This window comes from Quercus robur, chromosome 1, assembly GCF_932294415.1.
Source record: "Quercus robur chromosome 1, dhQueRobu3.1, whole genome shotgun sequence".
NCBI classification, from domain to species: domain Eukaryota; kingdom Viridiplantae; phylum Streptophyta; class Magnoliopsida; order Fagales; family Fagaceae; genus Quercus; species Quercus robur.
Window position 1 is genome coordinate 16,326,618 of NC_065534.1, and position 72,089 is coordinate 16,398,706.

Consider the following 72,089-nt stretch of genomic DNA (forward strand, 5'->3'; position numbering starts at 1 on the left):
CAGAATTTTGGGTCAATGACTTCTTACAAATAAAAAAAGGATTTCAATTGTTAGTATTGAATTTATGTTTTTTTTTCCCCAACTATATCATGACCAGTGTGAACAATACTTGATGATTCTCTCTTTGTTTATAGCTCTTAGCTTTCCACATACCTTTTCTTTATTTGTTTTCAAGGATATGTTACAACTAGATGTTTGAGCAACATTATCATCACCCTCCTACATATATATTCAGTGCATTACCTCTTATTCGCTTGCAGAAATTTTCGTTCTTTTGTTTTCAACATGATTCAAGTCATATGTTGAACTATATAATTTTATTATCGTGGTTCATGCCTATGCATATAGCCTATAGATAGCCAATTATATATTGATAAAATAGGGGTGGAAATTCTACGTACGCTAAGGTGTATTACTTTCACAACATGCTTACTGACAAGTAAGTTTTCCAACTCTATTTATAGTTATAGTCGTCGTTGATCAGCCTTGACTGAATTCAATTTGTATTTGAAATCCTTATATAGTGTTTATTCTAACAATATATATATATATATATATATATGTACGAGTTGAGTTCAAGTTACACTTGCTATAACTTTAAAAAATGTTATGATGAGCATGCATGTTGAATTATTGTCTTTAAGAAAATATTTGTCCCCACTTCAAAATAGTTTTTTTTTTTAGAGAGTTTCAATCTATAGAGTCCGCTTCTAATAATAGCTCTTTATCATTAGACCAAGATACCAATTGATCTTTGGTGTAGGCAAGAATTGAATCTCTGATCTCTTATTCAACTATTAGAGTCTTTATCAATTGACCTAATTAGAACTCACCACTCCAAAATAGTTTGTTAATAGGTTACTGGCAAATCATCTCTCTCTCTCTCTCTCATATATTCAAAATTGAAGTCTTTGTTATACAAATGGGATGAAAATAAGAAGAATTAATTTGACACTGAGGCATGCATGTTGAATTATTGTCTTTAAGAAAATATTTGTCCCACAACAAAATAGTTTGTTAATAAGTTACTGGCAAATCATCTGTCGGATATAACAAAGCCTATGAATCCTACGTATAGTAAATTTGGAGAATTTTTAGGATTTTCTTTATGTTTATATTTCAACAAATATGAAAACAAATATTTATAAATGATGAAAAGACAATTAAAAAGTGATGATTTTCAAAATGGAGTAAATAACTGTTATTAGTCTTTAAAGACAATTAATTTTGCTATAAAATGTGGCTTTCATTTTGAAAGTTAATGTTTAGACCACTGTTTTTAGACTCAGACCGGATCGGGAGGTCGGACTGTGAAAATCAGGAACCGGATTAAAATTCGGTTTTTTAAGCATAGAGAACTGGGTATATGTGGCAATTCATGAACTTCTAAAACCGGGGTTGGACCGCACAGTTCATGCAAAACTAGTGGCAAGAACCATGCGGTTCAACCCCTTAGCAATTTTTTTTTTTTAAATAAAAACAACTTAACACAATTTTATTCTACTTAATTAAATTATCCATCTCTTACAAGGAATAAAAAAAAATATATAATTAAAATCCTTCAAAGATATTCAACTTTACTTAAAAAATTAATCATAAATTTTAATGTTTTCATGGTTATTATTTTATTTTATTAACTTTCTTATTTAATTATTAAATATATGCTTGAAAATCATTGAATTTCCCTAACATATATAGATATATTAGTCAATTTTGCTAGTTTTATAAATTTAATATCTATATTTAGGCTTTAATTAATTATGAAATTAAATATGACATCATCATGGTTCGACCCCGGTTCAACCTTGGTTCGAACTCAAAAACCTTTAACCTCTCCCTTTTACGGTTCAATGAACGGTCTGGGTTTCAAAACCATGGTTTAGACACGGCTTTCTACCAATTTATTGATTTAGCAATTTAGAATCCAAGTAATTAATTAAACGGTTTCATGGATAATAAGAATACAATAATGAAACACTCTGGGGTTGCGGCCAATTCACCAAATTCATTAGGTAGATAGTTGCAACACAATACATATAACAAAACCTCTGGTATAAGTAATTGTACTAGTATATGAGCTCTCCGCCCTTGCCGTTACATGGTTGTATCAATCGGTTCTCGTGAAAGCAATCAAATGATGCTAGTCAATCGCCAACTACAAATCCAATATCTTGGATTCTTTAAGATTACTTTAAGATTTGTGATTGCCTATATGATTTTCAGCACTAATCCAATACGTACACTCAAGGATGATCAAGGTGTTTAGATGAAATCTTCTTTCAAGGATGTGTCAACTTACAGAGGGTGAAGATAGGGGGGCTATAATGTTTTCTTTTAAGGGAATAGATGATTTTAAGGTTTTATTTTTGTTCACATAGGTGTCACAATTGAGGCTTGATTGGCTACCGAAAATAACCAAGAAAAAATAAATCTAACTTTCCATAATAGTCTCACTCGACCGAGTTTTGGGCGAAACCATTCTATATATAACTAATTATTCTTGCTCAACAGCTTGCTTACCAAAGTGAATTTTGCTCGATTAAAATTCTTGTTGTAGCACTTTAAAGAATTTTATCTGGACTTTCAATCCTCAATGGCACTGCAATTGAAATTGAAATGGAAATATAATTATAATGATATTATGCAATTACAACTTTTTTTTTTTTATACAGAATTGAGCCAACACTAAATATCCTAAGAAAATAAAGAAAGAAAAGAAGAACAGAGGTTCATAGATTCACCTCAAGTGGAGTCCTATAGGAGAAAGCCCAATGGTCAGCCTTCTTTGTTTGTGGCAAAGAAATCCAACGCTAGTACAACTCTAATGGAATGCCAATAGAGAATGGGTTTCTCTTGACCCAATACACAAACACATAACAATCCTAATATCTTTAACAAGTTGGCCCATAATAGCATAATATCAATGAGGTGTGGCCGATCTGCAATGCCTTTTCCTCCTTGAGTTGGTGTTCAGTGGGCCGATTTTGTCTTTTTATGGTTTCTCCCTTGAAGCACATCCTGTTATAAGCTCAGCCCAAGAGTCCATTTCCTTTTAAGTTCGACCCAAGTGAAATGGGCCCAAAATGATAACAAAATTGTAATCGGTCCAAAATAGTACTATCCTTCTCATCCCAGTAATGGCATCATGAATTTTTAGGTCCTTATTTTATTGAGATTTTCATTTTCATCAGGGTTGCAATTTATAGCCTATATTATTAATTGAGGTTGCTAGCAGTGTGAAGCATTTTAGGTGGGGTTTTGCATTTTGGCAAGTGATTTAGATTTTGGATTATTAATAATCTTATTGATATATTGAAATCAATTTTGCTGTTTTTGGATACTTCTAAGGTACTAGTATTTACTTGTACAGTGTTCCCATAATCCTACCATCGTTTATCTCATAGGTTCTATTATTTTTGGTTACTGATTTACTTCCTTTTTTTTTTTGGCTAAAAGAAAAAAAGAAGATTTTTGGTGTAGGCACATCGAGCCCATACCACGAGACGACAATGAATAATGTAATATGTAGTAATTTACTGATTTACTTTACTCCCACCCAAAGTGAGTCAGAAGAAACAACCGAAAAAAGAAGCCCTCAAAATATTTTGCTGAGAGTACTTCAAAACTCCCAGCCAAGGTGAGTAAGAAGAAACAATCGAAAAAAAAAAACCTTCAATTGTGAAGGATCAATTTATCAAATTATACATTAATGATGTCAGTGATAAAAAGGCAAAACGTAGATATTATGGGCAAACTTATGCTTTTGGGTTAAAATATCATGCCATCTGCTAGAGACTACTAGAAACTTGTTTCGTCCTTTACAATAAGGTTAAAAAAAAAAAAATCATTTCGGAGGTCAAGATAAGAAACAAATATCCTTTAAACCTGAAACAAGTGAGGAAGCAAAAAGCACTTACGATGCTATGAATCCTATGATAGGGTTAATATGTAGACAAACACTTGCTAAGATGCTGATAATAGATGAGTTATATCATTCAAGTTTGTTGAAAATGAAGGATTTCACTACTTTAATTTGTAATATGATGTAACCCAACTTTCCTGTGCCATCGCAACCAAATTTTGCTAGAGATTGTATTAGACTTTACTTATTTGGGTTAGGAAAGGTTGAGGAATATTTTTGATAGAACTTCTCAAAGGTTCTGTCTCACGATTGAGACATGGATTTCAGTGCAAACCCTTGATTACATGAGTGTTACTTCTCATTTCACAATGATTTGGACTTTCACAAGGGTGAGTCACTGGAAAGACCAAGGAGGCTTGTTTGCTTGAATTGGACATTGATATAATTTTTATTGTCGCAATTGATAATGCCAATTGTAATAGTCCTACTATATGAGATGTCGTGCATACATTGTGAACCTTATATTGTGACAAAAGGTTTGAAAGATCTTAATATGGTAAGGTATATGAAGTCCTCTCCTTCTAAGCATGAGAAATTTAAAACGTGTGGAGAAATAAAAAACTTCATAGTAACGGTCTTGTATTGTCTGTCTTGATGTTCCCACTAGATGGAATGGAACTCAATGTTTATGATGTTAGATGTGGCAAAGAAATTTCATAGGGTAAATGTTTTCTAATTAAGTAACCCATACTAAAGTCCTTATTCTCTTAAAATATCGTCAACCTAATGACTTTCAATCAGTTTTGATGCCAACTAAATTTAGTGTTATCAATTTGATCTATCTCACTCTTATTACGCGTAATGAATTTCTACCTAATCAATTAATCATATCAAACGAAATTAGAAAGACAAACCAGGTACTATATCCTCATAACAATTGAGACAATTAAGTTAATAGTCTTATTAAAAAGTTTATGACATTCATTTTTCATGAAACAATAATAATTAATGTTGAAAATTGCCATGGCTTTGAACTATTTTTAATTTGTTACGTACTCATGATTTTAACAAGGCTTTGGAGGGTCCAACAAATTAAGTAGACAGAAAGATCTTTATTTTTAACACATATTTGATGGGATGAAAAAGGAGGGATGGAAAAGATGAGGAATGAAGAGATTGGACTACGTTTCAATCGTTTAGTTGACATGAGATAAAGGAAATTAGACTCAAGTGGGAGGAAACATTTTCCATGGAGCACGGATTCTTGTTGTCATCTCAAATTGGAAAGAAACAGAGAGGGAAGGGAGAGGGACTTTGAGGTGATTCTGACTTTTATATTATAAAATTGTTAATATTCCCTTATATTATTTCATACATGTCATATATTTAAAGATACAAAAATAACAACATTATATTTATTTTCATACATCCAAACACATACAGTGAAAAATATTTTCTTTTTTCCTTTCCCTGCTTACGCTATCCCTTCCCTTTTAGCCAAACACATTGTAAAGAGTGTTAGTGGGTGGAATCATTCAAGAAAGTTTTGTCCACTGAAATATATAGATGTCCTGCATTGGATTTGACTCATTCAGCTTCCTAGGAGTTAGAAACTCGCACGATAATATGGTAGACCATTAGCGTTCAGAGAGGGTTTGTGCATATACATGCATGCATTGACTGATACTTCCCAGCATGAAAGTTGACCACTGACCAGTAAAATGAAATGTAGTTCAACCAAATATCCTAAATTCATGAATTAAAAGGATAATAGTAAGAAATATATATATATATATATATATATATAAATGGGGTTGGGTTTAAGTTATATCTAGTGTAACTTTAAATAATGTTATACCACCCAATAATTTGTTATTGTCTTGAATCTATCACACACACACACACACACACACACACATATATATATATATATATATATATATATATAAGGTTGGGTTTAAGTTACACTAGGTGTAACTTATTATCGAATTTATATTTTGAAAATTCAACCGTTAAATTACATGTTATTAATGTTTTTAACATGCATGCCAATTTTCATGTCAATCGGATGTAATTTACCATTCGATCCATAAACTCATCTTTTATGCATTATTTTAAACTACAAAAATTTGAATTTAAACAATTGATTGATGATATGACTATTGATCTTTGATCATCTTAAAATTTTAGAAGTATTGAGAATATACGAGTATAATGTAATCTAGTGGTGGATTTATCAAAATTCACATATAATTAAAAAATATTGGATGGTGTAACATTGCTTAGGTGTAACTTGAACCTGGGGGTGGCAATTCGTGTTCATGTGTCGGGTTCGTGTCGCGTCAACTTATGAGTATTTGACAATATGAGTTAACACTAACCCGACATGTTTATTAAATGAGTCAGGATTCCTCAACTCTAACACAACTCATTTATTAAATAGGTCAGTCATGTCAACCTGTTTATCAGATTTTATTAAAATGAAAAAAAAAATTATGAAAAAACAAACAAATGAAATATTTTTAATATAAAATCCAGAACTAACGAGTAACTACATCACAAATAATCATTCAAAACAAAAACATATCTCAATATTACAAATAATTAATCACATTATGTCAAAGAAAATAAACCACAACAACTAATAAGTTTATATACCTAAAGTTTGAAGGGTATATTCGTAAAATGTCATTTAGTCAAATGGGTCAGACGGGTCAAACAAGTTCCATTGGTTGGATACTATCCCAACCCATTTATTAAACGGGTCAGTCGTGTCAAATCGAATATGAAATGAACTCATTAAGTTTCAATACATAACCTGCTAATTTTGTATCATGTTGTATCGGATTTGCAGGTCGTGTCTAATTTTGCCTCCCCATTTTGAACCCAACCCATGTGTGTGTGTGTGACGGATTCAAATAGATTTGCAAAGTTTATTTGGTGCAAGCGTTGAACAGGAAAATTTAGGAGTGGGAATAGATATATATTGAAAATTCTATATAGGAATCCCATCATGTTTTCTTTTCTTTCCTTCTTTGTTTTCCACGACAACAGATCTGAGAAATGACAATGTGACAAAAAAATACACATGCGTATTTTTGTCAACATTTTCCACAAAGGGTCCACCACTTAGATTGAAATGGATTGCTTGAATTTGGCAGTCTACGAAATCGCATTCTCTACTGCAATCTGGTGACACATAACGAAACGTGGAGTGTGAACCAGCAACTTTTCTTGACCAACCTTAAACTTTTGTCATACACCAAGAAAAAAAAATTAGAACTAAGGTTTTTTGTTTTTCTTGGTTATATTTTTCAACAGGTTGAATAATCACTAATTGACTTCAAGTAGTCTGTAATAGACTAATGAACCTGATGTTGGAGAGAGGAGCCCATGCTGGAATTCTGATATCAGTACTGTCGGCACAGCCAGATATTAGACTTAAACATATCACTGTACCAATGACTGTAAGAATACTTTTTTTTCTCTTTCATACTTTTAAAATGGTTTGCCATGGGTATATAATAAAAGTAAAGTAGTGCCAGTAATGGTCGATAATAAAATTAATAACTCTAAGAACACCTCTTTTTTTTTTTCATAATTTTAAAATAATTTGTGATTAGTATATAATAAAAATAATACTAGTGATGGACGATAATAAAAATAAGATTATTTTAACCACAACATGTCATATTAACAATTATAAAATTGTTGTGCTCCTAACTAATAACATTATTTTAAACATTTTCTCTTTTGAGGTATCTATCAAACAGAGTCACGTCAGATTGAGATGTGCCAAAACGTAGCTTAACTGAAATGATTACCGGTATAAGCTATGTATGAAAAATAGAGCCTCATCATAACAAGTTAACAACATTTAACACTTTTTAAGTAATTATCTCTCCATGCAAAATACTACATCTCCATAGTCATCTATACGATGATTGTTCATTATCATCATGTCCAAGATAAAAATTAATTTTTGATATAGTTGAGAATCAAATTTCAAATCTTTTATTAAATCACACGAAATTTTACTATTTAAACTAATTGAAATCTACTACATCTTTGTAGTTTAGTGCTTTAACTACTTGAGGCCTATTACTATACTCCATGCACATCCATTATGTACAGTCATTTCGTGTAATTTTTTCTTCGTAAAATCAACTGTCTGCTATACTTCTGATATAGTATTATAATTTATAAACCTGTAGCGTTACTCTTTGCTCACATGAAGATATTTTCTTAACTCCCTTATGTATCACTATCCGAGCCATATTAAAACTGGATTAAATTTGATTAATGGTTGACGTTATCTGGTATCTGGGCCATGGGCGGCTCTACACTATTCTCAGGGGGTTCAAATGAACCCCGACTTCCAAAAAATGTATATATATATATATATATATATATATATATTTATATAAATAATATATATATTTTTTTGTTAGTTTAATACCATAATTTTTTTCTTAAAAATATATTTGCACATCCTGACTTAAATTTTACACACTCTTATTACAAGTATTTCCAACTCTAAGAAAAAAAAGTAAGTGTTTGTGAATTGTAAGTGTCACTATTTTTTATAAATTTATATTATGTATGTGAGTGTGTCTAATATTGATTGTGTGCATTACTTTTTGTTATAATATTATTTGTGTGAATTATGATATGTGTGGATGTTTGTGTGTACATTATAATATAAATCTATATAATTTAATAATTAGGAAATAGATATGGTTTGTTACATGTGTGTATATTGTTATCATGTTATAACAACTTTTTGTTATAAAGTTAGTAAATTCAAGAAAAAAAAATGTAAAGATAGTGGTTGTCCAAGCATTTGATTGGTTAAGTAGACACTAGTGTATAATTTTATGTATGAATGAGTCTGGTTGTATGCGTCAATAATTAATACAAAACCAATGAGTTTAGTTTAGTCATTTAGTTAAATTTCATTTTTATAAAAACAAAAAAAAAAGATAATAAAAACTGCCTAAAAATAAAAATGTTAGATAAATTAACAAAATAAAATGATTATAGGCTTATAGCTACCCACATTGACAATAGATACTTATAATGAACTATCATATAACAATTCAAAATTTGAATACTTGTAGAAGAAAATTGTAAAACTTCATGTATTAAATTATTTATTTATTTTTTGTCGGTAACTTGATATATTCAAGTTCTTTTTTTATTAAAATTTTTTAATAACCCCTCTAAACAAAATTCTTGGAGCCGTCACTGATCTGGGCCCCATAGCCGACCCATAGAACTCACTCTTAGTCCGGCCCATTGGTATGCTTTCCACAAATTGGGCTCCATCCCATATATAGGCTATTAGTGCAAAGCTTAGTAAACAGAGTCTTTTGGGTTAATATTGCAAAATCTGAATTTAATGTGCGTTATAGATACTGTTTGAATTTAATTGGGGAATTGAGGAAAGAGAAAGAATTTCGGCAACAGTGTTGTCGAAATTCAACAAAAGTGGGAGAGAGAAAGAGAAAAAGTTGGAGAGAGAAAGAAGAGGAATTTCGGCAATGCTGTTACCGAAATTCCTCTGCCCAAATTCCTGCCCGGTCCTATGTAAAAAAGCAATTGCGGCAATGCCATTGCCGAAATAAGGAAAAAAAAAGAATTTTTTTTTTTTGGTAATTGTGGCAATGGCATTGCCGAAAATGGGGAAAAAATTGAATGGAATTATGGCAATGTCATTGCTGAAAATTAGAGGAAAAAAAAAATGTTGTTGCCAAAATCTGGGAAGAAATTTTAAAAAAAGTGTTACGTTCACAATATTTTTATAATACTTTCACAACAAATCACAGGTGATTTGTTATTATTAGTTCAAATTTGATTCTAACACTGAGATTACTTTTTTAATCTAATAATAACAACCTGCCACTTAAAATTTATTGTAAAAATATTGTAAAAATTATGTGTACCTATCATTTCTTAAAAAAAATAAATAAATAATAGAATTGAGGCAATAGGATTGCCGAAATAGGTGTAGAAAATTTTCACCTATTTCGGCAATGCCATTACCGAAAATGTGAGAAAAGAAAAAAAAAAAAAAAAAAAAAAAAAAGAGAAGAAGGAGAAGAATTGTGGCAATGGGAATTTCGGCAATCCCATTGCCACAATTCTTCTCTCTTTATTTATTTATTTAAGAATTGTGGCAATGGGAATTTGGTCAATCCCATTGCCATAATTCTTCTCTTTTTTTTTTCTTTTTTTTTTTTCACATTTTCGGCAATGGCATTGCCGAAATAGGTGAAAATCGAATTGCCACAATTCTATTATTATTTTTTTTTTTTAAAGAAATGATAAGTACACACAATTTTTACAATATTTTTACAACAAATTTTAAGTGGCAGGTTGTTATTATTAGATTAAAAAAGTAATCTCAGTGTTAAAATCAAATTTGAACTAATAATAACTAATCACCTGTGATTTGTTGTGAAAATATTATAAAAATATTGTGAACATAACACTTTTTTAAAAATTTCTTCCCAGATTTTGGCAACAACATTTTTTTTTCCCTCTCATTTTCGGCAATGACATTGCCATAATTCCATTCAATTTTTTTCCCCATTTTCGACAATGCCATTGCCACAATTACCAAAAAAAAAAAAAAAAATTCTTTTTTTTCCTATTTCGGCAATGGCATTGCCGCAATTGCTTTTTTACACAGGACCGGGCAGGAATTTGGGCAGAGGAATTTCGGTAACAGCGTTGCCGAAATTCCTCTTCTTTCTCTCTCCAACCTTTTCTCTTTCTCTCTCCTACTTTTGTTGAATTTCGGCAACACTGTTGCCGAAATTCTTTCTCTTTCCTCAATTCCTCAATTAAGTTCAAACAGTACCTATAACGCAAATTAAGTTCAGATTTTGCAATATTAACCCAAAAGACTCTAGTAAACATTTGGGTCCCAAAATATTTTGGCCTTGACTTTTAATTTAACAATAAACATCACATAGACCTCTCAGCAGAAAAAGGATTTAAAATAAAAACAAGACAATGACCATTCAGGCATTCGGGATATTATCAAATTTCACTTTTGACCTACCATTTTGGCCCAAGTTGTCATTTTTATTACAACATTTTACTTGTTTTCGGACAAACGATAAATTGTACTTAAATTATCTATTAGAAACATCATATATTACTGATTAATTTTTTTTTCCCCACAACTTGCTTATCAAAAGGAGGGTGAGTTTGGTTCCACATTTTGATTTTGGGTCTTTTGAAAAAGTGGCGGTTTGAAATTGCTACACTGAAATGCAACGCGAAAATGCACATTTTCGCATTTACAAAACTAAAAAACACTATTTCAAAAGTGTACAAAATGCCTAAAAATGGTGATTTGAAACTACCGACGTGATTTTGGCTCCAAAATCTGTGTCCAAGTGGGTACTGAAAATAAGTAAATTCCAATACAATGAGGGCGTTTGGATACTGCTGAAACTCAAGTCTGCGTTTTGCGTTTTACTTTTTTTTTCTGCACCGTTTCTGATTTTGGGGGGACAAAAATACTGTTTATACACTGTTGAACACTGTTTGACACTGTTTACAGGTTAAAAATATTAAAAATGGGTCCCACGATACTATTCACACATTTAAAAATTATTTTGCTACAGTGTTTTCAGTTTTCAGTTTTCAGTTTTCAGGGTCCGTTTGGATTGAACTTATTGTTGTTGAAACTGAAAACTGAAAACACTGTAGCAAAATAATTTTTAAATGTGTGAATAGTATCGTGGGACCTATTTTTAATATTTTTTAACCTGTAAACAGTGTCAAACAGTGTGTGAACAGTGTTCAACAGTGTATGAACAGTATTTTTGTCCCCCAAAATCAGAAACGGTGCAGAAAAAAAAAAAAAAAAAAAAAAAACGCAAAACGCAGACCTGAGTTTCAACAGTATCCAAACGCCCTCTCAGTTTCAGTAACAATAAGCTCAATCCAAACGGACCCAATATTGATCAAATATTTGATAGTGGGTGAGGTGACTCTTGATTGCTAAAAAATGGATAAAAGAGATGTAAAATACAGTACCTCATTTGCTTGCTTAGCTAAATGGACATTTTGCTTTAATATAAATAAATAAAAAAGGGCTAGTTATGCCTAAGACAGTCAGACTTGATGCTCTCCATTAGGGATTGGGACGGGGCTTGAGTTTTTGTTTTGTTTGTTCTGTTGTTGTTGTTGTATCCTTCCAGCCGAAAATAAATAATAATAATAATAATAAAAATGCCTTGGCTCCGCCATATGAGACACAATTACTTGCTTCTTCGCTTTTTCAATGTTCAGTTTTTTAGGGAAACACATGAGGGTCATGTTTAGTTTGAGTTATTTTTTCCTTTTTCATGTGTATTTAAAACTGGTAATTGAAGTGTTAATTAAATGCAAATAAGTTAGCAGTGAAACTGCCAACATGATTTTGGCCCAGAATCTCTGATCAAACGGGTACTGAAAATTAAATTCCAATACAATATTGATTGTTGATGTCGTGATAATAAGGCAGCCAACTACAAACAATATATATATATATATATATATACTGTATATATAAGGACCCGTTTGGTAGTTTATTTTAAGAAACTTTTTGAGCATTTCAAATATACTTATATACATTTTCACACTTTTTTTTATCCACACGTATATCAAAAACACTGAAACAACATTACTTAAACTCTTCTACCAAACATCCCCTATTATCTGTCTGTCAGTATTTCACTGTATTTATCACTATTTTACAATGCCTGTAGTTATTTATAGAAGAAAAGGGGAAGGAGAAAGCTCCAAAATTTCTACTCCTAATGAAAATAGTTCCTGCCTACCCTAAAGAATTAGGGAGTGTGTCCTACAAGCCGCCCATGTGTGTGCATATATATATATATATATATATATATATATATCATTTTAAACTTTGGTTTTCTTTTAAGGTGAAAATAATAATGAACAATTGTCTATGTGATTAGTGAAAAATGAAGTAAAATACTAAAATTGATAAGATTTTTAATCATATTTGCTAACTTACTAGTAAGTTACTTCTTAAAATTAAAAAGAAAAAAAAAAAAGAAACTACTGATTATTTTAGGGGGAAAAAAGGTAAGTTACCATAGGTAGGTGACCCTTTTGTTTTTTAATGGTTTGTTATGCACTTGAAAAATAATAATTATCTTATCAAAAAAAAAGAAAAAAGAAAAAAAATAATTATTGGAGGATAAACAAACAAAGAAACAAACAAATCCAAACGAGAACTTGATGGTGCGCACACAAAAACAAAGAGGCAAAGGATACCCAAAAAATGATAAGCCCTCTAGTCTTGAGGCCCCCACCACAAATCCCATCGTCCTATCACAGAATTACCCAGAAGTTTCTCAATTCTGCGTTCGCTTCTGCCCACTAAAACGACGTCGCACGTGTGCCAGACCCCCCACAACACGTCTTTAACAGTAACCCCTTATGGCACAAGTTTTTTTAGAATTTAGACCGACCAATCCCAATCATGTACATGCACGCACAATACATCATAGTACACACGGTTCACACACATAACATACATACATACATACACAACATAAAAACAATTTCAACACCATCATCATCATGATCAATCACTCATGCCACGTTAGCATTACCCTATTATTTCTCTCTCTCTCTCTTTCTCTCACTCACCAACACACCATTTCCTCCTTCCTCTTTAAATACGGAGTTTACCAGACACGTTTTCATTCTACGATTCGGTTTCGGAGGAGAGCAAAAAAAAAAAAAAACCAAAAACCAAAAACCCAAAACCGACTCTGCAATGGCCAAGGTGAGTCGGTTCTGTTCTTCCTTGCTATTACTACTATTTATGCATCGTTTTCTCTGTTTTGCTCTTTGATTTTTTGTTTTTGTTTTGTTTGGTTCATGTGTGTGTTATAATGGGGTTGAGTACTTTGTTCCATTTTGTGTTACAGAAGAAGAACAAGAACAAGAGCAACCAGAACCCAAACCCAAACCAGAATCAGAAGGCCAATGAGGCCGAGGCCAAGAGCGAGGAGGTGGTGACCGAGAAGGTGGTGGCGGCGGAGGAGAAGAAGGACAATGGCGGAGGAGAGAAGAAAAACAAGGACTCGAATTCTCTCACGTCGGTTTACAAGATCGACATGCATTGCGAAGGCTGCGCCACCAAGATTAAGCGATGCGTCAAAGATTTCCAAGGTTTCGTATCAAATACCTCTCTCCGATTCCAACAAATCTTTGTTTAACAATCTATTGCGTCGGTAGTTTCTTTTTTTTTTGTCAAAAATTTGTTGACAAAATAAGGAAGTAGATGTATAAGTTTGTGTTTGTTTATGCAGAAAATTTTATTTTATTTTTCTAGTCAGATTTGACAAAATCGAATCTGGAAACCGTTTTTTTCCTCAAAATACTCTTGAAAGACCAAAATTTATTCTTTTTTTTTTTTTTTTAATATTCTGGCCTTTTCCAAAACTACCCTTAACGATTTTGAGATTCCTTTGTACTGAAACAACGTTGGTGATTGGTTCTTCCTTTTCAGGCGTGGAGGATGTAAAGACGGAGATGGCGCTGAACAAGCTGACGGTGGTCGGAAAAGTGGACCCCACGAAACTGAGAGACAAGCTGTCTGAGAAAACGAAGAAGAATGTGGAGCTTGTCTCTCCTCTGCCTCCTAAGAAAGACAACAAAGCCGCAGCCGACGAAAGCAAACCTGAGAAGAAAGCCGAGGACAAAAAACCCAAAGAGGTATCTCTATCTGCTAACATGCGCCGCTCTCTCTCTCACTTTTTTGTTTTGTATTGTAGTAGTAGTATTTTTTTAAGGTATTCACTGATATTAAAAAATAGTACTCCTCACTCCTCTCAGCCTTTGTTTTTTCAATAAAGTTGCTGGGTTTTGCGCATCAGGCTCATGTTAGCGCTGGTTTTCTTGTACTATTAATAGGCGCAGTTTAACCATTAATACGGTGCACATGTTAGTGTCTCAAGCTTGTCATTCAAATTTATTTTGGATGTCCTTCAGAATTTATTATGGTATCAGAATTTACTTTGGTTAACTTGCTATTTCAGTTTTTGTGTCGGACTTTGGGATTCAGTTTTAGTAGATTGGACCTATTAAATTCGTTACAATACAATTTCTTTTTTTTCTTTTTTTTTTTGAAAATAAGATTATTATTAATTTTGAGTTAAAAAAAAAACAATTAATAATTTTTGTATGAATTTGAATGGTACAGGCTCCGGTGACGACGGCGGTTTTGAAGCTGTCACTGCACTGCCAGGGGTGCATTGGGAAGATTAACAGATTAGTCGCTAGGACCAAAGGTAAGGTTCCGTTACAGTAACGGTGAAACCTGAAGTTTTTATTAATTAATTAATACTTAATTAAGTTAATTAACTGCTACTAATTTAATTAATGAAACTGATTTAGATTAATTTGGATGGTGGTGCTTTGATTATTGTAGGTGTGCAAGAAATGACACTGGACAAAGAGAAGGAATTGGTGATTGTGAAGGGTACTATGGATGCAAAGGCTTTAGCTGAAAGCTTGAGGGATAGGCTCAAGAGGCCAGTGGAAGTTGTGCCCCCAAAGAAAGAGAAAGAAGGCGGCGGTGGTGACGGTGACAAGAAGGATGGTGGCGGTGGGAAGAAGAAGGGTGGAGGAGATGGTGGGAAAGAGCAAGGTGGTGGCGGTGGCGGTGGCGGTGGCGGCGGTGGTAATGTAATGATGGAGAATAGAATGGAGGTTTTGGGACATCCCGGGTTTGGATATTACGACAATGGATACGGGTATGGTAGCGGGTTTGTTAATGGGTATGGGCATGCTAATGGGAGTGAGTATGGATATGGGCACGGATATGGAGGACCCATGGGTGGACCTATGGGTGGACCCATGGGCGTACCTGTGGGTGGACCCGTGGGCGTACCTGTGGGTGGGCACTTGCAACACGCACCAACTATGTTCAGTGATGAAAACCCAAATGCTTGCTCTATCATGTGAAGGAATGAAGGGAAAATAGTTTTTGAAGGCCATGGATATTACTGCTACTAAGTTTCAGAAGACAGATTTTGAGATATACCACTATGAAAGAGAAATGTAAATAAGAGATTAGAAGAATAGTGGGTGATGGCTTTAAAAATTTGTTTTTATTTTTATTTTTCTGTACCAATACCTAGTTGGTTTATAGAAGTACTTTCTTACTTATTATTAAATTTCAGGATTTGTTTTGTCGTTAATTGGTAGTAATGATTTTTGATTCCAATTACTTTAGATATTTTTTGGTGCTTAACAACAAGTAGGCTTTATCGTTTTGCTTATAACTCTGGGTCACTCTGTTTTTTTATATTTAAAGCCTAAACCATCATAGGCCATGGTGGTTTGGTGGTAGTATTAATTGTGAGCCGTCGTTTTATCTCTCCGATCACCGTGATGACTCAAACCAGTTAGACATGGACTTGTCACTCAAGTCACATTCAGCAAGGTTATCAAAAAAGAAAAAAAAAAAAAGTCACACTCAACAATTCCATCGTGTCCGGTATGCCAACTAATATGGTCAATATTATATAATTGCATACATGATCTGGAAGATTCTCTATCTATGATATTTTTTTTTTCTTTTCAAAATGGATAAGTTTTAAATTGATTGATTAATTAATCTCAGCTAACACACCCACCGGTCCATTGAAACTGAAAGGTCCCAAAAAAACAGAAAAACTGTTCTGATCATTGAATTGCAATTAAAAATTGGTAACGTTAACATCTTTAGGATATTGGTTAACAGTTTAATTAAAGAAAATTTTTATGAAAAAAAAATAATTAATATTTTAGTAAATTTTTTTTATTTTTTATAAAAATAATGTCAAAATTTTTCTAATATAGATGGTTAACCAATGCCCTAAATGTGGTGATTGGTTAACCATCACCTAATTAGCAAATCATAAAATTGGGTAATGTTGAAGAGTATTTTTAGGGTATTAGTTAATAATCATGTTAAAGAAAGTTTTTATAAAAAAATAAAAAATTAATATTTTAATAATTTTTTTTAATATAAAAATGATGTCAAAATTTTCTTAAAATGATCGATGTACTGATACTCTAAATGATACTCTAAAAGTGTTAGTTAGCATCTCCCTTCAAAATTAAACCTCAAGAGTCAAAGTCGGTGTGGCTCCGGAGCTTGATTTTTTTGTCAAAAGTGGATCCACCTCGGCAGAGCATAATAATGCCATTTGTCAAATCCTAAAGAATTATGTGATAATCAAGTAAAGTAAATTTGAATTCTCATGCCCCATGACAAAGCTACGTGTGACTTATTGAACATTTTCATCTACCCTTATCTGAAGCATTTAATGCCAAATTATGCTACTCAAAATGGTACGAAAACCATTTTTAGTAACATGTACATACATATAGGCTTGTTTTTCATTAATATACTCTAGCGCCCACCCTCTCTTTTATTTTTGTTCTCACAAGTGCAAGAAAATACACTAATTTTCTAGCACACTTCAAACCACGTGTGATACCAAACTAACTATATACCCACCCTACAGCTAGCCTCCCCTAATGGCTAATGCGCTTTTGCTAACCATTACCAAGTGGTACCTATAGAATACTTTGCTCGTAATAATTAATAACATTCTGTCATTAAAGATTTGTTATGAGAAAGTGTTTGTGGGAATAATATGAATATTGCATTTCTTAATGCGGTATGTTTCACTCTCTAGAATTGGAGCTACTCAAGCAATCAACAAACAAATTTCAATAAATCTATGTCTCAAAACTCAACTAGAAAAATAAATTGAACATGATAGGGATTAGGGAATGTTAATATTGATTTCTTATTTCAACTTGTTTTGTTTAGTCTTTAAAAGCCTTATTCTTTTAAAAAATATATATAATAATATTTTTACAAATTGTAGTTAATATATAATAAGAATCATATCAATTATAGAATCATATAAAAACTATCTACCTAACTCACTCTAAAAATCAAACTTATCAATGAAAGGGCAAAGCTTGAATCTGTATTCAATTGTACTAGATCCATTATATGTTCACTTTTGGTTACGTGTCAAGATTCCAAGATGCTTTTTTAGTGTCACATTCACACCTATCTATCACCCATCAATTATTCACTTATTATTTGAGGCAATGAATCGACCCATGAACCTGCGAAACACGCACAACAAAATTCACAAGTGTCGTATATGCTCGTATGGGGTGGCCTGAACCTGAGGCGTTTTGTGCAGAGCCAAATGCTTTTCCTTCCTATTGTCCCTTTGTGCAGTCGCAGTACATCAATATGTACTAGCCATTAGGGGGGCAAGGGAGCATTTTGTGAAAAGTACATGGCTAGTGGAGTTTTAAGTTTTAACACTAGGCCACAGCATATTTAGGATATACATGAAATATGAATTATTGAACTAGAACCACAAAAAATTCTATAATTTTTGCAAATCGGAACTCGCCACATGAGCTTCTGTGGTTTTTACTTTTATCATTTACAAGTCATAATATAACGGCCACAAAAAATTCTATAATTTTTACTAATCGGAACTCGCCACATAAGCTTACATGGTTTTTACTTTTATCATTTTTAAGTCATCATATAACGACTTGCGTGATAAAAATAGTGAAACTTTTTTATAGTCTAACATTTTCTTGACCTATTTCCTATTACCTGCGTGACTCTTAAAAAAGACAGTTGCTTTTCATTTTTTCTCTGTCAAGTACATCTATAATGCTATATGGGTTGGCTGCTCCATCACCAATACTGGCAATACACACTACTCAGCTTCTTTTACCCACTAAAAGTGGAGAGAACAAAAAAGTACCATATTAATAATATAATAATATTTTTAAGTACTCAACTTTTTCTCAAAACCCATCATGCAAGGAGCATGCATGTACGGCTGATAAATTTTCAGAGAAAGGAAAAAAGAAATAATAATAACAATACAATACAATACTGCATTATAGATTTTATTTATAAATTGAAATTCACACCACAACAACTTAGAATATAAGGTAGCTAGCTTGATTGCCGCTTAAAATACAAAGTTTATTACGGGGAATATGCTAAATTTTATAATTGCAATGACTTAAAACTTAGAATAATGTACTTAATTACCAAAAAGAACTATTGTATTTGGTCAAATGTACAAGAACATTCCTCGAACCTTCTTGAATGTGGCTTTGATAAAATCCAAATTATTAGGATAGTTGCAAAGAAAGAGTGGGCAAAGCTCTTTTTTCATCTTTTTTTTTTTTTTTGGCTAACTTTATTGTCTAGAACCTAGGACCTATAATTACACCCAAAGAGCTAAACGTCTCTAAAGTTGCAAAAGAAAGACCTTAAAAATTAGAGAACGTGTGCAATCATCATGGAGTTGGTATGGATGCATATGGTGCACAATGATGCCACATGTCATGAACCCATATGAGCATGTCATATTTCTCTGTTTTTCCCTGTAATTTTCAATTTTGTCTACGTACCTTCGTGAAAGAAACATGAACCTTCATAAAAGGGCTCTGGGAGAAAAGGTACACAACCAAACAACCAAAACACTTTCTCTGAATCACCCTAATATTTTGGCAATTAGTAAATCATATAAAGGTGCTAATAAATTCCAAAATTTTTTCAATGTTTGGTGAATGGGAAAGTGACATGTGTCAAAGAACAGAGAAAAAAAATTTAATACAGAGAATTAATACAAGAATATTCCTTCAACGACCTCATGAGTGGTCAACATCGATCATTGAATATAAATGTATATTCTCTAAAAAGAAAATTACTGTTTATAAGTGGGTGTTGTGGGTCTAATTTAAAAAAAAAAAAAAAAATTTACAAAACAGGTAAATGAAAATGGAGATTCCAAGTCCATGTGATCAAAGGGGTTTTATTTTTTTTAGGCCTTTGGCTTTTTCTTTGGACGTGATGATTGCATGAGCTCAATCCCATGTGTGCAGGGGTAGGGGGCATGTCAAAAAAAGTGGATTAAAGTTAAAAAAAGGAATTTCATTTTCGGATGGAAAGTCCTTTTCCCTGAGCATTTGGAGGCAATTATACTAACAAAAGTAAAAAAAATGTATGTCACAAGGGTTCTTCTCTATACTTATTTAAAAACTTTCTTTTCTTATTTTCCGGAAAAGCTAAAATACATTTTTGAGTATGTTTGACAAATACTTGCAGCTTTTAGCTTTTTATTTATTTAATTTTTACTTTTTTTTTTCAAAATTTAACAAAACTTAAAAAAATAATAAAAAATACTAAGTTAGCTTTTAAGCCATTGTTATGTGTTTAATGTAAAAGTTACCAAAAGTTATATATTTTGTACCATATTTAGTAAATAAACTATCAAAAATTACGAAATACACATAATTTATTATTATTATTAAAGAGGTAAAGTAGCAAATTTGAAAGTAATGGTAAAATACATATCATAATAATATATATAATATAAGTGTTATGTTAACGAATGCCCTTATGACATTTGTTAATATACCATGAAAAGAAAGTTTTAATATTACTTTTATGAAAAATATAAAAAGAGGTGAAAAAAATCTTTTACTTTTTTCTTTTATCATATAAAGGTATATTCTAAACCAATGGCTCTAAGCTATCCATTAACACTTTCCATAATATAATTTGTTGCACTAGTTTTGGTGAGCAAATCAAGATCATGTATGCGTTGCTCATAATGATTGCTTGAGGGCAAGGCACAAACTCCTCGGCCTGTCAACATCTTGATCAAATGTTGCATGATGAAGCTGTATATTTTATCGGAGATAGTTCACATGTAAAAGCAAAGCATATGACAACTTTATAAGTTTATATGATTCCTGATAGAGTCCGGCTCATAATTTTTCATATTGCACTAAGGATGTTGTCAGGTTTGATATATCAAATATGTTGTACGATGTTGGTTTGGTTCATGAACAATGATATGCTTAAGCAATCCACCTGCCAACTCTCTCACCACCAAAGAAAAGAAAAAAAAATTACAATTTGAAAAATATAGCTTAAGCTCTCGGATGAGAAAGAGGTGGGATTAGGTTGAGAATTTGAGATAGATATTCTGGTTGATGAAGGTAAGGATAGTGTAATAGGTGAATGGTATGTGGTAGGTATTAAAGTTCGGATTAGGAATTGATCTTATGTCGTTCTGCCGTCATAAAAAAATAAAAAAATAAAAGTAGTCTTATCAACAGTTTTGTAGTTCAACTTATATTTCTTAGTGTTTTCATAAGAAATAATCGTGATTCAAATATCGTCTTTCCCATTGTAACGGTTGGATTTATATATAAATAAATAAATAAAAGTACCTAACCTTAAAATGCCACAAACCTAAATCAGTGCACGAAACTCCAAGGTAATTTAAAATTGATCTTTGATAAGTCTTTTTTTGAATGCATTCTATTATTCTTCTGTCAACTAAATTTGACGATGTAAAAAAGAAAGATGATGATATATATATATATATATATATATATAAAGCAATTAATAACATCTTTCTTTTTGGCTTACTTGTGTTTTTATCTCTTTGTCCAAAAAGATAAAGGGAAAAGAAATCATCATATTGTCACCTTTAGGCTTCATCGATTTGCTATTGTAAACTTTTGCAATGGATCGCTGTCCACTCACTATCATCAGGTTTCTTTTTAGTCACATCGATCGCTTTGGTAAATTGAAATTTCACTAGAAAATATTGGTGAATTATGTGATGTACAATTGCAGATTCATAGGCAGAAAGTTACAAAATTTGAAAACTATTAGATGAATTGCACTTAAGCAAGTTGTTGCACAGGGTTGTTAGTGGTGATCTTTTGGAAAAGCAAAGCCATCAAAGCAGCTTTATCAAGAGGAAAAATTCCAATACCCACTGTCACTTTTCCTTTTCCATCACAGCTTGTCAAGAATATCTATGGTGTTTTTTGCTTGATTGGATTAGACAGAAGCAACCTCAGCAAAAGTTTGAAGCCTCAGGACCACATGTTTTGCTACTATATTAAATTACACACTATTGTTCTAAAATTTGAAGACCCGGTGTGTCTCATTGTGATAAATTATGATAAATTACACTTTTTTTGGGGGGGATTTTTTCTGAGTTCTATCATAGAACTTACAAGGAAAAATCAAAGTGCTAAAATATAACTATGGGTCCCCAAAGGTTCTGAATATTTTGGAGAACAAAATGTGGACATTACTGGTAGGTGAATAGGGAGAGCTTGCTGGTAAAGAAGAGCAAGAAGATTAGGAAGAGGGTGGCAATCAGGAAACGTGGGCTACTTTTGAAGTCCCGTTGCTTTCTGATTTCACGTGTGGACTTCGATTCCAATAAACTTCTGCTGCATTACGAATGGGCTTACATTTATCGAATTGAAAATGCCATCAGGCCTGTTTGGTACATGTGTTTGAATACAAGTTTTCAGTTCTTAAACAATATTACACTTATTTTCATACACTTTTTCACTCACACGTATTTTTAAAAAACTGAAAACTGTTGTTTAAATACACGTACCAAATGGACTCCAAGATTACTGATAAAGGCCTTTTAAGTAAAAGCAAAATATCTTTATTTTCTTTGTTTTAGGTTAAATAATGGTAAAATTTTAATTAGTTATTAAAAAATATATTGGATGAAAATGAGATTAAAGGTAAGATGAAAATTATTGTTGTTTCCCTCAAAGGAAAAAATAAAAAATAAAAAAAGCTTCCAGTTAGTAGTTTAAATTGTCTAATTACAAATATTTTTTGGATTTTATTAATGAGTGTCTTAAAGGAAATTATTAGTAATTCATTTTAGAAAAGTTTTGACCCAACTTTTATGGGAAATATTAAAAAAAAATTAATTGCTTTTTTTCTTTTCCTATAAAACATTTTTTTTTTTTTTAAAAAAAAGGGGAAATTGTTCTTGTACACTCACTTTCATATAAGATGTTCACATTTTTTTTTAATAATATCCACATTTAACACATGAGTCTTGAAGCATTTGCATTAGCTTATGCAAAGTTTTTTTTTTTTTTTTTGTCTATTTTAGCATAAAATTTTAATTTTTATATTTTTACATAACCACTTTTCAACAATATTCATACCAGATCATCTATGTTACATTATATTTTATTAAAAAAAAATTAATATATACACAGTTATTGTAGTAATAATCTAAATTTACACAAGTTTGCATGGTTGATATGGGTGATTTTTGGAGTTGGATGTGCAAAATTTATCCATTATACTATTATACATGGGTTGATATGAGTGCTCTAATGGTTTGTACAGAAAAATATATGGGTGAATGTGTAATGATCAATGCCTTTTCAAAAAAGGAAAAATAATGCAAAATACTAATGGCTAAAAAGTTACAAAACAAAAAGGGGGCATGAGATTTTGATTTTCAGGCACTTCCTTGGGTTATGCTCCCAAGTCCCAACTCCATGAATTGATTGAATTTAATCTAAGGCCTTCCGTGTCTTGGTTGGCAATTCCTAGAACGCATTGCAAGGAAATGTTATCAGTTAAAGAGCTTCTAAAATCATTAGCTTGATTTGGCACACTGGTCCATGATATCGACTCAGGCTTTGTTGCCTAGTCGGTGTGGTAATTGAATGTGCAATTGTGCATGTTGATGCATCATGCAATATATATATATATATTGGATGGACCTACTCGTGCAAGGATGGCCATGAGCCTTGTATCACTTTATTCTTTATCTGTATGCAATACTCTTTCAGTAATTTTTCAAGTTTTGAATGAATGATGAATCTATCATCTTGCTGTGTACAAACTCTGAAAATACGTACGCCTTTAATAGACCTAGTTCTTTATCATCTCTAAAGCCCTTATACATAAAGAATTACTCTATTTGCTTTCGTAGAAAATATTTTCCAAAAAATTACTCCTTTTCTACCAAAAATATTTTGAAATATTGATTTGTTTTTTCTAAGTTTGTTAAAAACCTTAAAAATCGCTAAAATATGTGCAATTTATCTAAGAATTTGTGATGGGTTTGTGTGTGTCATAAATGTTCTACCTTTTCATATGTGAGGGCAATCCTTCACCCTCAGAATAACAATTTTTTTTTTTTTTTAAGGCCTTTGTGCAACCCTCACAATTTTATTTTATTTAAAAAAAATAGATGAGCAAGAAATTAAAATAAGCATCAAGCAATAACAATACAATACAATACAACAACTCAGCAGCAACTTTCAACTCAGTAAACACCTGCATCTAGATTACTAGTCCTAATAACAAAAACAAAGATGCCCCCCATAAACAGCATAAAGCACTGTTTTTTTACGGACTGCCAGAATTTACTAGCACTTCCAACTCTATTCTTTAATTCCCACCGTATCATTTTTAGCTAGTCTACAGAGCAATGATTTCAAGCTTCCACCCTTTAGTCTAGATTCACCCCCATTGGTACTTTGGCATTCCAATCAAACACCATGATATCAAACATCTCCATTTTCTTCTCGAAAAGGAGCACTCAAAGAATAAGTGCTTCTCTCTTTCTGTTCTCATCTTGCACAACACACATTCAGTATCCACAACAATACCCCAACCCATTAGTTGAGCCTTAGTTGTGAGTCTATTATGAATAGTCAGCCACCCAATAAAAGCATGTTTTGAAATTGCCTTAGGAAACCGTAGTATTTTCCACCATCCTACCTCAAGAATCTTATTTCTGACGTTATTATAGGTCTCTCTATAGGTGTATCTCCTTGATTTTGAAAAAGTCTAGATAGGTTTGTCTTCTTGTATAATTGCAATCAAACTTAACTTGCTTTTGAATACACATTACTACATTAGGTCCTCGATCTGATTTGACAGGAGGCCAAACCAAGTCTCTATATTAAGAAACACTAAATACTTTGGAATCTATTGAGCTGGCTGCATCATAGATTGCCCGATATCCATATTTGAGGAATAGAATGCCAATTGGGTGCCACCAGTCATGCAAAATATAATATTTATAAAATCATCTCTTGTAGAGGAGTTCCATCATTGAAATTGTGCCCAATGCCTAGTGCTTTAAGGGTGTGTTACCTAGTTTGTATATATCCGTGCGTATGTGTGTATCTATGTTTATGTTTATGTCTATATGTTTGTACTACGACATTTCATGAATCTATGTAAAACTCATCATTCGTCCCCCCCCCCCCCCCCACCCCCCAAAACAGTGACAAATTTGAAATCTCTCTTTGAACAAACCACCTCAAGTCTTCTTCAATGTCTTCACCTTTTCAATGCTTCTCAAACTCCATGAAGTGATAGCTACAAAATGAGCTTTAAGCCAATTGGATCTAACATCTTATTTAGCAATGAATAGTTAAATAATAATAATAATAACACCCACTAAACCATTTATGCTTAAAAGGCTGTATTAATGTCTTCAAATCTTTTGAAGCAATCGCTCCCTTAATCATTTGCTTCCATACATCTGTCCGTGCCTTTTGAGAATAATAACTATAGTCTATATGTTTGCATATATTTTTATCTTGTAAATATGTGTAAAAACACTAAGGTGTTATATTTTTAAGTTCTTAACTACTTTTCTTGCAAATGTTAGCCTTAGCCCTACAGTAACAGCTGGTTGAGTGACATGTACACGCTTGAATGAAATTTGATTAATAGAGAAACAGCAATGGGAGTATCTCCACTTACCCACAAATGTTTGATGCTTTAATGAGAGATTGAGAACTCTAATGTGATATGAGAGAGAGAGAGAGAGAGAGAGAGAGAGAGAGAGAGAGAAATTTGTGAATAAAATGAAAGAAAGAATATCATCAAACTATAATGTCTCACATAATGGGGGCGAAACACCCTACATTTCATAATCTTTGTCAAAGCGTATGAAGTTTGGTGCAAGGGGCTTGTGGATGAATTTAGCAAAAATTTGATTGAAAATTTGTGATGTCATGCCTAATGCTATTGCTCTAAGGTTGTTTACCCTTTGTTTTTTAAACTTATATAAAACCCATCTGTCTTCTCCCAAATGGTGGCAATTCACCCAAAGTCTCTCCTTGTACAAACCACCCCAAACCTTATTTCAGAGGATAATACTTGTTACAAACAATTTGTTATATATAATTTTACATGCACCCTATTTTTTAACTGTAATTGTGATTTTTTTTTGGGAGAAGAGCTAAAATCGCGACATGAAGTCATGATTTTCAAGTTCAAAATTGTGACTTCATGGTTTCAGTTCAAAATTAGTGTATGCGTAAGACTGTGTAATAAACACAACCCTATTTTGTATTCACAAATAACTATGACTTGATGACATCCTTAGGGCGTTAGCGACTCCAATACTTCCACATAAAAATTTTTACTTTCTCAAACACTAATGGTATTATATAATATTGATAAAATCAAAATTGTCGTTAAACTAATTTCTTCAAATTAATTGTCCAAAATTATTAGTGAAGTAGTTAATTAAAGTAGAAAGGAGGGGGGGGGGGGGGGGGGGGTTTCAATTTTAAGTGGTCTTGAAAAGACAAATATCTTGCTGGTATCTTTTGCATGCAATGCTATAATAATACTGAGAAGTTTCATTTGGAGAACTTAGAAGTTAATATATCCTATATGAGTGCATGCAACTTTGATGTAACACCCTAGCTAGTAAGATATATAGCCTCGAATTTTCTTTTGGCCATTGATGAGATTAATAATTGTCTCTACATGTGAAAAAAAATCACTCATAAAACATATAAGAGAACAAATAATCAGAACGCATTCATCATAATCCCCATCCTTTTGCCAGAGTAATGTTGTAATTTATTCAAGCAATTATGGACACTCTGTTTTTCACTGTGCGAAAGTTTCACCAAGAGAGAAAAGTTTGGTTTGTGATTCTTATGAGAAATAAAAGTGTATTCATAGGCACCATTATAATTAGTTCATAACAGATTGATCCTGAGTTGCACGCAAGCAACTTTTTGTACTGGGTATTAATGAAATTGTGTGGAAATGTAATAGCTATGAAAACAAAAGAAGTGTCATTTAATGGCATTTTCCATTGCTCATTCTTGCACTTTTTCCCTTTCCATCATAGCAAGGTAAAGAAAGTCCGGTTGAGTGCAAGACAGTTCGAAATTTCTTAGAATGTGTATAAAAAGCAGACACAATTATGGGTGTGGTGGCAAACCCTTCTATAAGTTTGTGGCAGCTTTTAATTAGAATTATTTAAACTCTAATTACTTATCATATTAGGACTAATGAGTATTCTTGTTGTCATTGATTGATTATTTGATTTGCATATTGTTGACTGCATGGTCCATATAAGCTAGCTAGAAGTCTACTACTTCTTTTTGGTTGGATTTAGGTGCTCAACTTACTGCCAAAGGAGCTTTATGGCTAAGGCAAAGAGGGGGGGGAGGGGAAACACACACACATACATATTCTAAAGTGAAATGACTTGACCATGAAGACTTCAAAACAGTCAACTTCTGATTTAAGAGATAAGTCCTTTTATGGAGGATGGAAGCTAGTTTGCCAATAAGTGTAGGTTACTTTTTCTTTTTGCTGTTTTTCTTTTACTTTTACTTAAAAAAGGAAAGGAGTTTACAATGTATTGTAGCCTTGAATTTTGTTTTCCTTACAATAAGTGAAAGAGAAACACTCGAATTCAATTCTCCTCGTAAGAAATACTGATGAAATCACGTCTCTTGGAATATATCATTCAATCCTTATTGTCTTCAATTAATAAAAATGGTTATGATGTTTATTTTAGAATAAACAAGTTTGGAATATATTTTTCATCCTTCTTATTCTATCCAAATTGGACTACATTGGCATAAGTTTACTATAGATGGACCAGAAAAACTAAAACTTTTAGCCTCAAATTGTTCAGTATCATAATAAAATGACAAATGACATCAAAGCAAACTCAAGGGAGCGACACATTTAATAAATCATAAGAAACAACAATACAATAACATGATTAACATGTGATGAATGAGATGACAATTTTCCATAAAAAAAAACGTGATGAGTAGAACACACTAATTACTATAGTTACAAGAATTGATTCTCAAAAAAAAAAAAAAAAAAAAAAAAAAAAAATAGTTACAAGAATTCAAAAGGAGAAGTTAGCGCCTAATGCTAGGCAAGTTTAGGGCAATGTTTCACATATCATAGATAATTGTCAATAATCTTTAAGGTCTCAAGTATAAATAAAGCTGACACCCTTAACAAGAGACATATCTCAAATTGGTCATTCATTTGGTCTTATATGTTGGGTTAAAATGAATTGAACCCTTACAAATTAATTAATTACCCAAGTTAATTAATTAGGTTCAATTACATGTAATAGCATGGTAGCACAAACAAATCACCAAATTATCTAAATGCAGCAAAAAATAAATTTAACACAGGTGATTTGTTTATGAATGGAGAAAACTACTGAGACAAAACCTCACTGGGTGATTTTATGGTCACCATTCCCAAGAATCCACTATTGTCAATCACAAGCGGTTACAAGTATAAGGAATCTTACCAAACCCTTTGGCCTATCTTGAAATACCAACCTACAATTGAACCCTTACCCTAATACCCAATTGAACTTGTATTGTAGCGGCAATCTTTCCATTCAATGCACGAATACCAGTACATGATTAATCAATGATACACGGATCCCAGTACGTGACTAATTCTAGCAACTTGAAAAGGTTGTTGGCTGCAAAGTTTTTCAGTTCATCAACAATAAAGATCAGGAAGCTCCTTGATCATAAAACCCTTGGCATAAAGACGTAGTAGCTTCTTTCAGAAAGAACAAGGCACTAGGTCATCGTTTGCATACACGACAGTATTTAAAATAATCCTTATATATGTCTAGGATTATGAAAAAAGAAATCTTATACAAATATACAAGTATTGTAGCGGCAATCTTTCCGTTCAATGCACGAATACCAGTACATGATTAATCAATGATACACGGATCCCAGTACGTGACTAATTCTAGCAACTTGAAAAGGTTGTTGGCTGCAAAGTTTTTCAGTTCATCAACAATAAAGATCAGGAAGCTCCTTGATCATAAAACCCTTGGCATAAAGACGTAGTAGCTTCTTTCAGAAAGAACAAGGCATTAGGTCATCATTTGCATACACGACAGCATTTAAAATAATCCTTATATATGTCTAGGGTTATGAAAAAAGAAATCTTATACAAATATACAAGTATGGGCCGAAAATAAGATCTGGAATTTCTGATTTCGTAAGTCTCGACAAAAACAGCTTCTATTGAGCTTCGACTTTAAATCTTGATAGAAGTCTTTCTGTCGAGATTGCTATCGAGTTTTAATGAACAGATCTTCTTCACTTGTTTCTTAGTCAGATCTTTATGGCTTTAACACTTGACTTGAACAACATGTTTCTTGAAGTCTTAAACTCATCCTAGATCTACCCAATTACAAGTAAAGTTCATTTTGTCAAAGGATTAGCCAATTATATAAAATATGTCCCTAACAATATCTCCTTTGGCAATCTGTGACAAAACCACAACAAAACAAATAATCATGAGAGAAGTCTTAAATCACTAAACTCATAACCACTTGTTATATTACAAAGTAAATCTATCCCTACTACAAAATCTTGAAAAACTTTGCAAGAAAAGAGTTCACGACATGATAGACTTTCACAACTTGTCTTTCTGAAACAATTAAACGAAACTCATCAAGGCATCATGTGTGAAACAAAAATAAAGATTGCATACATTAAAAAAAAAAAAAAAAACATGTGTATAAAGATAGAAAATAAACAACATATGTAGAGGTATGTGAAGAAAAACATACATCATCATCATATATGAAAATAAAGTACAATGTATGTAAATAAATGGTCACAAGACTAGTATACAAGAGGCTCATGTAAATAAAGAAGAAAAGAAAATATATAAAGTCCTCACTACATCCCTTAAAACTATATACACTCCCCCTATCAAAAAATCCTATACTAACTCTCTCCCTAAGTACAAGACTACTCTCAAACCCAAAACTAGTTTCCTTTTTTGTCATGAATGACAAGGGGCAAGTCACTGAGAGGTTGTCATCTCATCATCACTAGAAGAGTCAGCATCATCCTCATCATCAGGAGAGGCCTCCGGAGAAGGAGAAGGAGAAGGAGCAAGACCAGCCATGCGAGCCTGCCTACGAGCAATGCGTTATACTCAAGTGTTCATCTGACACATCTCATCAATGAGATAGTCAAGATGACCACCAAAGTCAGCCTGTATCTACTGAAGCTGCTTTATGATGGCCTCGAGGGTCACACCACTAGCTATGGAAGAGGAAGGGGCGGAAGAAAATGGAGCCAAAGAAGGTGGAGTTGCAAAAGTTGCAAGATCGGTCGTCGCTACTCATGGCCGCTTCAATTGAAGCTAAGCTTCACTTCGTTGGACAGAACTAGTGCTGATGGCACCTATGCTGATGGCACCCATAACGGTGAAAAGAGGAGAGAGAGAGATGAATGGGAATGAAGAAGTGCTGAAGGATTTGCGTGATAGCCAAGGGAAAGATGAGCTTATCATGAGTAGCGGTATCCTGATACACATCTATGATAGATGTGATGAAGTGAGAGGGAAAGTCAATGGAAAAATCCTTCATCAAAGAAATAAAAAAACAAGCATGTGGCTCAGCGATGGACTTATAGTGAGACAAAGGTGTGAGAGTGAATGTCATCACCATGTTAAGGAATCTTGGGCCCTTTGCAAAATCCGAGCATGGAGTGTTTAGCTTACCACCCCATATGGAAGGAGTCCCACAAAAATGGGAGATGTTCATCTCTAGACATGGTTTGGAGACGATTACAGCCAGGGTAATCAGGATACGCTACCTTAGGGACTCGTAGTACCTCGGCAACAAGATCCGAGGTAACTACAATACGTGCACCTCTAAATCGCGTAGTGAACTGAGGCACAAAGGTATCGATGTTGTGTATGTTGGAGTAGAACTCCTATATAAACATGACGAGACAACACACGGGTTTCTCATAGAGAGATTCCCACCCTCGAGTCCGAATGACATCGGGTAGCGTAGTGTTGGAGAAATCCAACAAAATGACCTGGCATTTCGGATGAATGCCACGGTCTTAAAAGTTCTCAAAGAAGTCCGTTTTGGCCTTCTCATCACGGAACTGAATGTGAAAGGGTACGGGAGGATCAGAAGAAGATGACTTGGAACCTTGAAGAGGGTTTCGAGCCGGAGTAGATTTGCGCTGTTTGGGTGCCTTGATGTAATCTATCCAAGAGAGAGAGAGAGAGAGAGAGAGAGAGAAGAAGAAGAAGAAGAAGAAGAAGAAGAAGAAAGTAACACATGTTCAGAGTAGATAAGAAAAGAACATATGCATGAAAAATGCATGAACATGTGACATGAGAATTTAAGAGCATCATGGGGGTCACCCAATCCAAACCTAACAGCACTTAGCAATGACAATCAATCACACACATCTATATATGCATGAAACATTATTATAATACAATAAGGATGCAATGCATGGTCATATAGATCAGATTCACAAAACCCAACCCATATATTTCACAAAAATCTCAAAAACCCAAAATAATTTTCAAAACCCCTAACCCTAAATCTAAATGCATGAAATGCATGAAGGAGAGAGAGTTTAGATCACTTACCAAGTGGATCTTGCTTGGAATGGATCGAGAATCACTTTGGAGAAGATATTTGAGTGAGAGAAGAAAGTATGAGTTGAGAGAAAAGTGAGATTTGTCGAGAGTGAGAAGAGAAAAATGAAAAAGAAAACGTGCCTCAACCTTAAATAGAAAACGCAGCTTGATGGATCAAAATTTCTATCGAGAATCTGTCAAGCACTAAATCTCGACAGAAGAGAATCTATCGAGGATCTGTTGATAGCTAAAGGATGGTCTCGATGGATCAAGGATTTGTCGAGAATCTATCGAGTAGACAGAGAGCACAATAATTTTGCTTAATGGATCGAAGAAGCTGTCGAAATGTGTCGAGCAGGAACCCATAAATCTTGATGGATCGAGATGCTATCGAGAAGGCAAATAGCGCAGGAAAATTCCTTGATGGATAGAGAATCTGTTGAGTATCTATCAAGAAAAGAGAAAGAAGGCTCAATAGAAAGAGAATCTATCGAGGATCTGTCGAGCTTGAAGAAAAGGAGTTTTTCAAGGGAGGAAAAACACATAAAGGTGGAATTTTGCATACTTTGAAATTATTTAGCAAAATACCCTGTTTTTGAAACTCAATTTTAATAAAATTGAGTTATAGGTGGAACTCGACATTAGCAACGTCGAGTTGTATGTATATTTTGCCACTTAAATTTTTTTGAAAATATATAAGTGGAATTTGACATTGCTAATGTCGAGTTCTACATAAAAATATACATACAACTCGATTTTGAAGATATCGACTATCGAGTTTAACACAGAACTCGATTATGTTAAAATTGAGTTTCAAAAACAGAGGCATTTTGCTGCATAGTTTGTAAATTAGGGACAAATTCCCATTTTTCCCAATATTATATTACATTGATTTTTGTTTAGACAAGATAAAGGGAAGGTCTACAGGGCTTAGCTCTTGCTTAACTCACTATTACTTGGGCTATAGAAGTGTACTGTTTAGCTCACTGTGGGCTATAAGAAGGCAGATTATGAAGGATTTGGCTTGCATCCAATACACAACAAGTCCAAAAAAAAAAGTCAATGTGTACCTTGCTTCACCATAGTAAGTAGTAAGCATACCATGAAAGGTTTCAAAATAGAAGATGTGGGTGTAAAGCAAAAGTGAAACTAAAATTACCAGCTAGGTTTAAAAACAAGCCAGCTACCTCTATTGTCAAATCTATAATTCTAATATAGGCTCTTATATCCATTTTCTACTTTGCAAGAAAACAAAAAGTTTCTATCACAAATCATTTGTAAAGCTACCTTCCATATACAATACCAAGAGGAAAATGTAGGAACTTTTTTTATTAACTTAGCGGGGAAGTACTATCATCATTATCATCTAGAAAAAGTTTGACTCCATTGTTCTAAGAGAATTGACAATGGCCTAGATCTTAAAGCCTTTCTTCTCTACTTCCTTGTTTAAATTAACAAGAATCCCTCTGCCCTACCCTGAGTCACATAGCCAACACCTCTCCAACAATAGCAGCTACCTTTAAGAAAAACAAATAATAAAATATCTTTGTTTTGGTTGAAATAATGGTAAAATGTTAATTAGTTATTAAAAATATTGGATGAAAATGAGTTTAAAGTTAAGTTGAAAATTATTGCTGTCTCCCACTAAGCTTTTAATGTAAATAGCCCTTTTTTTTTTCCTTCCCTTGTCTGGTAACTAGCATCCAGTTAACAAATATTTTTAAGGCAATTGTTAATAAATTATTTTAGAAAATTTTTAATACAATTTTTATGGGAAATATAAAAAGCCATCACAAAAGTTAATTGCTTTTTTTCTTTTTGGATAAAATGTTTCTAAAAATATTTCCTAAACCAATGCCCATAGACCATAGTGTATACGTTAACTTTTCCCTCTTTTTTAATGAGAAATTGTTTTTCTACATGTACTTTCATATAAGATGTTCACATTTTTTTTTTTTTGAATGTCTTCATTTAACACATGAGACTGATATCAATTTTGTAACGGGAATTGTAGTGGAGCTATGGTTGTTACTCCACCGAGAAAAGGAAAACAAGAACACGTCAAAAGCACCAATAATATATAGAAAAATATGATTAAAACTAGGACAAAGAAAGTTTGGTAAAGTTTAATAATTAAAATTACTAGGGTGTTAGGGATCGTCCACCAATATTGTTAAGCATCCACTACAAATACAATTTAGTACACAATTGGGTAAGTCAACACATAAACTATCCAATGGGAAGATTTAAAAATATGCTTTATTAATAAAACTCTCTTTGGTTGATTATATTCATCAACTATTCTAAAATTTTAGTCTAAAAAATAATAACTTCGCTAAAAAAACTCAAGAACATTGTATACCCTAGAGGCAATGCTATGGCAAAAGTAATATCTAACAAGATTACCACGTTTTGCTAGAAAGATTATAAAACCCTATTCTAACAATAAGAAGATTCAAGAATAGACTTATGAAAGAATTAGAAATTAAATATCACTCTAACAAAACAAGTATGAAAAGAGAACAATTGATTTCAATAATCAAAACATGAAAAACACGCTTGGATTGAATGGTGGACAACTTACAACAATAGGGATTCAGTCCTAACCCTAGCTTAGGTTCTTAAGCTTCTATAGAAAATAAAAACTCTCAAAATTTGATGAAAAACAAGGTTTTCCAGCGGCCAAAAATGTGGCTGCCCTTATATTCATTTAATATTTATAACCTTCAAAACCCTAAAATACATGCTCCCCAAAATGGAATATAAAAAATGTCAATTCCCATTTTTCAACAGTGGTCAAATTACAGGTCAGTTTTGATCTTGAATACAGTAGATTTTCAAGTTTTCGTAAGCCAAAAAGTTTTAGATCTTCAAGTCCTCTTTCTGTGGTTGTAAGAATCAAGTCAATCCAACATCGGAGTAAAAATATGTGGCTAAAATACCAAAACTGGTCAGAATATTTCCATGCTAGGATTTCTTCCATTTTTCTCTCTAACAAATTTCTCTCTTTCCTTTTATGTTCCCACGTATCTTTGACTCATTAAATTCTTCAAAAGCCCCTTCTCAACTGATCTTCACCTTTGGATTCACTTGACTTCATGTCTACATTCTTAGTTCATTAGTGTTTTATTTTATTTTATTTTTTTATTTTAATATATTTCCCATGAAAATAATATTAAAACTTTTCTAAAATAATCTATTAACAAATACTTTAAGGGTATCCGTTAACAAAATCTTAATATATAACATGTAGGAGGACACCGATAAATTAGATTAATCAATCTATTAGAAAAGGAAAAGTAATGCAAAATACTAATGGCTAAAAGTTACTAAACAAAAAGGGGCATGAGATTTTGATTTTCAGGCACTTACTTGGGTTATGCTCCCAAGTCCCAACTCCGTAAATTGATTGAATTTAATTTGAGGCCTTCCGTTTCTTGGTTGGTAATTCCTACAAGGCATTACAAGGAAATGTTTATCAGTTAAAGAGCTCGTAAAACCATTAGCTGGATTTGGTACACTGGTCCATGAAACGGACACAGGCTTTGTTGCCTGGTTGGTGTGGTAACTGAAATAAATGTGCAATTGTGCATGTCAGTGCATCATGTATAATATATACTAGTCGTCGACCTGTGTGTTGCGCGTGATAATTTTTTAGATAAAATATTATTTTAGTTCCTAAACTTTATAGATAGTTCTTTAAAAAAAAAAAGTTTTATCATATTTTTCATAATCTTGTCTATAATTTTTTTTTACCATTATCATATATTTATTGGTTGATGATTTGCATAACATAGACATCAAATAAGAGGTAGAACTATTCATTAGATTTTTTTAAGTCATGGTGTATGATTATGATTTATATATATATATATATATATATACATATATATAAGGTTAAATGAAATGTCAAAAAATGAGATTATAAAATTTTTCAACTTTATTTCTAATATAATTTCTAAATTACTGAAGAACATCTCATTTTTAGTTATGATAAGAAATATAATTTCCCTAGTTAGAGTTTGATTAGTTTTAAGTTTAAATTTTGTATTATTATATTTAATTGTTGATTATTGAATTAATTAAGTGAATGTAATGGTTGATTTTATTGCACTATAAAGTTTTTAATTTCCATTGTATAGCCATCTCTATTTTATTTCATACTCCTCTTTACCACCTTTTTAGTTTCCAAATAATGGTTATTAATTGACATTTGATTTCATTTATTTATTTATTCCTTATTACTTTGTATGTTTCCTTGCTAGTTGTAAATTTTATGGTTATCAATAAGAAATAGATATCATGGATGGCTTAAATAGGTATAGATGTAGTTACGCTAGTGGTATGTCAAAGGGTTTTTTTTTTTTTTTTCCAAAGGAAATATGAAAGGCATTTATCTAGTTTGGTCTCAATCAATTAAGATATCCATAATATATTAACACAAGTAATAATGAGTCTTAAATTTTTTTTAATGTATGAAGTGGTTAGGTTAGTGGTATGTCAAAGTTTTTATAAAAAGAAAAAAATTTAAAATAATTCCAAGGAAATGTAAAAGGCCTTTTTTTGAAAAAAAGAAATTGTGACCTTTTGAATTGTAGAAATGTGATTGTTTAATTACCTTTTTTATAGATTTCATTATTAAGTTATAAACATCTAAATTAAAGTGGATGAATATATAAATGCAAAATTATATGTAAAGTTACAACTGCACAAGATAAATATTTATAGATAATATATATATATATATATTTTTTATTATTCATGAATATTTATTTAATTTTTTACTTATAAATATCTAAACTAAAGTTTTTTTTTTTCCTGAAAAAAAATATAAATTAAAATATACGAATATGTAAAGGTAATATTATATGAAAAGTTAAAACTATTCAAAATGAACGTTTAACCACTAGTAGATATGTGTTTTTTAAAGACTAAAAGTATACTCGATTGCTTTAGCTGGAACTATATAACTATGCAAATATTGTTGCGAGTGGTTCCATCATTTGCAAATTATCAAGTTTGGTGGCCCTACAAAACAGATATTTCATTTTGCCAAAACTTTACATGAACTCCTCTTTTGTGACAACTTTTTTTTTTTTTTTTCTTTTTTCTTTTTTCCAAAACAACTTAAGAATATTAAGACTTAAGTTAACACATATGGTAGTTGTAGAACACATTAATGATATGAAAAATAGAAAGGTTTAATTATTTAAAAAGCATTTTTAGTAGATTGTAATATAAAACATTTTTTTTCTCAATATTTTATGTAACATTTCCCTTAAGATCAATATTGTTGGCATCCTTTAAAGATGATACATAATATTTTTGAGAAGAAGAAGAAAAAGCAAAGGTGATGCTAACACATAATATAAAATTATTAAGTTTGTGTGATTTAAATTTGTGGCAAAAAAAAAAAAAAAATTAATGCATCTATGACAAAAGTTTTTATCTAAATGATATATAGTAGTTCATATTTTTTTAGTCTTGATTCAAAAAGTTCACTCTCAATAGCCGTTTAAGTCTACAAATTGCTCAATCTATAGGCCTAGACACATTCAAAGAGTGTTATCTAAATTATAAATTATATGACCTTTTATCACACAAATATTTTGATTCTCCCAATGTATGGTAAAGGAAGGCAGGTTTGTGTCTAGCCATTTTCTTGATTTGTGCTACATAATTTAATAGTATGGAGGATGTGACTGGATTTAAATGTTGAATAAAATAAGATAAGAAGAAAAAGGAGTAAAAATAAAATTTATAACAATAAACATCAAATTATCCAAGTCATTCTATGTAATTTAATAACATTATATTATTACATACTATATGTATAATGTAGTATGATAATATTTAATCAAAGAGAATATAAAAGATAACAATTTAAAACACAAAACTAAATTGCATCAACCCAAATTAGAATTCTAATTAACACAAAAATTCATTAACCTAAAGAATTGATGCAATAAAAAAAAAAAAAATCAAACAAAAAATGAAAAACAAATTGAGAGAGAGAGAGAGAGAAGTAACATTTTTTGTGTAAGAAAACTATGCATAGAATGAAAAAGAAAATGTCAAATTTATAGTAAGATGTTGAGAATAAGAAGAGTCAAAATAAAGGAAGATAAAAAGGTAAAGAAAGAATGATATTAAGGTAGAAAGTAGTGAGGAGATGAAGAGGTAAAAGGGGGAGAGAGTTTGGAAAATTAATAATAAAAATAATGGTTAAACGATATTTTAATTTTTAAATAATGGAGCTTTTAATTCACCTTAAATGAGAAAATGTTTTAAAAAATATATAAGAAAATTTGGAAACAAAAAATGATAATGTGGTTGTTGATGTGGCTATTTAATCAAAGAGAATATAAAAGATAACAATTTAAAAAATAAAACTAAATTGCATCAACCCAAAGTAGAGTTCTAAGTAACACAAAAATTCATCAACCTAAAGAATTGAAGCAATAAAAAAAATCAAACAAAAAATGAAAAACAAATTGAGAGAGAGAGAGAGATAGGGAAGTAACCTTTTTTTGTGTGAGAAAAATATGCATAGAATGAAAAAAAAAATGTCAAATTTATAGTAAGATGTTGAGAATAAGAGGAGTTAAAATAAAGGAAGATAAAAAGGTAGAGAAAGAATGATATTAAGGTAGAAAGTAGGGGGGGGGGGGGGGTGAAGAGGTAAAAGGAGGGAGAGTTTTGGAAAATTAATAATAAAATAATGGTTAAAAGATATTTTAATTTTTAAATAATGGAGTTTTTAAGTCACCTTAAATGAGAAAATATTTAAAAAAATATATAAGAAAAATTGGAAACAAAAAATGATGATGTGACAGCTGATGTGGCTCAACGTGAGCGTAGCAGCATTAAATATTATGTTTCAACTTTTAGAAATATATATATATATATATATATATATATATATATATAGATTGGACCTACTCACGCAAGGATGGCAATGAGCCTTGTATCACTTTATTCTTTAGCTGTATGTAATACTGTTTCAGCAATTTTTTTCATGTTTTGAAATGAATAATTAATAAATCTATTATTGTTCTGTGTACATACTTTGAAAATACAGCTTTAATAAACCAAGTTCTGTCTCATCTCTACAACCCTTATACACAAAGAATTACTCTATTTGTTTTCGCAGAAAATATTTTCAAAATCTTACTTCTTTTCTTAAAAAAAAAATATTTTGAAAATTGATTTGTTTTTTCTACGTTCGTTAGAAGCCTTTAAAAATCCCTAAAATCTGTGCATTTATGATTTATGAGAACATATCAAAGAATTTGTGACGAGTTTTTCTATGTCATGTTCTACCTTCTCATATGTGAGGGCAATTTTTCACCCTCATAAAACATTTTTGTAAGGCCTTTGTGCAACCCTCACTTTTTTTATTTAAAAAAAATGGATGAACAAGAAATTCAAATAAACATCAAGCAATAATAATATGTTGGAGCATTTTAATATTAAATAATTAAAATAAATAAATGTTATAACATAAATGTAAAGATGTGGGAGTAAATATGGAAGATAAGGAGTTGTGAAAATGTTTAATCCCACATTGAAAAGGAGAGAAACTATTTTATTCTTTTTAATTGTGGTGATTAATGGGTTAACATGAATTGTTTTAGATATTGGGCTAGATACGTGCGCAAGGAGGAGGTGAAGGGTGGACAATGAAGAGCCATTAACCCACTTAATGGACTATTCATTTGGGCCTATTCATTCTTTAGAAACTCCCACAATTAATCAGAATAATGGATAGTAATGAGTCTCCTTAAAGAGAGTGAGTGCCGCGCCTTTCCTGAAATTTTGTTTATCAATATACCACTATTTTAAAAATATGTAGGGATCTATCACATTTTTTGAAACTCGAGTTTGTGAAAATCGAGTTTTCTATGATACTTGATTGCAACATAGTTTGCAAAAATGTGCTATTTGGCTATTTTTCGCCTAGTCTGCAGAGCAATGATTTCAAGCTTCGACCCTTTAGTCTAGATTCACCCCATTGGTACTTTGGCATTCCAATCAAACACCATGACATCACTCGAAAAGGAGCACTCAAAGAATAAGTGCTTCTCTCTTTCTGTTCTCATCTGGCACAACACACATTGAGTATCCACAATAATACCCCAACCCATTATTCAAGCCTTAGTTGTGAATCTGCTGTGAATAGTCAGCCACCCAATAAAAGCATATTTTCAAATTGCTTTAGGAAACGATAGTATTTTCCATCATCCTACCTCAGGAAGCTTATTTTTGGTGTTATGTCGGGTCTTTGTACAGGTGCATCTCCTTGATTTTGCAAGAATTGAGATAGGTTTGTCTTTCGGCATAATTGCAATCAAACTTAACTTGCTTTTGTATACACATTAGGTCCTCTGATTTGGCAGGAGACCAAACCAAGTCTCTAAATTTAAAACACTAGATACTTTGGCATCTATTGAGCTGGCTGCATCATAGATTGCTCGATATCCATATTTGAGGAATAGGATGCCAACTGGGTGCCACCAGTCATGCAAAATAGAATTTTTGTAAAATCATCTCTTGTAGAGGAGTTCCATCATTCAAATTGTACCTAATGCCTAGTACTTTAAGGGCGTGTTACCTAGTTTGTATATATTTGTGCGTATATGTGTGTGTGTTTAAGTTTATGTTTATGTCTATATGTTTGTACAACATTCCATAAATCTATATAAAACCCATCTTTCTTCTCCCAAAATAGTGACAACTGACAATTCACTTGAAATCTCTCTTTGAAGAAACCACCCCAAGCCTTCTTCAATAGCTTCATGTTTTCAATGCTTCTCTAACTCAATGAGGAGCTAGCTACAAAATGAGTTTTAAGCCAATTGGATCTCACATACTATTTAGCAATGAACGGTTAAATACAAAAAACATTTTTACTTGAAAATGCCCACTAAACCATCTATGCGAATAATTATAGTCTACATGTTTGCATGTATTTTTTACCCTGCAAATATGTTTAAAACAAATATAGTAATCGTTTCTAACCCTCAATTCGAAGTTTACATAAACCATAAGGATCCACAATCCTAAGATGAATCTTTGTAGTTTACCCTTGTTCTCATACTGATTTACTGCTGGTTTAAGGACGTGCAGATTTATAATAGAAATATAGTAATTGTTTAAGACCTCCAAAGGTTTAATACTTTAATGAGAGAGTGTGAACTCTAATGAGATATGTTTCAGTGTGGAGAGAGAGAGAGAGAGAGAGAGAGAGAGAGAGAGAGAGAGAGATTTGTGAATAAAAACGAAAAAGAAAATCATTGAACTACAATGTCTCACATAATGGTGGAGAGACACTCTACATTTCATAATCTTTGTTAAAGCGTATGAAGTTTGGTGCAAGGGGTCTATGGATGAATTTAACAAAAAATTGACTGAAAATTCGTGATATCATGCCTAATGCTATTGCTCTAAGGATGTTTACCTACTTTATATGTGTGTGTGAGAGAGAGAGAGAGAGATACATTATATATATATGTTTATATTTATGTGAATATATATGTTTATATTTATATTTATGTCTATATTTTTGTATGGCATATCATAAACCTATATTAAACCCATCTTTATTCTCCCAAACTAGTGGCAATTTACCCAAAGTCTCTCCTTGAATAAAACATCCCAAACCTTATTTCAGAGGGTAATACTTGTTGCACAAAAGCTGTTATACACAATTTTACACACACCCCATTTTTTAACTAAAATCATGACCTTTATTTTTTTTTTGGGAGACAAGCTGAAATTGTAACTTGAAGTCACAATTTTCAAGTTCAAATTGTGAACTCATGTCAGGATTTCAGTTCAAAAATAGGGTATTGTAAGACTGTATGTAATAAACACAACCCTATTTTGTATGCACAAAAACTATGATTTGATGACATCCATCCTTAGGATGTTAGGTGGCTCTAATGCTTCCACATACATGTTTTTTACTTTCTCAAAAACTAATGGTATCATATAATTTAGGTAAAATCAATATTGTTGTTAAACTAATTTCATTGAATTCTTTGTCCAAAATTATTAGTGTAGTATTTAATTCAAGTAACCAAGGGGGGGGTTGGGGGGGGGGGGGGGGTTGGTCAATTTTAATTTTTAAGTGGTCTTGAAACGTCAAATATTTTGCTGGTATCTTTTAATGTAATAGTTTAATAGTACAGAGAAATTTCATTTGGAGAACTTAGAAGTTGATATATCCTATATGAGTGCATGCAACTTTGATGTAACACCCTAGCTAGTAAGATATATAGCCTCAAATTTTCTTTTGGCAATTGATGAGATTAATAATTTATCTTTAACGTTAAAAAAAAAAAAAAGAAGCAAAAACCACATTTTCGTTCCTACATTTTCACATGAGTCCACTTTGGTCCTTAACTTTTATTTCCACCACTTTTAGTCCTTATCCTGAAAAACGCATCTTGTTTTTGTCCTCGCCGTTACATCAGAGATAGAAAATGCACAAGTGGCAAATAGAATGCACTATTGGCACACTAAAAGCTGATGTGGCCATTAAAATAAAATAAAAAAAGTTATTTGGCATTAAAAAATGCCACGTCAACATCTAAATTAAAAAAATTAATTTATTAATTTTAACTAAATAAAAAAAATTAAAAACAGAAATAAAAACCAAAAATGATATTAATTGAAATCTAAGTGTGTCTTGAACAAGAATAATAAGAACATAAACCCAGATTTAAGAACACAAAATTAAAATCCAAAAATTACAAACCCAGCAACAGATCAACCAAACCAAACACAAACCCACATTTTCTTTCTAACATCTCTCTCACTATTCTTCACACCCTCACATTCCCAACTCTCTTTAGACTACTACAAGCAAAAATGCCTAGCATTCGAGCAAACCATCCGAGATTGGGTTTCACATTGAATGGGGTTTAATGGATTTTTGGAATTTGATTTTGATGAGGGTTCAATTTGTGTGAAGAATTTGAGTGGGTTGGAGAAATTGTGCAATTTGTGGAGTTTAGCAGAAGTTTTGATGGATGTTTGGCAGAGATTTTGTGGCAGTGGCGGTGGTTTCTGTGCAATCTGTGGTTTTTGGTTTTCAATTTTGAGATCTTTTAAGTCTTGGTTGGCGTTCTTAGTGTTCTTGTTCAAAATACTTTTAGATCTTAATTCATGTGAATTTTGATTTTTATTTATGTTTTGAATTTTTTTATTTAGTTAAAATTAATAAATTAATTTTTTTAATTTAGATGCTAACGTGGCATTTTTTAATGCCAAATAATATTTTTTATTATTATTTTAATGGCCACATAAGCTTTTAGTGTGCCAACAGTGTACTCCATTTGCTACGTGTGCATTTTCCGTCTTTGATGTAACAACAAGAACAAAAACGAGACGCGTTTTTCAAGATAGGGACTAAAAGCAGTGGAAATAAAAGTTAGGGACTAAAGTGAAAATTGTGTGAAAATGTAAGGACGAAAATGTGGTTTTGGCAAAAAAAAAAAAAAAAAAAAAAAATCACGCATACAACATATAAGAAAACAAATAATCAGAATGCATTGGTCATGATCCTTATCCTTTTGCTAGAGTAATGTTGTAATTTATTCAAGCAATCTTGGACTCTGTTTTCCACTTCTTTTCCTCAATGTTTCTAGGAAGTTTCCACATCTCTTACTGTGAAATTTTCATTAAGAAAGAAAGTTTGGTTTGTGATTCTTACGAGAAATAAAAGTGTATTTATAGGCGCTATTATAATTAGTTAATGCAGATTGAGGCCACACAGCCACACAAGTAACTTTTAGTATTGGATATTAGTGAAATTGTGTGGAAAAGGCAAAGCCATGAGAACAAAAGAAGTGTCTTTTTTAAAGGCATTTTCCATAGTTTGTTCTTATACTCTTTCCCTTTCCATCGTAGCAAGGTAAAGAACGTCTGGTTGATGTTCGAAATTTCTTTGAACGTGCATAAAAAGTAGACACAATTATGGGTGATGGCACATACCCTTTTAATTAGAATTATTTAAACTATAATTACTTATCATATTAGGACTAATGAGCATTCTTGTTATCATTGGGTGAATTTGCATTGTTGACTGCATGAGTCCATATTAGCTACAAAGTCAGAAAAATCAGTTTTCTTTTTCAAATAAATTTTATCAAATTAACGTTTTGATTAATTAGAAGTTGGTAAAAATATGCATGAGTATTTAAGACATCAACAATCTTCCACTTTTCCTTGTAACTAGCTACCTAGAAGTCTGCTACTTCTTTTCCTTGGCCCCGTATAGTTTGCTATTGCAAGACACTATCATTATCTTCAGCTTTTTCAAAATTATCCTACTCTCATACTAAGAGGGAGGGTAACACAGTTGCACACAACTTGGCTCAGTTAGCAGTTAATTTACCAAATTGTGTAATATGGATGGAAGATGTTCCACCTAATGTACTATCCTTTTACCAAGCTGATTTAGCTGGTATTTCCTAATTAATAGCATTCCTTTGTGATTTCTCAAAAAAAAAAAAAAACTTACTGCCAAAGGAGCTTTATGGGTAAGGCAAAGAGGGGAAAACACACACGCATTTGAAAGTGAAATGACTTGAACTTTATTGTGAAGACTTCAAAACAGTCAACTCCTTAGTTGAGAGATAAGCCCTTTTGCCATATGGAGGATGGAACCTAGTTTGCTAATAAGTATAGGTTACTTTTTCTTTTGCTCTTTTTCTTTTTCTTTTACTTAAAATAATAATAATAATAATGAAGGGGAAAGGAGTTTAAAATATTGTATTGTAGCCTTCAACTTTGTTTCCCTTACAATAAGTGGAAGAGAGACACTATAATTCAATTCTCCTCATAAACAAATAATGATGAAATCACGTCACTTGGAATATATCATTCAGTTCTTATTGTCTTCACTTAATAAAAATGGTTGTGATACTTTTTTAACATAATCATTAAAAATAAAGAAAAACAAGTTTGGAATATATTTTTCATCCTTTGAATTTTGTCTAAGTTGGACTACATTGGGATAAGTTTACTGTAGATGGGCCAGAAAAATTAAAACTTTTAGCTTTAGATTGATTAATATTATAATAAGATGACAAATGGCATTAAAGCAAACTTAAGGAAGCGACACATGTAATAAATCATAAGAAACAACAATACAATAACAAGATTAACATGTGATGGATGAGGTGATAATTTTCCATTAAAAACGTGATGAGTAAAACACACTAATAATTGCTACGGTTACAAGAATTCAAGAGAAGAGGTTAGTGCCCCATGCTAGACAAGTTTAGGGCACTGCTTCACATATCATAGATAATTGTCAACAATCATTGAGGTCTCCAAGTTTAAATAAAGCGGGCACCCCAAACAAGAGACACATCTCAAATTGGTCATTCATGTGGCCTTACATTTTGTTAGTTAAGGGTTCTATATATTTTTGTTTAGGTGTTGCTGTAAGTAGCTATGTATTTCATAGTTTCTTAGTAAAATTTGCAATTACTTTGTTGCTTTAAGAAGTTAGGATCAATAGATTAATTTCCATTGCACCGTAGCATAGTTGAGTATTTGTTCCCTTCGATTTAGTTTTAACTCCATATGCCATTACAATTGACGTAAACATAATTAGATTATTACTCTCAATGCGAAAGAATCAACCTCAATAAGAAAGAAAGTCAATTCCATTGAAGCTAAACTGACCTCTAGTCTTATTCAAACAAAGTTAGATTACAAAATCGAGATGCATTGCATTCGATCAAGGCAGCCTGTGACTAAATCGATGCATAAACTAAAAATAAGTACAAATAACACAAGTGCAAAAGATATGATTCAATTCAAATCCTACTTTCACTTAAGAAGAATTTTAGTTGATTTAGCTAGAAAGCAATGTTAGGTTAGATTATTCACGAGATGAGATGAAATGTCCATGACAACTCAAGTATGTTGTTGTGAATTCCCATATGCAGTAACCCTATGCTATCCTCAATCTCTAAAATTTGAAGATCACATTCCAGCAATGTTTCATATTTTTTTAAGATAGTAGAAATAGAATTATGTGTATTGTCAGAGGAGAAACAAAGGCAGAGCCCAGGCCCATTCCTTCATTGACACCCCTGTAACCATCGCAGATAAAGGCTTAAAGCTACTTTTTTCATTTGTGACTGAACTTGAAGACCACATGCACGCACCCTGAAAATTTAGATGGGTTTATTACATGGATTTTGATTTTCAGGCACTTCCTTGGGTTATGCTCCCAAGTCCCAACTTCATAAATTGATTGAATTTAATCTAAGGCCTTCCGTTTCTTGGTTGTTAATTCCTAGAACGCATTACAAGGAAATGTTTATCAGTTAAAGAGCTTGTAAAATCATTAGCTGGTTTTGGTACACTGGTCCATGATATCGACTCAAGCTTTGTTGCCTGGTTTTGGTACACTGGTCCATGTGAATTTATGATTTATGAATATATCTAAGAATTTGTGACAGGTTTTTGTGTGTCATAAATGTTCTACCTACTCATATGTGAGGGCAATCTTTCACCCTCATAAAAACATTTTGTAAGGCCTTTGTGCAACCCACACAATTTTATTTTATTTAAAAAAAAAAAAAAATAGATGAGCAAGAAATTAAAATAAGCATCAAGCAATAACAATATAGTACAACAACTCAAGCAGCAACTTTCAACTCAGTAAACACCTACATCTAGATTACTAGTCCCCATAACACAGACAAAAATGTCCCACAAACAGCAGCAAGCTCTGTTTTTTATAGAGTTCCAGAATTTTCCAGCACTTTCAATACTATTATTTACTTCCCACTTTATCATTTTTAGATATAGTCTACAGCGCAATGATTTCAATGTTCCACCAATTAGTCTAGATTCACGCCATTGGTACTTTGGCCTTCCAATTAATCAAACACCATGACATCAAACATCTCCATTTTCTTCTCGAAAAGAAGCACTCAAAGAATAAGTCCTTCTCTATTTCTGTTCTCATCTTGCACAACACACATAAAGTATCCACAACAATACTCCAACCCATTAGCCGAGCCTTAGTTGTGAGTCTATTATGAATAGTCAGCCACCCTTCAAAAGCATGTTTTGAAATTGCCTTAGGAAACCGTAGTATTTTCCACCATCCTACCTCAGGAAGCTTATTTCTAATGTTTTTTTTTTTCAGGTTTTTGTACAAGTGCATCTCCCTGATTTGCCAGGAGTCTAGATAGGCTTGTCTCCTTGCATTATTTCTATCAAACTTAACTTGCTTTGAATACCTCCTCTGATTTGGCAGGAGGTCAAACCTAGTCTCTATATTTAAAAACACTAGGTACTTTGGCTTCTATTGAGCTGGTTGCATCATAGAATGCCCGATATCCATATTTTGAGGAATAGGATGCCAATTGGGTGCCATCAGTCTTGCAAAATATCATTTTTGTAAAACCATTGCTTGTAAAAGAGTTCCAAGCATTGAAATTGTGCTTAATGCTAGTGCTTTAAGGGTGTGTTACCTAGTTTGTATATATATGTGCGCGTGTGTTTAAGTTTATTTTTATGTCTATATGTTTGTATGAAATTTTATAAATCTATATAAAACCCATCGCTCTTCTCCCAAAATAGTGACAACTTATCTAAAATCTCTCTTTGAACAAACCACCTCAAGCCTTCTTCAATGGCATCTCCTTTTCAATGCTTCTCTAACTCCATGAGACGCTAGCTACAACATGAGCTTTAAGCCAATTGGATCTAACATCTTATTTAGCAATGAACAGTAAAATACAAAAACAATTTTTAGGTGGAAACACCCACCAAACCATCTATGCTAAAAAGGTTGTATTAATGTCGTCAAATCTTTTAAAAGTCATCCCTCCTTGAATCATTGGCTTCCATAAAGCAACCCATGCCTTTTTGAGAATAATAAATATAGTTTGCATGTATTTTTCACCCTGCCAATGTGTGTAAAAAAAAAAATATAATAACTATTCTAACCCTCACTTCGAAGTTTACAAAAACTCTAAGGTGCTACAATCCCGAGGTGCATCTACTAGTTTTCCTCAAACATCAGGCTTGCATTATGGGCAGACTTAGTATGCAGGCACCTGAAATTTTATTGGGAGAGCGTTGATCAAAATAGGTATTGGACTTCCAGTCAAGACCTCCCAAAATTTGATGCTTTAATGAGAGAGTGGGAACTCTAATGTAATATGATTCAGTGCGGAAATGGAGGGAGGGAGGGAGAGAGAGATTTGTGAATAAAAATGATAAAAATAAATAAAAGATCATCTTATTACAATGTCTCAGATAACGAGGGAGAGACACTCTATATTTCACAATCTTTACTAAAGCATATGAAGTTTGGTGCAAGGGTTTTGTGGTTGAATTTAGTAAAAAATTGATTGAAAATTTGAGATATCATGCCTAATGCTATTGCTCTAAGGGTGTTTATCTTTTTATTTTTTATTTTTATGGGAAGATGTTTACCTACTTTATACATACATACATACATGTGTGTGTTTTGTAATACATTATATATATGTTTATGTATGTATTTTTGTGTGGCATTTCATAAACCTATATTAAACCCATCTTTCTTCTCCCAAAATGGTGGCAGTTCACCCAAAGTCTCTCCCTAAACAAATTACCCACAACCTTATTACAGAGGGTAATACTTGTTGCATATAAGCTTTTACACATACTCCATTTTTTAACTAAAATTGTGACCTTTTTTATTTTTTGGAGAAGTGCTGAAATCATAACTTCCAAGTACAAATTTGTGACTTCCAAGTTACAGTTTTAGTTCAAAAATAGGGTATGTGTAAGACCGTGTGTAATAAACACAGCCCTATTTTGATGCACAAAAAAATTATGATTTGATGACATCCTTAGGCCGTTAGGTGGCTCCAATGCTTACACATATAAACATTTTTACATTCTCAAACACTAAAGGTATCATATAATTTAGGTAAAATCAAAATTGTCCTTAAACTAATTTCTTTGAATTCTTTGTCCAAAATTGTTAGTGTAGTAGTTAATTCAATTAAAAAGGGGAGGGGGTGTCAATTTTAATTTTTAAGTGGTCTAGAAACAACAAATATCTTGCTAGTATCTTTTGCATGTAATGATGTAATAGTACTAAGAAATTTCATTTGGAGAACTTAGAAGTTAATATATCCTATATGAGTGCATGCAACTTCAATGTAATACCCTAGCTAGCAGTAAGATATATAGCCTGAAATTTTCTTTTCGCCGTTGATGAGATTAATAATTATCTCTACATGTTAAAAAAAATCACTCATAAAATATATAAGAGAACAAATAATCAGAATGCATTGATCATAATCCTTATCCTTTTGCCAGAGTAATATTGTAATTTATTCAAGCAATCATGGACACTCTGTTTTCCACTTCTTTTCCTCCATGTTTCTCGAAAGTTTCCACATCTCTTACCGTGTGAAAGTTTCACCAAGAGAAAAAGTTTGGTTTGTAATTCTTATGAGAAATAAAAGTGTATTCATAGGTGCTATTATAATTAGTTTGTGACAGATTGAGGCTCACACAGTCACACAAGTAACCTTTTGTATTGGGTATTAGTGAAATTGTGTGGAAAAGGCAAAGCCATGAAAATGAAAGAAGTTTCTTTTAAAGGCATTTTCCATGGTTCATTCTTGTACTTTTTCCCTTTCCATCACAGCAAGGTAAATAAAGTTTGGTTGATTACAAGACAGTTTGAACTCCCATGGCAGCTCAAGTATGTTGTGAATTCCCATGTGCAATAACCCCATGCTATCCTTAATGTCCGCATTCCAGCAATATTTTATGTTTTTTCAATATAGGAGAACTAGAATTATGTGACTTGTCCAAGAGAAACACAGGCAGAGCCCAGGCCCATTCCTTCATTAACATCCCCGTAAACACATGCAAAGCCTAGGCCCATTTTATCCAATTTTAAGATAGGAGAAATAGAATTATGGTATCAAAATAGAAGATGTGAGTGTAAAGCAGAAGTGAGAATTATAATTACCAGCTAGATTAGCCAACTACCTCTATTAGCATTTTTGTTGCATATCAAATTTAAAATTCTAAAGACATGCTCCTATATCCATTTTCTTCTTTGCAAGAAAACAAAAATTTCTATAACAAAACATTTGTAAAGCTATCTTCTATATATAATACCAAGAGGAAAAATGCAGGAACCTTTTTTATTAACTTGGCCGGGATGTACTATCATCATCATCATCCAAAATAAGTTTGACTCCATTGTTCCTAAGAGAATTGACAATGGCCCAGATCTTAGTGCGGTTTTTAAAGCCTTTCTTCTCTATTTCCTTGTTTAAATCAACATGAATCCCTCTGCCCTGCCCCTGTTCAAGACCCTCCACCCTGAGTCGCATAGCCAACACCTCTCCAACAACAGCAGCTGCTTTTGCATTGCAAGACCGACCACACTCAAGTGAGTCCTTGATAGAATGTTCAACTGTTGATGCTGTTACAACAATTCGTCCATTATTTCTGTCCACCACATTTGCCGTGATGTACTTTATAGATATGAACAACCGGAGCACATACCGCTTTAAAACCGTCATCCTTTGACAGTCCTGATGTTATTGTTAACAATAAATCAATTTGATGTCAAATTACATCTCAGTCAAGATTTGTCCACAAAGAAATGAATTTTATAATTAACAGGTTGGCATAGCAAGATAGAAGTTCTGTTTAGATCCACCAAAGTAACAGTTATGGTCTGATAAAGAACTACAAGAAAAAAAGAAACAAGGAAGAACAAAGTTTTCCCTTTCAAAACCAAAATAAAAATCATGGTGTTCCCCCCACCCCGCTGGCGGGGGCGGACGGGAGAGACAGAGAACAAATGATGGAATTTCCACTGAGAAATGAAGCAGAAATAATACAGATGGTTCACACAAGGTTTATATATTGCTGAATATGCCAAAGATTACATCTCTTCTCTAAAGAATCTCTGTATCTAACAAGGTACGAACAACTTACAAATTGTGTTGATGTAATCCTAGTACGATATTTTGAAGAAAAAAAAAAACAAAACAAACAACAAACAAAATTACCCACAAAAAGGGTAGATGTTATTAGGGAAGACTACAGCACAATAATTTTGGTAACCAAGGCATTAATCGATTGGATGGTTGATATATGAATGGAATCACAAAAACATATCCTGAAATCACTCGCGCTCCAAAAACTCAGCCCTTGCCCCACCTCACCCTTAGGTTACAACTAACTTGCTCCCTCCACTCATTGGGGCAGGAAAACCTACTCCGTTTGGCACCAGGGGGTTGGTAAATTGCCACTACTACACAGGCATTGCAATTAAGCAGCTCATATTCACCAAGAACAAAGAGGCATTTTATATCAACCTGATTGCACTAAAATAATGAAAAATTTTCAGACTATGTTCCAATAATATAGGAGAAAGAGATCCTTAAATATTCCAGGCATACCAAGATCTAAAAGGAGGCAGTAAATCTAAAGGCATGAGATTAAATAACAAAACCATATTATAGGTGGACCCATATAAGATCCTGAAGGCTCTAATAATGCTACCTCAAAAAATGAGTCAATATATCTATCAGGGTGGCATTTAGCTATATATTAAAGTTCGGTTTAGATCCTACAAAGGAATAATTGTGGCTGTATATACAAGACCTTTGAGGGAGAGGCCCAGCTTATCTTGCATTAGGCCTTAGGTTTGCTATACGTCTTCCTAAAGATAAACATTATGGAATCACCTCCCAACCAACTAGATCAAGCTAGATTAATTCAGATCAAATACCAAAACCATGTTATAGGCATACTGAAAATAGCACTTGAGATCACCATGTCGACAAATCAAATTTATAATGCAAGTAAAAAATATAGAATAAGGAAGCTCTACTTATCCTGCAAACATCTAAGGAAAAATAAAAGAAAGCAAAACAAACAGAATGATGCCTTCCTAATGAAGCCATCCCAAAACTTTGAAGAAATAACAAGAAACAAAATCTATGAAGAATGAGAAAATGTACCTTAAATGTAATCTAATTCCTACGTGGAGCTTAGCCTTTTCCTTTACTCACAAAGCAACTCAAGCTATCACAAACAGCAGGAAGTTCTTTCACCAGAACTCTGTAAGTAATACAAATTGAACCAAAATAACTGATCATTCATATAAAAATTTAATTAATTAAGTAAATAAATAAAAATTTTAATTATGTAATTAAATAAATAAAATAAGAGAGGATAGCACTACCAAATATGAACAAAGGATGCAGATCAAGATGACACTGTAGATGCAAATTCCTAATGCTTTCAATTGAAAGAATAAGAGAACAGCAGGTATAAACATATATATACTTCTGTGTACAGAAAAAAATATAACCTTTCTTAGCATCAAAATTCCAATTTTGAGAAAATGGGCTAAAAAATGTTGTTATTATTATTATTATTATTATTATTATTATGAAAGCTTAACCACCCTTTTACACATTCTTGAAGTCATTGAAGGAGGCAACTAAAACTCTTAGATGCAAAATCAATGCTCACATAGTCAGAAATCAAATCAAAATCACGTCATTTGACACCCATGAAAGTGATGAAACCATAAAGAAGAACAGAAAATAGAAATGATACATCCAAATTCCAGGACTTAGATAATCCATATTAAATTTCTTTCCTCAAACTTTCCCAACATGCAGAATCTTAATTCAAAATATAAAGGAAGGGAACATAGTACATTCCATTGTGTCATAGTACATATGAGTCTTATGATCAAAGAGAATGACACTTTTAGTACTTGCACTCATGAATCTAGGGGATAATAAATCTAAAAGAGAAATTAAAAACATAAGTAAAAGCCAAAACTCAACCACATAGACAATTTGCAAAGGAAGTTTCATGTCCAAAATATGGTGATACACCGGAGTTAAACTTATAATGATTCCCAAAATAAATTATCATCAATAATTCCAAGCTGCACATTTTTAATCACACCCAGATAACTTAAGTAACTGAACTGCAAAACTTAAGCATCTATCGCATAGACAGAAAAATCTAAGTCAAACCCAATCAACAATACCACATGCTTAGGAAAATAGATTGAGAACAAGAGAATCATAATAAAACTAGTGGTAACATATATATGTGTGTGTGTGTGTGTGCGCACGTGCGTGCGTATACACAAAGAAAAGAATGAATTTTTTTATTGCTTTTTTATGGTTGTTGAACCTACAATATTATGTTTCAATATATAGAAAGGAATACAGTTTATAGCACACCAATAAGACTAAATCAAATGAGTCAATGAATGAAGAAGGAAGCATATAAATCTTAAACAAACTTTATAGTTTTGATTGCAACTATTGTCTATTTGCATCCATTCTAAGAATAAGGCTGCGTTTCAAAATCTAGTTCAATTCAAAATGATTAGCTTCCCTATGATAACTACTACAAACCAAAGTAATTGGCACCCACGTTCTTAAAGAATCACTTTCCCATATATATTGCATGAAAAAAGCTACCACAAACTAGGAAGCAAAAAAAATAAACAGTTCCCAAAAATTTAGACCATCCTCCCCTCCCTACCAAAAAAAAAAAATCATATTAGCAGCTTTAAAGGAACAGAAGACCTAATTGGGGCTATTATACAATTGAGTTTTAACAACTTATCAAAAAAAAAAAAAAATCTGGGTTTTAACTTTTAAGGGATCTCCACACAAGTGTTGGTATTTTACTTTACATACATCAAAGTAAAGTGGGTGGCATAATGGAAGCTACTATTACTTAAAGTAGCTTGCAAGAAGCACACCCCAAAACAAGATTTGGTTTTGTTTTTTGAGAAGTGAAGTAATAAAGACTAAAGAGAAAAAGGTTTGATCAAAAAAACAGAAAGAAAGTAATGCAAGTGTTAAAGAAAGACAATACAGAGGAAGATACTGAAGTGAAAAGCAGTAGAGTTACATTTTAATTGTAATGGTGAAAAATTAAAACAATGTGAAAACAATGCCAGGGAAGAACACTAGCTGCAGATACACTTAATGAGGAAATACACAAAGTCAATTGATGAAGAAGGCAAACCATGACGAGTCCAAAACTCCTAAAACATGTCTTTAAAGCATTAGATTGGAATTTTCCATTTTCAAAGTTGAAATAAAACCTGGGTTTCAAAAAGACAAGTTCACTAAATTCCTGGAAAACGTGAATTTGGGTCTTTGACACTGCCCAAAAATACTACCACCCAAGAATCTACAGATTTCCAGCTTCACCCACCTAAAATTTTTAACCCTTTTCACTTTCTCTTCCCCATGCCTAAAAATCAACTTCACCCAACATTCAAATCTCCCTCTGTATTAGCTAACCTATACACACTGAAGAAACTCTCTTCATATATCAAGATAAATAACCAATATTTATGAATGAAGCTGAGAGACCCATTTTCGAGAGAGAGAGAGAGGAGGAAAGAAAGGGCATTTTAGAATACTCTCTCTGTATCACGACACATCTGCAACAAGTTGAAGAAAATACCTAGTATTTCATTTGTTAATCAGATTCTCATCATCCAGACAAAAGAAATAAAGAAAGTGCCATTTTTCTGAGCAAACTACAGCAAGTTACAAAAAGAAAATTTTTCGTTACTTTGTCCATTATTTTCTCAGCACCCAAACAAAATATATTGCAGAGAGGGAGAGAGATCCAGTATCAAAAAAAAACTTACAATATCATTGAACCAAGCAGTGGATTTGGTTTGGGTTGCAAGCGGGTCCAACTCCGAGCATCATTTTATTGATTTCTGAAGATAGAGGGAGAAACCGATTATTGAGAGAAGAGAGAGAGAGAGTGAACAGTGAAACCAAAAATGAAAAGGCTGAAATGTAAACAGTGGCAGGATTGAAAATTTTTGAGATCTTTAGGGGTTTTAATAAGTGATCTCAGGGGTTTTAGAGATGTAAAGCTGATGATAAGTAACACGTCGTCGTATCAAAACCCCTAAACAAAAAAAAATATCAGACCGACCTATACAGTAGACTACTAAAATCACATCAAAATCACTGTAGTTGTTTGCCAGATATACCCTTTTCCAAAGGCTGCCTATAATTTAGGAAAGGGTATATCAGTCAGTCAAGTCTCATACGCAACCCACACAGGTGTTGTGTTTTTATAGAGAGAGTTGTTGTTGTGGTGTCGGACTTTTTTTTTTTACAAGTCTTTCAAAAAGAGACACCCCTCAAGTTCTGAGCCACGTGGAAGTATCGCACTCTTATATATATATATATATATCATCATTCCTTAACCCCATACCCTTCTCTCTTCCTTATATAACCTAATAAACACCACCACTAACAAATCTCTTTACCTCCACTTTTGGCTTCTATTTCATCCAAACCCTAGATCTCAATTCCGAGCCCCCCTCTCTCTCTCGCTCTTCGCCTCCTCCGATCTCCGCCACAAAAGGTTCGTCTCTCTAATCCCTAGGATATATTGCTTTATTCATCGAAGTGATTTGATTTGATTTTCTCGTTAGCGTTGTTGATGATTTGGTTTTGTTGTTGTTGTTTAGGTTGAAGATGGTGTCGGACGCGAGCAAGAAGAAGGCGGCGCAGAAGAAGGCGGCGGCGGCGGCCAAGAGAGGAGGAAAGGCAGCCGCGACTTCGTCGAAATCGGCTGCGGCGGCGTCGGATTCGCAGAACGGAGCGGAGAAGTTGGCGAACGGGGTTGAGGCGCTTCTGATTTCGGATCGGACTTGCACTGGTGTGCTCTGCTCGCATCCTCTCTCCCGAGATATCCGCGTAAGTCTCTCTCTCTCTCTCTCGCCGATTTCGATCGATGAGCTCTTACATGTTGATTGATGGAATTGCATCTGAAATAATTTGCTCGTGTGTGTTGAAATTCTAGGGCTTTGTTGATACTGTTTTCTGTGATTTAATGTGTGAACGGAATTTTGTGTGATGTTATGCTTGGAAAGTAGTAGTTATTATTGAAATGCATTCATGGGAGGAAAAAAAAAATCGGATTTTGGTAGGTGGGTTTTTGCATTGATAAGTAAAAAGATTGCACTAGTTGTTCATATCTGATTGATTATGGGGAAAATTTGCTCTTCATCACTAAAGAATGTTGTTTTAAGCTAGAAAAAATGGGTTGTCTTTAAACAAACTTTGGCCTTTTACTTTGGTGTCTGTTCTACACTGAATGTATTCTTTGTATGAAGTTGAGTCTGGTAGGATTTAGGGAATTTAAGCTTTTCCATAGTTGGTGAAGGTTCAGCATGAAAGAGTTGTTCTCTTTTAGTTTTGATAGTTCTTTGCTTTTTGTTTGTTTGTTTTTATTTATTTATTTATAGAAATTTTCATAAAGCCTATTCTTAGATTAATCTATAGAGCCTCCAACTTGTTTGGAAAATTCATTCTGTGCCTAATAAGCATTAGATACATGTGATTTGAGTTCATGATATGTATAAATTCAGAGTTCGTGTTTTTATTTTCTTCAAGTTTATTATTAGGTTTGAATGGTCTTATTTTTAGGGTTAGATTTGATAATGGTTTTAGAAGGATATGATTAACCTGTGTTGGTGATTAGTTTTGTAATACATAGATTATGTCAGTGCAAAAGAATTCTGGTATTCCTATTAAAGAATGCTACTCTTTGGGAATATTACACTACATACGAACCAAAATATTTGACATCAATCACCTATTATAATTTTTTAGTAAAAGACCAATATTTCCAAATGATGCGAAGCCTAAGATAATAAATTAGCTGTATATTTAATATCATTCTAAGTATTTCAAGTTGACATTAATAAAGTAATTACAGTATCGCATGTTGTACTTTGTGAACTTTCTCAATTAACTTGGGAAACAATTAAAAAATATATATAAAAAAAAGAACTTGTTGACCTCGCTGATTGTTGGAGGGAGAAATGTTTCCAAGGGATTTTTATGGTTCAAAAAGTTCCATTAAGGTTTTCTAGGCAGTATAAGTTATTGGGTCTGTAGATGACTATACAGAACTAAAAATATAATGGATGTCCTTGCTATAGCGAGTCTCACTTTTAGCTTATTGTTGCTAGCTTGGTGCACCTAGACAAACATCTAGTTGAGCAGCTGGGTCTGTCACCAGGACCTCTATGTTTCCAGGGTCAGTTGCTTGAAAATCCCATTGTGAATATAATCCACTATTCATCCTTGTTGGAACTCCTTGGAGGAGGTAATATTGTACGGGAAGAAAATTTCTGCATTCCTGTTATAGTCGTGTGTGTCATTAGAATAAGCAATGTTGATGATTAACTGACTTGTTTATTCATTGCAGATAGAGTCTTTATCTGTTACTTTTCATGGACATGATCTAATAGTTGATTCTGAGCTGGAGCTTAACTATGGCAGGTTCGTAATTTTTTGCTACTTTATTATTTGTCTTGTAAGGGGCCATTTATGGATGCATGTAGCTAATGTTCATAAAATTTTATGTCCTCAGACGTTATGGTTTGCTTGGGTTAAATGGGTGTGGAAAATCTACACTTCTTACTGCAATAGGACGTCGAGAGCTTCCAATTCCTGACCACATGGATATTTATCATCTCTCGAGGGAGATTGAAGCTTCTGACTTGTCTTCACTTGAGGCTGTCATGGAATGTGATGAGGAGAGGTTGAAATTGGAAAGAGAAGCTGAAGCTTTGGCTGCACAGGTGTGTAATGTGTTAAAGTTACATAGTTTTTTAGTGCCCGTTAATTGTTGAGAATTTCTTGTGACTTCAATATACTTCTGGCTCTAGGATGATGGGGGTGGTGAAGCTCTTGAACGCATTTATGAACGTCTAGAAGCCATGGATGCAGCAACCGCAGAGAAACGTGCAGCTGAAATCTTGTTTGGTCTTGGATTCGATAAGCAGATGCAGGCAAAGAAAACTCGGGATTTTTCAGGAGGATGGAGAATGAGGATTGCTTTAGCGCGGGCTCTCTTTATGAATCCAACCATCCTGTTGCTTGATGAACCTACCAATCATCTTGGTAAGTCTTTTTGATGCAAGTATTGTGTACAGTGTTAAAAAAAATTTTCCCATAACTGCATGTTTTTCTTCTTTTTTCAATTGCTAGGCATGTTTGTAGGGGTAACTTTTTCTTCTTTGTTGCTGTTTTTTTTTTTTTTTTGCCTCTTCTTTGGTAAGTTTTGAAGAACCTCTGTTGGTTCTTTCATTGTAACTCTAGTTTAAACAAAATCCATAATTGTTTGAGCCTGGAGGTGGGCCTATTCATTGTGTTTGTAGGATTCTAGTATGATGAGCCAAATCATATGCTTCTAGAGTATTGTTATCTTCACTAATTAGCAATTAATGGACTGTTGCATCAGGAAAAATTAATAAATTATAGCTGGCATGATTTAAAAGTGAATATTGGATGGTATCTAAGTGAATATTGAATGCCATTTTTAGTTGGTCCATATTGGCATTATGTCAAAAGCAATATTTGTTGTTTGCACATCTGTTGCTGGTCTGCAGCTTCCCCTATTCAGTCTGTTTGTTGCCTATTAGGCCCTTTGGGTACACGAAGGGAGTTATTTTCTTTTTTTCCTTTGGCAATCCTCGTGTATGAGAACACAGATGTCTCCAACTTGAATAGATTCACAGCTCTTTAATTTTTTTAATAGCTTTTCTCCTTTTGTTTTATTCTGTGGTTGGAAAAAATGGATAAGTTGGGTCATAATAATTAATTGGTTTTGTCTGGGATACAGATCTAGAGGCTTGTGTCTGGTTGGAGGAAACTTTGAAGAAGTTTGATCGCATCCTGGTTGTGGTATCACACTCCCAGGACTTCCTGAACGGTGTCTGCACAAACATTATCCACATGCAAAACAAGGCATTGAAGATTTACACTGGTAACTATGATCAATATGTTCAGACCCGTTCTGAACTGGAAGAGAACCAGATGAAACAGTACAAGTGGGAGCAGGAGCAGATCGCGTCAATGAAGGAATATATTGCTCGATTTGGGCATGGGTCAGCAAAACTAGCTCGACAAGCACAGAGCAAAGAGAAAACATTGGCAAAAATGGAGCGAGGTGGACTTACTGAGAAGGTTGCGAGAGACAAGGTATTGGTCTTCCGCTTTGTTGATGTTGGGAAGCTTCCTCCTCCTGTGCTTCAATTTGTGGAAGTAGCATTTGGTTATACACCTGATAATCTCATCTACAAGAACCTCGACTTTGGGGTAGATTTGGACTCAAGGGTAGCTCTGGTTGGTCCCAATGGAGCTGGTAAGAGTACACTGCTGAAGCTGATGACAGGTGACGTGGTTCCTACTGATGGCATGGTTCGGCGGCATAATCACCTTAGAATTGCACAGTTCCATCAACATTTGGCTGAGAAACTTGACTTGGAGGTGTCTGCCCTTCAGTACATGATTAGAGAGTACCCAGGAAATGAGGAAGAGAAAATGAGGGCAGCAATTGGGAAATTTGGACTGACTGGTAAAGCCCAGGTGATGCCTATGAAGAATTTATCAGATGGGCAAAGGAGCCGGGTGATCTTTGCATGGTTGGCGTACAGGCAACCTCAGTTGCTGCTGCTGGATGAGCCAACTAACCACTTGGATATTGAGACCATTGACTCCCTGGCTGAGGCATTGAATGAGTGGGATGGGGGTTTAGTTCTTGTTAGCCATGATTTCAGGCTTATTAACCAGGTTGCCCATGAGATATGGGTGTGTGAGAATCAAGCTGTTACCCGGTGGGAGGGTGATATTATGGACTTCAAGGCGCATCTCAAGCAAAGGGCTGGTTTATCTGATTGAAGCCTTTAGGGGGGTGGATCCATCACTTGAGAGAGTATTATTAGTAAACCCTAGCTTTTACATAATATTACGGTTTAAGACAGGGATTAGCGCATCTGATTGAGTTCTTCTCAGAGTGGCTTTTGCTGAAAGCCAACGAGCAGAATGGGTCATGAAGGCTTCGTTATTCTGATTATTGTTTCATGCTAACAGGTTCCATGACCCCTTGCTCGGCTAGGTGATATTTTTTGTATTTCGTCATTTATCTTTGTGCTTCTATTTTTACTTGGTTGTTGACCCAAGTATTTTAACAATATTTATTTGTGATGGTCATAACGCATATTTGAACCATCTTGTACCTGTGGTTTCCTCGAGAATGATATGTACTGGAGAGCGTATTTGCTATATTATTTTAGCCCTACATTCCTACTGTCCTTGCACTAAAATTTTATGGGGAAATTTGATGTTGAAAAAGGTACTATAGTGGAACCAAGTGTTTTTCCTTTTTGAATACATGCCCTTCCCTCATTCTCCATCTGTTACTGGAAATAGAGTTTTTTTCATAATTAAGATTTTATGTTATGGACCTAATTGTGTAGTGTCATGTGAGGTTCTACGCCTTTTTTAGAACTGTAAAAATGGATAGCAATCAATGGAAGAGTAATAGTAGTCGTTCTATTACGCTATCAGATAAATTCGTTCATTTTATTAATGTGAGAAGGAGCAAAACGAAATATAAATATAAGTTACATAATGTGGGAAAATATATATTAAGAGATTGTCTCATGAAATAACCTCTCATAATCTAGGGGTTGTTTGTAGCAGCGCAATACGTTCCTTTCTGTGCACTTATATTCCCCATCATTCACTTATAGATCAAGCACTTCTCTCTCTTTTTGATATAATGTATTCGTTTCATTTCTATTCGAACCAAGCCTTTCTCTCTTTACAAATCTTTCACGTGGTTGCACATTTTATACTCCAAAACTAGATAGGACAATGTAGCATTCTATGACTCACACAAGTTCTTAAATCCAAAAAGAGAGAATATCTTAAGATAACAACCAATCCAAAAGGCAAGAGTTGTAAATTGAGTCGAACTCTACAATAATGCTCCAATCTAGAAAACAAGAGTTATTATTTGAGCTAAACTCTACAAGCAACATTTACAAACCTCAAAAGTACAATCAGATTGAAACGGTTCATAAACACAAATGGTCTTAAACATCTCACAAACATAAACTATCATAACTTGCCTAACACAAAAATAAATAAATAATAATAAAATAAAAAATAAAATAAATCTCAATACCCAATAACAAACTAAAAAAATGAGACTTTACCATCCAGTCCATCCTTAAATCCCAATACACCCCATGATACTTTTATACTTTAGTGTCTGATTAATTTTGCCAATTTATTTTACTATTCATGAATTCCATTATACTTTTTGGTACTATTCATGGGTCTCATTATACTATTTTAGTTAACTTTTACTTTTATTTATAATACTTTCAATAAAAAGTTTTTAATTTCAATAAAATAAACGGATTCTAAATATACCCTAAAAAAAGAAAGAAAAAAATACTTTTACTGTCCACAAACCCCAATATACCCAATAGTGCTTTTGTACTCAAAAAAATAAGCAAGCCATCAACTCGTACACAAACTAATATTCAAAAAAACCTCCACCATGTAATTTTTTTTTTTTTAATGAGTCTTTTTCTCATTATATGGGATTGGGAGGACTCTAAAGTCACCAAACTCTTTACTAGGATTGCATATATATATATATATATATATATATATAAAAAGACACCAACTCCTATTCCTTGTTAGATAAGAAATACTAATTTACTTCTTTGATAAGAAATCAACATTCTTTCCCCACCAATAATACTTAAATAAGTTATTAAGTCTATATTTGAGTAAGCTATAAGCTCACCAATCATCTATTCTTAGAAGAAAAAATGATAACGAAGGAAGTATCATTTGAGTTAGAGTTCATTGATAAGTTACATATATATATATATATATATATATATATATATATTTTTTTTTTTTTTTTGTACCTAGATACACTTGCCCAAAAATCATGTCAACCAATAAGGTATCAATGACTTTTATTCTTTTTAGTGATGCAAAGGGTTTTTTTTTTTTTTTTTTTTGAGAAGAATGCAAAGGGTACTCGGAGTGAATTTTTAATGTATTGCCGTATCCATACATTAGTCACGAAGACACATCTACAATATATCATAACTTAAAAGCTTTGGTTAAAAAGCCAATCCAAATGCTTTAAGTATTCATCCCGCAATCCTATGAGGAGTTCAACAAGAACAAATTAACATTTGGTGTACTGGATGATGATAACATGTCAATCCAAATGCTTCACAAATGCTGCTAAACTACTAAACACAAATGCATAAGATATTTTCTCATTCATATTCGACATGTGAGCACATGACAAAAGAAAATTCTTATTCAGATGTTCCAGTATTACATTTACACCGACAACCACGTTTTTGGATTATACTCAATGTTATTGCAAAGAAGGCATGACTACTGTACAGATATTTTAATATATAAAAAGCACATGTCAATAGAAAATAAAGGTGCAAAATAGAACAAGACATGTTATCCTATTTAGTTTCACGCGGTGTCTGCATTTTGTCCTGAAATAGTGTGTTTCAGATAATCACATGTTCTTACTTCTTAGAGGCTGTTAATAGAAAATTGAGAAAAATGTAAAATTTTGACCCTTAGCTGCCGTAATCTCTGTCTACATATTTTGATCTGAGATATATAGTGCAACCCTTAAAACAACTATTCATAAAAAAAAAAATCCTTGACACATAAATATCTGCATTCAGATAACTGTTAACTGTTAGATCCTTAAATACCAACTTAACTGGGTTAGCTTTAAAAATGGAGGAAAAAGTTGTCTGGCTTGGTTAAAGTGGTACGAAGAAACAATACGGCTCACAATGGAGATGTCATCTCAGAAGAGAAATTGATAGGGTGTCAAGACTAGGCTTGGGAAGATTGCTAATTCGGGGAACTTTGTTTTGCTTCTGCTACGAGTTTTTGGCATTGGTTTTTTGGTAGTTGCCAATTATAGATTAGTTCTTTCATTGTTGCAATTTGCTTTCTGCTGTAACTTTGGCTAGTTGTGTAGTTCTTTTTTCAGAACTCGGTTTGAGGGGTTGTTTGAGTGATTGTTTTTAGAGTTAGTACATCAAAGCTGATTCTTTGCTGATTTGTACTTGGTATCTTCTTGATGGAATTACCGACTTATCAAAAAAATAATGATAATAATAAAACGTGGTACCAACCCGCCATTCATGAGTACTTGAACTATAGCTATCATAGTAAATGTTTTGACCAGGAGCCCCATTGCATGTTTTGCAATCAGGTTGACGAAAATAGAGAAACAAAAAAGTACATTTTACTTTAATCAGCATTTTAGACTTTAGCTGTGAAATTCATGGGATGGGACCAGAACTTAAAGTTTGGTCTTGTCTTTCAAGTTGACGGCCATTTAATTATTCAAGGCTTTCAAGCATCCGTGAACTTTTTCATTGCCTTCTAGTGTTGCACACACAGAATGAGAGATGTTTTGCTTTCAGGGAAAACCTAAGTCTTTAGAACATGCTTTTAAACTAGTGTTTTACAACAAATAAATCTCTTCTATTCATTATTTGGTGACTAGTCAAATTTAAATAGATTACACTTGATCAGTGCCGGAATCAGGAATGGATCGTTGGAGGGTCATATGGAATATGTTGTCCACATTGTGGTAACAAACATATTTGTATTCTACTTTTTTGTAAATTTTCATTGCATAGTAAACACTATTGAGCTAACAAGTAACAACACGTGTATTATGTCATCTATTCATATAATTATATAACTTTTCATTACACATAGGCATAGGATTCCTTAATCTAACCCCTAAGGCAGTAAAAGTTACACTGGAAAAAATGATCAATATAATTTCACTGAAACTTGAGAAATATTCAATGTTAAAAAATAAATAAAAATCACCTTTTCAATTTTACTCCTCAACTTTCTCAACTCCCAGCCTTTGAACTCTATCCAATACTCTTTTGAAATGTTGCGGTATCTCATGCCTTTGATGGCATATGTAAATCGAGATGGTTAAAATCTCATCCTAACTCAATATAATTATCTAGAATAAGAAAATTTCAATATTTTATACCATAATATACACAAAAAGAAATTTTCAATACTTTTTCAAGCAAATTTGGATATGAAAAATCAAATAACAATTGAATTTTTTTCCCTTTCAACACTGACAAATTTTGTTTGGCTTAGCTCATTCATCTTGTCTCTCCCTATTATGCTGCAGTACTACTTCTTCTCTTTGGGTTCAAATTATGAGTTCAAATTTAGTAATGATGGGGTGTAAAACTTATGTTTTACATCGTCTAATAAAATATTACCACATCAGTTTTTTATTTAAAATTTAATGCAATCTATCACACATAATAACATTTCAATAAACTTATAGTTAAGTTGGATTTTCAAATGAGTATTAGAATTAATTAAATATGATTGTACCTATTCTTTAATATGTAATATAATGATGTGATATATATTTTACGAGATGGTATCTCATATGGGGCCATATGTCAATATGACACATGTCTAATGCAGACATGCACGTGGCGCATACGAAAGTTTTTCATATTTTGCCGACAATCAGGACCAACTTTAGCACAAGCAAACATTGAGAGAGAAAATTTTGTTTGGCAAGTAAAGTCAACCACTTTTCCTTCAAATAAAAAATTGGGAAAATATTATACCAAATGCTTTTTGTGTTGTGGTTGTGGTGGTAGTGAAAAGTACCAGATGCGCTTTTTGCGGGTGAAGCCCTTCAACAGAGGGTTTTTTTTTTTTTTTTTGATAAAAAAAAGTGGGGGCTATTTTGTTTTTGATGAAGCAATCTAATGTATGTTTATATGGAATATCCCACATAAGTATATATATATATATATATATACACACACACAAAGGTTCTTGGACTCCATATGGCTCGGCAACTACACGTACTTGATCAATTAATTGTATTTAAGTTAATCCTACTTGATGGGAATAAATATTAATTAGTCAGCAACATGTGCAATGCACATGAAAGTTTAATAAGATATGATTTTATATTTTATTTTTAAAAAAAACTATCTTTTCTCTTTTATTTTGTATATAATATGAAATTTAAAAATTATGATAGTTATTAATACACATTTTTTTTATTATGTTTGTGTATGAAATATTAAATATAAATTTAATAATAATGGTCGTTACTAATAGATATTTATTATGACTATGTTTTTAAATGGAACTATTAAATATATATTTATGTTAATTATTAATATATATTTATTATGATTGCATTTGTATATAAAACCATTTATTCTATCATTTAAAGAAAATATGATGTGACAAGATTCTAATTGAGAGTTTAAATATAGAATAGAGTTTAATCTCTCAATTATATACATCATACAAAATTGTTAAGTCCCAAAAAATTTTGTGACAAAACATTAATTATGAGCTCAATTAAAAGTTAAACATTTTCAATTATTTATTGTAGCTATTTATCTCAATTCCTATGCAAATAACTTAATAAAAATCACAATATTGCAAACTCTATGCTCTAATATAATCTAGAAGGGTAGAAAAAATGTTTATCTGAACTTGCACATATCATTCCTCCCCCCTAAAATCATCCCACGTTTTGAAAAAAAATTTCTTCATTTTCATTAGGTCAACATCCTTCAATGAGAAAAACTTTCTTGCACATATGAACCGACCCAAACATTTCATCACAATTAAATAATAAACTTATAAACACTTGTCTATTTAGTAAAATTTCTATTATCCCTAACATCTTTTTTATATATGAGATAGCAAAGTGTGTAATCATAGTAGAATGCAAGGACTCATGATATCCTCGTGTCTTAATTCTTACCTAAGTGAGCATATATATCAATTTGAAATTCAGCTTAGAATAACCACAATTTTTTGTATTGTGTTTAAAAGTTGACATATTGGTTTGGAAAGTCTATAGATAATAAAATTTTATAGTACTTCTGATATCGCTCTTATATTTGAGTTAATAAATTACATAAATATCATATATTGCAAGATTCATGACTTCCTCATTTCAATTTCTACCCAAGTGAGTATATTAATTCAAATCCCAACTTAAAAATGATTGTATTGTTAGGAGTCTTATAGCCCAATTATCCCTGTATTTTTAATAGAGAAGTCTGGAATTCAAATCTCTCTACTCCTAATTATTAATTTTATAAGAAAAAATAACTGCAACATGGTAAAACAATGTATGATAGAGATTGAACTACAAATTTTATTGCATTGCAGTTTCTGCAATACACATGAAAATAAATAAATGCATACATAAACAAAGATTAAGCTATGAAAGTAGCTTGTTATGCTCTTTCTTCAATAGCTTTGCACCATGTTACTTTTACAAGAACCCCAATTAACCCCAGCATGATCTGAGTCTCCCTCCTCTTGCCATTGCTCAGCCAATATTCTCTCAAGCTCACTTGGGCGGCAAGGTATTTTTAGTGCACCCTCATGATCAAAACCATACTCCTCAGCTGCCTGCTCCAACAGCCTTAGAAACGTAGGGTGTGTCAAATAGCTTAAGGGAACCACAAATCTTTTAGGTTCGTCTCCATTCACAGCAATCACAGAAAAATGTCCTTCCTTTACGTCTTCTGGCACAGAAGATGTGTCACTAACATCTTCATACTCGTCACGATAGGAATTCGATTTCCTACCCAATAAAAGACTCTTTTGGAGTTTTTCAAGCACAATCTTGAGCTTGACAATGCCATTCTTTTTCTTATTGCTACTACTGGTTCTGAGCTTATCCATGACTTTTTTATGCTTTTTTTGGTATCAATGTTTGTTGCTCTTTTTAGCACGTCAGGTTGTAGAATATATAGTGCTTAGTAGGGTCAGAGATAAGACTCAGAGATGCGGTTGCTATGCTTGCTAACATTTAAAACCAAGAAAGTTAGAAAACGATATGGTCGGACTGAACTTCAGGTTAAATTTGGCCGACCAGCGCACGTGAGTGAGTGTTACAACTTACCATGAAACGTCCCTTTTGGCTAGTCACGCCTGCCTCCAAATTATTAACACTGCCACATTCAGTAGCCAAACCGTATGACACTGTTATCTATTTAACTTTACTAATTACTAGTAGAATATTCACTATTTATACTTTTGTTAATTAGTGAGAAATTTTATAAATCTAACTGAATTGGAAAGCAATAAAAACAATTACTTTTTTAAAGTCATGTGCAACTACCCAAAAAAATATTGATCGATTATAATAAAAAACTTAATTTCAACATTGTCTTCAAGTACTCTTAACCCTAACCATAAGCACAACATCTATTTCAAAAAAAAAAAGTTTGTAAAGTGTAACATATCTTTTGTACCCTTTAATTAAGTACTGTTACAAAATGAGTACATGAAAGCATTTGAATAATAGATCCTTAGTCACAAGGGGTGTGTTTATCATGCACGAAAACTTAAACACGTGTGTTATAAATTGAAATTGTGACTTTACGATTTTCAGTTTAATACACACATGTGTGTAAGTTTGTCTGTGTTAGTATGTGTATAGGGGTCATTTTCCTAATCACAAACTCCAACTACCTATTTTAATTAAGGATCATTCTATATATATATATATATATATATATTAATTGTTCATCTATTATCATAAAATATATATTAAATAAGATAAAAATTAGTAAAGCATGTTATATAAAAAATGTGTACTGTAGAATTCTTCCCTAATTAAATAATACTTTCTCAAGTTCTATTTTTAATTTTTTTTATTTGATAATTACAATAATGTAAGAGTGGGGATTTGAACTTAGCTCCACTCATAAATGAGCAATATCATTGCACTATAAAGTTATTGACAATTTCTAATATCTTTTGCGCAAACGTGATGGATAGAAAATTGTAATTTACTTTTATCTTTTTGATTCACCTCTATCAATGATCATGGAAGATTTGGGATTAATTTAGAAATTTCGAGAGACACGAACGGGTGGCATCAATTTTTGTATTCTTTTGGTGCATTAATTCAAAGTATGCCCCAAAATTTTGTGATCTTAATTACATTCTTACCCCACTTGGAAGTATGAGGACTCCTTTGTATGGACGACCAAGCCAGTCCAAAGCATTGAGCTTTTGAAACGTGGTAGCATCGAGATGCCTCTACAATCTACTCCATAGGGCCAACATATAATACTAGTGCATGTGGATCGATAAGTGCACCACTGTTAAGTAAACTTAACCTAGCTATTTAGAGTGTTACTAAAACTTACTGGTTTAAAAGTTGTTGCATATTGCGCAGAAAAACTAAGTCAATTGAGGTAGGTTGAAAGCAGGCCGACGACAGTGGTTGTGATCAGGGACGGACTCTAGATTTTAAGTTAAGGGGCGGAGTAAAAAAAAAAAAAAAAATTCATATAAATATTTATATATTATTAATAAACTATTAACTAAGATAAAATAAAAAACACAAAATACTATTGTTTCTCAATACATTACAATACAATTGTGGGGTCCAATAATCGACGGGCCAGGCCCGTTTGCTGATGAAGGGTCCAAAGGCCCAAGCCTAAAAAGGTCATGGCCAGAGTTCAAGAATAGTGTGGCCCAATTGGCCCGGAGAAGCAGCCGAGGACAGTGCAGTCCTCGGCTGACCCAAGAAAAAGGGCAGAAAGGTAAAGGGGCGTGCTTGAAGGGGAAATCTAAAATATCTAAGAGAGGCTTCCTTTGCCACCTTCCCCATGCATATCTCTGCGCCTAACAGAGCCTTATCCATTAACTTTATCAACAACTCTCAATGACTTAGGTCTGAGACTGATGGGACAAGTATCAGTCTCAGAAGGGGTCGACCCTACACGTGGACGAAGGAAATTGAACGCATGCGAGTATAAAAGAAAAAATATGTAACCTAAAAGGGAGGCTCCTCCAGTCCCACTGAAAGGGAAAAGGGCCTCAGAGGCAAATATATTGGAACCATGCATAAATATCTTAACAGAAACACAGCCGGGTAAAACATGACTTAGCCTTTCGATCCCACTCTCTACAAATGATATTGTATGGGCCCATTTACGTGCGAACCCAACTTAACTGCGGTTTAACGCAAATCGTGAGCCTACAATTGGCGCCGTCTGTGGGAAGGCTTGCGTGTTAGCTCGAGCGGTGGCGAGGTTGAGCTTCTATCGAACAAGGGACTATGAGGATGCCGGTATCACCGGCGACACATTGTTGCTATTCCAACATAGGCTCCCACTAGGGGCTACGTTCCACGGTGTCAATGACATGGGCAAGCCTAGGGGCTTCAAACATCAGGCCAGCTTCCTCCACTTTATTCAAGGAGCTAAACCTTCGGAAGATAAGCAAAGAAGGAAGAATACAAGTTTTGGACAGAACCAAGGCCTTGCATGGTCCTCGGACCCAAGCCTCTGGGGAAACCAACTACTTAAAAAGAGCATATAAGTTTTGGACAGAACCAAGGCCTTGCATGGTCCTCGGACCCAAGCCTCTGGGGAAACCAACTACTTAAAAAGAGCATACAAGTTTTGGACAGAACCAAGGCCTTGCATGGTCCTCGGACCCAAGCCTCTGGGGAAACCAACTACTTAAAAAGAGCATACAAGTTTTGGACAGAACCAAGGCCTTGCATGGTCCTCGGACCCAAGCCTCTGGGGAAACCAACTACTTAAAAAGAGCATACAAGTTTTGGACAGAACCAAGGCCTTGCATGGTCCTCGGACCCAAGCCTCTGGGGAAACCAACTACTTAAAAAGAGCATACAAGTTTAGGACAGAACCAAGGCCTTGCATGGTCCTCGGACCCAAGCCTCTGGGGAAACCAACTACTTAAAAAGAGCATATAAGTTTTGGACAGAACCAAGGCCTTGCATGGTCCTCGGACCCAAGCCTCTGGGGAAACCAACTACTTAAAAAGAGCATACAAGTTTTGGACAGAACCAAGGCCTTGCATGGTCCTCGGACCCAAGCCTCTGGGGAAACCAACTACTTAAAAAGAGAATACAAGTTTTGGACAGAACCAAGGCCTTGCATGGTCCTCGGACCCAAGCCTCTGGGGAAACCAACTACTTAAAAAGAGCATACAAGTTTTGGACAGAACCAAGGCCTTGCATGGTCCTCGGACCCAAGCCTCTGGGGAAACCAACTACTTAAAAAGAGCATACAAGTTTTGGACAGAACCAAGGCCTTGCATGGTCCTCGGACCCAAGCCTCTGGGGAAACCAACTACTTAAAAAGAGCGTACAAGTTTTGGACAGAACCAAGGCCTTGCATGGTCCTCGGACCCAAGCCTCTGGGGAAACCAACTACTTAAAAAGAGCGTACAAGTTTTGGACAGAACCAAGGCCTTGCATGGTCCTCGGACCCAAGCCTCTGGGGAAACCAACTACTTAAAAAGAGCATACAAGTTTTGGACAGAACCAAGGCCTTGCATGGTCCTCGGACCCAAGCCTCTGGGGAAACCAACTACTTAAAAGGAAAAGCTGTGTTACCTGGATTCTCTAGTTTGCCCTTGGATCCTCAACACTAGAGGGACCAGTATGGAATGGAGTAACATGTTTCCAAAAGCATAACTGAAGTCATGCAGTGCTCGGTCACTCCCTCGGATGAGTTATTTCGAATTTATCGTCCTCATACAATATTCTCGTGCTTACTATGGAACGTTCAATTGTTATCTCGGTTAGTTTCCTAAGTTTAACTTACTATGAGTTATTATTATCCTGCCTGATAGCGTCGATAGATTAGAATTCGTTGGATCGTGTTTCAAGAGTTCTTGCTCTAAATACTGCCGAGGAGAAACACACACATGGAGCACACCAACTCACAAAGTAGTTTTATCAAAGGAACAGCATTCAGAACAAGTAAAGAAATCGCCATTTTTTACTAAAGCAATGAGATAGTACAGTGTACAACGAAAAGCTAGAGTCAGTTTGTGCCAAAGATCATTACATAACCGAAAAGAAAGGAAGATACAAGAGAATAAAATGAAGCTGAGGGAGTAGGTCGGAGGAGAGGTTGGCTACAGCCCCCAGACCTTGTTCTTCCTCAATGCTTTCACATGCCCACAACTCAAACAGCCAAAGAAACCCAACTTGAACCTGACACCGTTGAAAGAAAGGTGCAGGGAGTGGGAGGTTGAGGGGCTTTCTCTAAATATACGCCTGCCGCAAAGTAGAGGCGCTGATGGAGGAAAATCTTTCTTCTGCCACACCAAAATTCTGGCATCGACAGAACCTGCTTCGGATTTTGACTAAAAGAGGGGAAGACTCCTTTCCCCCTCGGTCGAAATGAAATATTCTCCTGAACTTAAGTTTCCTGCGCCCATACCGTACTATTCTGAGTCTCATGAAGGCAGGGTGCATCTGCGGCGGAGAAAGTTCTGTCTTCCCAACCCTTGCCTTAAACATGTTATGCTAAGGGAGGAGAGCTCCGGATATGGAAGCTGTGATGTGGGAGAAAATCTGAAGGATTTGTGCGTATATAAAGCAACTTTCTCTCCCTCCCATTTATTTGAAAAGACAAGGTGATAGCAGTCAACTCATGCGGCGTCCCAAGAAACGCTACAGACAAAACAGTTCTGGCTCAACTTCCAACATCAACTGCAACCACAAGATTAAAGAGCCTCGTAAAGGCGCACCTCGGTCACTGTGCCATCAGAGAGCACCACGTGGCCAGAAGTTGCAAAATATCTCTTAATTTATGGGCTAAGTGGATTCGTGGCCCCGGGCCCGCTTCGCTTGAGGGCCCAGGTACTGTGGCCCCCGCCGAGCAATGGCCTTGGCCGAGGACAACCCCTGCTCGACGCCTTGGGAAATGCCTTATGAAAGGGAGAATCTGAACTCAGAGTTTTGGACAGAACCTAGGACTTGCATGGTCCTCAGACTCAAGCCTATGGGAAAACCAAGTACGAAAAAGATATCTTATAAGTCTTGGACAGAACCTAGGACTTGCATGGCCCTCGGACTCAAGCCTATGGGGAAACCGAGCACCTTAAAGAAAAAGTATAACTCCCAAACAAAGCCCTGGCTGTGCGAAGTCCTCGGACTCAGGCCTACTGATAAATCAACTACTCGGATGGAAAAGTTTCTCGGCTTAAATACTGGGAAAGGTTAAGGCCAGTGTGTTAAGAATATGGCATAACGAACCGATGATCGTTAGCCTAAGGAAATTGCTCATTGAAAGGGTGACATGTCCTCGGATAATCACTTCTTACACCTTATCAAGCACTCAGTCCCCATCGCGACTAATATTAAGGTAAGTCTCGTTCCTCACTGGTCGGATTGTTATGTCGAATAATAATTTTGTTAAAGTTATTATGGCGTCTTTTTATTAGCAAGTATTTTGGCCTTAGTTGTCATTGGTTCAAATGCTATACTACTGTGCCGAGCAGAACTTGCAAATTTATTAAAAACATATAAACAGAACATGCGAAATAAGAATAACAGTAACTTTTATTGATATAAAAAATTATTATTACAACGTACAAGGAAGGGCTTACACAAGCCTATACAAAAATGAACTGCCGAAGCAGTAATAACATCCGTAATACAGATAAGTAAACCGCCAGGTGTCTTCTGAAATCGCCTTCAAAATCTCTCTGAAATCTTTGCCTCAGTACTGCTCATATCAGAATAAGAACCTTTTACAGAGAAGAAGGAGAAGGAAGAAGAATTGGAACACATGGAAGCACTTCAGCA

At 33.4% G+C, this 72,089-nt stretch overlaps 4 protein-coding genes across 7 annotated transcripts; 2 read left to right on the plus strand and 2 right to left on the minus strand.

Moving 5' to 3' along the window:
- The first annotated feature begins 13,524 nt into the window (after positions 1-13,524).
- On the plus strand, positions 13,525-16,104 carry LOC126723272 (heavy metal-associated isoprenylated plant protein 3-like). The gene is made up of 5 exons (XM_050426604.1): positions 13,525-13,682; positions 13,828-14,071; positions 14,412-14,617; positions 15,105-15,192; positions 15,333-16,104. The coding sequence occupies exons 1-5, from the start codon at positions 13,674-13,676 to the stop codon at positions 15,866-15,868; spliced, it is 1,083 nt and encodes a 360-aa protein (XP_050282561.1). The 5' UTR covers positions 13,525-13,673; the 3' UTR covers positions 15,869-16,104.
- A 31,114-nt stretch (positions 16,105-47,218) lies between these two features.
- LOC126723287 (uncharacterized) lies at positions 47,219-54,420 on the minus strand. Of its 4 annotated transcripts, XM_050426631.1 has the most exons (4): positions 54,208-54,414; positions 51,524-51,623; positions 49,683-50,083; positions 47,219-47,587 (listed from the first exon to the last, which is right to left on the minus strand). In XM_050426631.1, exon 3 carries the CDS (start codon positions 50,069-50,071, stop codon positions 49,691-49,693), a length of 381 nt encoding a protein of 126 aa, XP_050282588.1. In that variant the 5' UTR covers positions 50,072-50,083; positions 51,524-51,623; positions 54,208-54,414; the 3' UTR covers positions 47,219-47,587; positions 49,683-49,690. The 4 variants fall into 4 exon arrangements, with proteins under 4 accessions (XP_050282588.1, XP_050282581.1, XP_050282597.1 ...); XM_050426624.1 differs by lacking the exon at positions 47,219-47,587 and having other exon boundaries at positions 49,477-50,083; positions 54,208-54,412; XM_050426640.1 differs by lacking the exons at positions 47,219-47,587; positions 54,208-54,414 and adding an exon at positions 51,748-51,800 and having other exon boundaries at positions 49,477-50,083.
- A 355-nt stretch (positions 54,421-54,775) lies between these two features.
- LOC126723280 (ABC transporter F family member 1) lies at positions 54,776-59,684 on the plus strand. Its single transcript, XM_050426616.1, has 6 exons — positions 54,776-54,944; positions 55,051-55,279; positions 56,799-56,872; positions 56,964-57,174; positions 57,262-57,496; positions 58,218-59,684. The coding sequence occupies exons 2-6, from the start codon at positions 55,058-55,060 to the stop codon at positions 59,273-59,275; spliced, it is 1,800 nt and encodes a 599-aa protein (XP_050282573.1). The 5' UTR covers positions 54,776-54,944; positions 55,051-55,057; the 3' UTR covers positions 59,276-59,684.
- Positions 59,685-65,607: 5,923 nt separating this feature from the next.
- On the minus strand, positions 65,608-66,223 carry LOC126713734 (auxin-responsive protein SAUR50). The gene has a single exon (XM_050413582.1). It carries the CDS (start codon positions 66,179-66,181, stop codon positions 65,741-65,743), a length of 441 nt encoding a protein of 146 aa, XP_050269539.1. The 5' UTR covers positions 66,182-66,223; the 3' UTR covers positions 65,608-65,740.
- Between the last annotated feature and the right edge of the window lie 5,866 nt (positions 66,224-72,089).

Excerpts from the sequence above, each read along its gene's own strand:
- LOC126723272 (XM_050426604.1), top strand. Across the intron at positions 14,072-14,411 it reads ATGCGTCAAAGATTTCCAAG|GCGTGGAGGATGTAAAGACG; the intron begins GTTTCGTATCAA and ends CTTCCTTTTCAG. Across the intron at positions 15,193-15,332 it reads ATTAGTCGCTAGGACCAAAG|GTGTGCAAGAAATGACACTG; the intron begins GTAAGGTTCCGT and ends TGATTATTGTAG.
- LOC126723287 (XM_050426631.1), bottom strand. The coding sequence starts at position 50,071 with ATGACGGTTTTAAAGCGGTATGTGCTCCGGTTGTTCATATCTATAAAG.
- LOC126723280 (XM_050426616.1), top strand. The coding sequence starts at position 55,058 with ATGGTGTCGGACGCGAGCAAGAAGAAGGCGGCGCAGAAGAAGGCGGCG. Across the intron at positions 55,280-56,798 it reads CTCTCTCCCGAGATATCCGC|ATAGAGTCTTTATCTGTTAC; the intron begins GTAAGTCTCTCT and ends TATTCATTGCAG. Across the intron at positions 56,873-56,963 it reads CTGGAGCTTAACTATGGCAG|ACGTTATGGTTTGCTTGGGT; the intron begins GTTCGTAATTTT and ends TTATGTCCTCAG.
- LOC126713734 (XM_050413582.1), bottom strand. The coding sequence starts at position 66,181 with ATGGATAAGCTCAGAACCAGTAGTAGCAATAAGAAAAAGAATGGCATT.